Here is a 72089-nt window from a genome sequence, read left to right as displayed (position 1 = left end):
TTTTATAAGTCTAAGTCAATTTTCGCTTCCTTCACCCTTTTATTTAACAACCTTTGTTTTTAGGTCCTTTTTTACTTAAAAATTTCAAACGGCTGTAATTTTTTTATTTTTAAAGCTAGAAGAATTTTTTTTTGCAGAAAATGTTTAGTTTTGTGTAAATTTTACATTAGAAATATCAAAATATAAATTTCAGCGGCCGCAGCTGTACTTGGCAGCTGCCAGCCGCCGCAGTCGGCGGTCGGCGGGAAAACGGCGGCGGATCTTCATGAAATTTTAATACGTTATGTAGACATGTAAGAAAAGCTTAAGTTTAAAATATGAAGTCTCTAAGTCAAAAATTGCGGCCACAGGAGCCTTTTAAAGATTTCTGGAGACCTGGAGGATCAGGACCTGCAGGATCATACCTGGAACCTGAAAGTTACTTGACCACCTGTATTTCATATAAGGATGTACTACTAGAGGATTTTTTAGTATTTTGGTATGATAAAATGCTTTGTTTTAGTCAAAAAAATATTTTTGCTCTTTACCTGGATGACCCTGCCAGGTTTGCTGGCATCCTGTGCCCACCAGGATGGAGATATTCAAAAAATTCCAACTCTCAGTTATGTGTCATACCCATACTTAAAAAGTCAAGCAGTTTGGGCTCTTTATCTTTCACACACAGAAAATGAGATAGAAAAAACCGGAGGGGGGGGCGTTCAACGCCCCCCCCCCCCGACCGTTAAGGGTTAAGGGAGTAATAAGCGTTTAAAAAAAAAACAGTTTACGTGGGACACCCTGTATCTTATATTCTACTACCAAAAATTTGTTGAAAGCGACTTACTTTAAATTCATGCTAAAACTGAAGAGAAACTTTTGTTTGAGCTCCATGAGAATGAAATGATTTGTGTGTAGTAGCTTGCTGATGGTATGTAACTGTTGAAGACAACTAACCGCCAGAGTTTTGTCATTTAAAGGATTGTTCGACCTGCTTATACCAACGCAAATATACGGAGACCTTACGGGATAACACAATAAAATTTATTACTTACAAAACTTTGGGGACTGGTAGGATTAATTCATGTTTGATATTTTAAAAACGGACAATAACCAAGACATGTTTCGTTTATGAAAATAATGTAAACAAAATACTCATGATAATAAAATGTCGTGTTACGTTGTTAAACATGCTTTAAATATCTTTGCTATAAAATTTAACTGCATTTGATATAATCAATCTATTCATTAACTATAATTCATTCAAAAATGTATTTATTTATGACAAAAGTTCCTTGTAATATTGTAAGGTCTTGGAACTGTTCTAGCCATTTGTAATATCTCCAACTCTCTTTTTTCTACCAAGGATTCAGCCTCCGTGCGACCACATGAAGTGCACACCCATACAGGTTCTTCAGATGACGCCATTGACTCTTCGGGTGATGCTACAGTCTTACTTGGTGACCTAACAATCGCTCTGGATGAAACTTCTACTGAAGACTCTTTGGATGACGTTGCTTGTTCACATGATGACGTCACACGCTCATTTGATGACGACACGGGACTCATGGACTCGTTAGAGGATGTTGCCGGGTCCTTTGACGAGTCTAATGATTCTTGAGATGAGGTCAGCGATAGTTGGAAACTTTTTACAGGAAGCTCCTGAAATACAACCCAAAGCTAAGAATGAAAAGATATAAATATTTCTCATTATAAGATATCTTAGTCATCAATAACTGCAATAACTGCAGATATTTTAGAAAAATAGCAGCTCCGCCTCAACTGGACAAAATCTTGGCGGCTGCTGTTTCTATGTTAGCTTTTCTCTGTCATTCAGAGTTTAGTGAAGAAGCCATGCCAAAATAAAGGACAACTTAACACATTCAGCAAATTTACAGTAGATGTATTGTTAGCAAAATAATTCCTCATTTTTCTCATGTCCTAAACACTGACAAAAATCAGGGAGTAAGGGAGGGGACAATGGATCGAATATTCAATTTTTAGGAGTCTCAGACTTTGGGTACTGGCTTAAAGGGAATGTGCAAGAATTTAGCAGTTTCTGACTGACTTTGGTTACTTGCTCACAGAATGCCGCTAACTCGTTTGTTAATTTTGAATATTGCAGACAAGTATCAATAAACTTAATTTGTTATGATTTGGCTGGTTTTAACAATTTTTTTCTCTCCAGAAAATATCATTTCATAGTTAAAAACTTTATTGTGATATTTGTTTAATAAACGATCTAAGAATCCAATTAAATTTTGGGTTAATGGGCTATGGGATGAATGGGTTCCAGACAGATTTTTCTAGTTATCAATTACATAATGGTTACGTCATTCAGATGTGCTGGTAATATAATTTTCAAATGAATGCTTTTTTCTTGGAACTTTCTTCTTATTTTATTGTTTTCTGTATTGTATTAACTCTCCCTTTAAAATTTCCTCTATATTTGCTGGATTATACTGGATTTCAAGGTCTTTCTGCAAATGCTCTTAAATTGAATTAATTGCCAATTGTCCCCTCCCTTACTCCCTGGACAAAATACAAAAATACATCTAATATCTTTGATTATATGTCATATATAAATCCAAGCTGCCAATGCCTGATTTTAAGTATTTTGATATATAATCTTACTTTTGGAAGGAATAGTCCTGCACAGTCTTGCTTGGTGCATGGGAGGCCACTGGTTCGAGTTCCAAACTCAGTGGGGTCAGAGCAGCGAGGACAGTGACACCAGAAATACCATTGCTCCCGTAAAAACTTCTGCCGTTGTAGATGACCCTACAAAAAAAGATACATAATTAATCTAATATCAAAAGGCATGGCTCGGCAGCTGCTCGTAAGCCGCCTGTAAGCCCCAGAGAAATAAAACTTTTGTACTTTTAAAATTCAGCTGGAAGTCTAAACCTGACCCAAATATGGCAATCCCTGGTTTTAAGCAAACGGGTTTAAATTTGAGACTTAATAAATTCGTTGAATGTATTAATACACAAAATGGATAAAAAAAAAAAATTACACAATTAATATTTTTTCTTCAAATCTTAATCAAACCTGTGTGTAATCAGAATATCTAATGGTTAGCTGGGTGCCAGGCTTCACTGTACGCTGTGTCTCTAGCTGCATAACTAATATCTCTCCATCAGTTTCGCCCAGCTCCTACACGTCAGATTGTCCTTGTTTTCATTAGTTATATTACGAGGACACTCTCTAACTGTTCGTGTCTGCGCTGCATGTGTGTCTGTCTTTTTGGCTGTTATGATAGCCTGTCTCGATTTTTTAAAATAAGTGTAGATAATTCCTTTTTCTTTATCTCTTAATATAAAAGCTCTTGATAGTGTCTATAAAAATAGGGATAAATTTTAAAACTTTTAGCCGAAATGTCCCAAATGACGTCATAAATCAATTTATCTAGTATGACGCCATTCAGTATACTTTGGCCAAAAGTTTTCCCGTTTTTAAAGGCACTATAAAGAGCTTTGTAAAAGTATTTCCGACATGAAGATGGCAAAATCTATATTTTTTAGACAGGCCTAGAAATGAATTTCAAAATTAAAACAACCCTTAAAGGACTAGAGTTGGCATTTTTATAATATACAATGTCTCTGCATGGAAGCTTCTTTAGTGCCTCTAAAAAAATGACGTCATACAATGCAAATGACCAATGATAGGCCAATACACAGACTGAATTACCAATAGCTGTCCAGTATACATTTTAATTGACCAATGGTAGGCCAGTATGCCGTCCCTTTACATGGCATAAACTTCAATTTTGCAAGGCAACCAAAGTTGGGTAGAAAACGTATTGCGTGTGAAAACAAAGAAGTTCCTGTATCAGATTTGTATGCCGTAAGTTTGGAATGCATGAATGATTAACCAGAGAGACCAGCGGATACAGGGCTCGAGCCTCTATACCCCTGGCAGAAAATTGGAAACAGTTGGTGAACAGGATACCAACCATTCTCTTGGCCGTATCGAGGCTAATGTCCTCCAATAGAGTGGTTACAATCACAGCTAAACGATCAACCGAGGTCTAAAATGAAGAAGAAAAATTAACTCTTTTAATTGGTTTTTCGTGTAGTTTGATGTCCAAACGTTTATATAACTAATTGTAGTCTACAGTCGGGTAATTTTGTGAATAATAAACGGGGATGTACATTAATTTATCTGCCATTTCTAGTCCCTTTAAATCCCTGCATTATTTTACAAAGTAATAAAAGATAAGTAATATTGTATGTTATTATCTTTTTTTCTATTTTTGACTTATATGGCCTGTATGAAAACAATGTGTGAATACACATTACTGCATACTTCTTACTATTTAGGTAACTGCCATTTGGGAAGAAATTTTTTTTATAAATTAACCATATCAATAAAATTTGACTGTATATATAAATGAATGTGTATTATACTCATTTAATTCATTTATTATTGTTGTTGTTTTTTTCTATGTATGTACACCCAAGAATAATAAATCTAATCTTATCTAATCTATGTCTATGTCTCGATATCAGAAGTCTTACGTATTTATAGAATATATTTCTATAAATATTTCATAAAGGTTAAATAAGGTTTGCCATGAGTTGGCTATGTCAGGCGCGTGACATTTATAGTAAGAGTAAGGTTGCAATTCATTATTGCACCTAAGTCTTCTATAAAAAGGTTGTGCAATCAACGGTTGGTCGTCTTTTAGGTCTAACTCTTCCTAATACCCAGGGTGCAAGTGAACAGAAAATAAGCCGGACGTCACAATGTCATGAACAACAACAGCCTCGCCCGTACGAGGTTATTTACAAGGTAAAATCCCGGATATACGGAAATTGTCATGTGTGAAGTAATAAAAATACTTCTAAAAAGTAAGGATGAGAGGAAAAGTGGGAAAGGAAACCCCTAAAAAAGATATGGATAATAGATTGTCAAACATGACACTTTTTAGCGCTTCCGCTGTAAAATACCTGGAAACGAGGATTTAATAATTGTCTCTGGTGATTATGATCCATATATTGTAACAACCAATCATACATATCTGGATCCTTTATATTTACATACAAATAAATCAAATATTAAAATCACGAAACCTTTTAATTTATTTTATTATACAAGTTCCACACATAAACCCTTTAAAATATTTTTTTAAGTATTAGAGAAGCTGCTCTAAAATAACTATTATTTGTATGTCCCTTGTGACGTAGAAGTCCAAATCTGAGGGGAAGAATAACATTATACATATCCTGTGTATATCCAAGAGCTACTAATAGGTCACACTCCTCTCTAGATGTTTGTTCTTGTTAAAATTATAGATAAATTGGACCACCCTCAACGTCACAAAAAATGGTTTTTGATATTATAGCTCCCATAGGGCCTATATGAAAAATTAAAGACCATTTTTCCATACAATTTGGGGTCGGAGAATCCGAATCTGGCATCCATTTTTATGTAGCTGACCTCCTTCATGCCGAAAAACGGCGCCAAAGTTGACTACCCTTCGAAAAATCCGCGAATGACAATTTTAGCAAAATAAAAATCTACCAAATTATTTTGATCATAAGATAGATAGATAGTTAGATTTAAATAAATATAATTATATTGTTTCTATCTTAAACGTTGAGAGAGAGAGAGTGAGAAAAGGAGATAAAAAGGAGATAGAAAGAAAGACAAAAGGAGACAATTATAAAGGGAGAGAAATAAAAGATATTTTTTGGATAAAATGTAAAATATAATATATAAAGATAGAGAGAGAAAGTGAAAAAAAGGTAAGAGACAGAGAGAGAAAAGAGGAAAGAAAGAAAGAGAGAGAGGGAGAGAGTAAAGTGGAAAGAAAGAGAGAGAGAAAAGGAGAAAGAAAGACAAAGAGAGAGAGAGTGAAAAGGAGAAAGAGTGTGAAAAAGATGTTAAATAAAAAGATGTTGCTAAAAGAAATCCATTGACAAATCTTCAAGTCTTAAAGTCAAAATTGTTTGTTACTGTTGCAATGAAAAATGTTATTTCAATTTTACATAACACATTCCTAGAGTGACAAGAGGAGGATTCCTGGCAGCTGGGGTCATCCTGGTTGCCAGCATCCTTGCTGCAAGGGTCATCCTGGTTGCCAGCAGCCACTGCATCTGGTAGACAGGTAGAACACAACAAGAAATGACATCGTTGACAATGTGAAGTTTCCTAGAATATTTGTTTTTCTTAGGAATTTACGTACAAAGGTATAAGTATCTTTAATTAGATACTTTTTAAATTTAAAACCAAGAAGATGTGTTTCGTTTTATCTCTTTCTTATGATTGAAATAATATTTTTGATGCTTTCCATCAATTTCCCCCCCTCCCTAATTAGAAAAGAGTAGTGGTGGTTAAATTTGTTTTTCCCGATGCCTATGCATACCCAATATAACCTAACCTAATCAGACCTACAATAATAAACAAAAAAAGTAACAAAACACCCTCCCCCCTTCCCCCCCCTACTTTACTTTTAATTAAGGTGGAATTTGAACCACCGACAAGAAATTTTGGAATTATTATAACTGGTTCTACCCCCATCCCTCATTCTCTTCCCCACTTTCCCTTTTATTGAAAAATGCTTCTGTCAAAACTCAATATTACTACTCGATAATGTAGCTCACGTTCACCAAATTTACACATAAGCTGACGTTGAATTGGGTCATACAGATTTTTTTGTTTTGATAAATAATTTAATCAAGTGCATCTGTCCAGTGACGTGCGAAGCACTTTGTTTAAGGGGGGGGGGGGGCTTTGAACATATACCTTCCCTAGTTATACTTATAATAAAGTAAAAGGATGTTTGTCTGTGTGTTTGTCTGTATGTTTGTACCAAAAGAACTCGCTAAACGCTGAACTGATCGGGTTCTCCTTAACAGGGTAGCTTCTCATAAGTCTTGGGAAGGTTTATAACTCTTTTCTTGGGGGTAGGAACACCCCCAACCCCCCAAAAAATAAAAAATAACCCTCCTAAAAATTTTTTGAGTGCCCCTAGAGGCCTCTATGGGCGTAACTGTTAGTCCTTATAATAAAGTAAAAGGATGTGTGTTTGTCTGTGTGTTTGTACCGGAGGATCTCACTAACCGCTAAACCGATCGGGTTCTCCTTAACAGGGTAGCTTCTCATTGGTCCTGGGAAGGTTTATAAGTATTTTCTTGGGAGTGGGACATCCCCAACTACACAAAAAAATGAGACCCCCCCCCAAAAGAAAATTTTTTAAAAAATTAAAAATAAGGGGGAGCCTACCTCACCAAAAAAAATTTTGTCCCCCCAAAAAATTTTTTTTACTTTTTCTTTAAAATCTAAAATAAGAAATTAGGTTATTAAATTTGACTCTCTCCTCCTAGAGGCCTGTAGGGGTGTAGCTGCTGGTATACAAAATAGAATTATGTTTGTTTGTACCAAAGGATCTCGCTAACCGCTAACCTGATCGGGTTCTCCTTTACAGGGTAACTTCTCATAGGTCCCAGGAAGGTTTATTACAAGTTTCTTGGGGTGTAGAACACCCCCTACCCCCCACAAAAATATAAAATCCCCCCTAAATTTTTTTTTCTTTTTAAAACTAAAATTAAATTAGTGGGGTTGACTAACCCCCCACCATAATAATATTCTTTTTAAAAATTAAATTAAAATAGGGGTAGACTACCCCCCCCCCCCCCACAAAAAAAAATGAAAAATGTTTTTTTTAAATTTTTCTTTTAAATTTAAAATAGGAAAAAATATGTTGATTAAACCTAGAGGCTAGGGGCAAAGCCTCTTATCCTTATACTAAATTCACAGGATGTCTGTTTTGTGTCTGTGTGTTTGTACCGGAGGCTCTCGCTAACCGCTGAACCAATCAGAATATCCTTAACAGGGAAGGTCTATAACTATTTAGGGAGGATACCACCACTCTCCCAAGAGAAATAAAAAAAGTCTTAAAAAATTTTAATATTTGAGAGACTTGATCAAAACATAAAGAGGTATTGTATAATTTGAAAGCAATAAAACTTAAACAAAAAACATTTAAAGTGCCACTAAATGCCTCCAGGGGTGTAGATGCTGGTTTATAATATAAAGTAGAATACTAATAGAATAATAATGTATCTTAACCCATTAGTGCCGAGCGCCACTTTTATGGGCCGATCGAGCTGTAAGTTTCAGGGAAGCTTTATAATGGTCAAAACGGAATTCGTATTTTTTTGTTTTGCTCTAGTGGCGTGCACAGGAAAGTTGCAAAAAAACCCGGTTCGGCTTGGCCATAAATACCAACCAGGCATTAACACCCGTTTTTGGTGCTTTCCCCCAGTTTTAAAACCCGGTTGACCTGTATAAACCCGGTTATTTTGACCAAAAATCGAAAAATGTAATTTTTGAACGCCAAAAGTGAGATGAACACTTTTTAGAACTTTGATACCATCCGTAATTGAAAACTACACAACCTCATGTAATCTAAAGAGCTACAAGTATAATACGAAGCAATTTATTTCAAATTTAGTGTTTCGGCTATAGGTGCCGCCGTTTTCGGGTAAAAAAACCCGTTGCTCGAAGTTTTAAAAGACACACACTACAAAAAAAGAACATATAAAATTTGGGTGTTACATATCAGAAAACGAGCATAAAACTATTGGGTGACACCTATAGAGATTACTAGGGTTATTAGGGTGGCTCAAACCCTTACTAATGACATAAACTGTTATTTTTACTGGTTGAAAAGTTAAAACCGGGTAATAAAAACCGAAACCGAGCCGGGTTTTAAAATTTTCGGGTATTTATGGCCAAGCCAAACCGGGTCATAATAGGGCGTAAAAAAACGATAAAAAAATCATATAAAAAATTATAATTTGAATAAAACGAATTCACAAATAGATGTACTTGTCAATAAACATTAGATTTCACAAAAAAAATCAGCGACTTTACTATAAAAACAAAAAAGTTAGAAGGGGTATTTTGAATTTTCATGATTTTCAAATTTTGTTGATCTATACCAGCAAACGGAAGTAAGCTAAACTGCCTGCTCCAGGGGGAAATGAAAGTCAGGGTAGTAGAGGGGGGATTCATTCTGAGAATGATGCAATTATGAAGCCGGAAACCGGTTTTTTTTCCATTTTTCGGAACCGGGTTTTGATGCCCGGTTCGGCACTAATGGGTTAATCTAACTTAACAAAATCTCACAACCCCAGCAGGAGCTTTTCCTAACATAAACAATGCCCTTAACCTCTGTGAGGCTTTACCTTATCTAACCTAAGATAAAAAAACATCAAAACCTAACATAAGGTGTCCTAAATTAACAATTTATTTTCTATAAACTATAATTAGGAATATGTTTAAAAATTGTAAAATAACAAAAAAAATATCTCTAATACAAAGTAGCTTGATGTTTGTCTGTCTGTCCCTTGGTAACCACTAAACCAATCGGATTCTACTCTTCAAGGAATATACCTTTTGGTCCTGTGTTGGTTTTAGGCTATTTTCTTGGAGGGTGGGACACCCCAAACAACCCCTCCAAAAATAAATCCACCTTGATTTTTTTAAATCACAAATAGTGGGGGCACCTCCAATTTAATTATTTCATAGAGCAAAGCCCCTAGAGGCCAATGGAGAAGCCGCTAGTACTTTATATAAGAATAGAGAAAACCACAAAAACCTTAAAATCTCGGAATCAATCTAGCAACCCAATTAATAGAGAAATCTTAATAAAACTTGGTAAAAAACATGTAGAATGTAAAATTGATTATTCCTTGAAAATATAAGTTCTCTATCTTGGAAAAGAGTTGAGATAATCATGAAAACTTGAAAAACTAGGAATCAATCTAGCACCCCAAATATGGACAGATGCACAAAACAATGTATAAAATATATGGGCATATGTCATAGAAATCTACGCTAAAACCTTTAGGTATCTGTCTTGAATATGAGCTGAGAAAATCATGTATACCCAAAATATCTTACAGATACAGGCAGACAGACATTTCAAATTAGCTTCACTACTAAAAATACAAATAGTATGTACATATGTTTTTTAATAAAAGTCCTTTTTAAGAATCTATCATGAAAATCAGCCATGACAACTTCTGTTAAAAAAAGTAAATTTATTTATTGTTAGAAAAATAAAATATGTATGTCTTTTTTTAAATAGACATAATTAAAACAACACTATTCTTTCATTTTAACGCTTGTCAATTTTACTCCTAAATTTTTGCATATTATTATAAATTCTTTTTTCGTCATAAAAACTTTCTTCATTTTTTTTAACAACAGCAAAGCAGTGTAAGAGTGAATCAAATGAATAATTTTTATGAGTTCCAAATTTGTTACACGTAATATGTAAATAGAATCAGCTGATATAACAATAACAAATAATATATGAACAACTCGAGATAGTTTAAATGTTAAAAGAATTTTTTTAATTTCAAAACTTTAACATGATTTAATGATCTAGATTATATATTTATGTTTTTAAAAAGTTTTAAGATTTAAAAAAGGAGATAAAAAAAGGTCGAAACTCCAGACAGAGAGTCAAAGTATTTATTATAGATTATATAATTGTTGTGGATCAAATAAGCTTAAAAAATTTACGCACTTTCTCATTTGTTTCTTGAAAACTTTGGGTAGGTTTGTACTTTTGTTATATCTTGTTTAAAAATTTTAATCAAAAATTTTGATATGCCGAAGAAATAATTGTGTTTATAATTATTGTTCCCGGGCTAACTAAACTGGTATTAATGTTATAATTTTTAAAAGCGAAGCTTTTCTATAATTAGGGTCGGTCCGTCCGTCCGTCCGTCCGTAAATCCGTCCGTCCGTAACGGATAGCTTTTTCCATTAATTTAGGCATGTTAGAATTGTCCTATCCATTTCAAATTTTGCATGGTAATTCCTTTAGTAGCTAGGTACGATTTAGAAAGCGTAGCAACTCTATAATCATTACCAAAATGTCCGTACGTCCATTTTAAACATGTTGATTTTTAACCTAAAAATGTAAGTATGTCCATAAACATTAACTTGAAACAAATAGTCTTTTTCAACAAATTTACTTACAATTTTGCTTTGACCCTTATACATTTATATTATGATTATTCAGTTCTGACACTATACAAGTGTTAATGTCTGTTTGTCCTACCGTTTCAGTGCTTCGCTTTTATGGATGTTGTCATCCTTGTTATTTTAATATTTGTAGAAGATTTCTGTAATACATTCAATATATTATCATACTTTTTAATAGTCCTTTCTATTTTCAGATGATTATGTTGTTAATTACTTGAAAATGGCTGCTATAGCTATTATTCTTCCCGCAAAGTAGTTTTGGACAGGTACTATTTATTTTTTTAACATAGAAGCTTAGTTATTTATATATAATCTTAAAAGAAGGAGAGGGAAAAGTCCCATTCGTGGCAAAGCCCCTTAAGGTGCGATTCGTCGTATTTTTACTATGGCTTGTTATAGGTTATTTTATGTTAGGTTAGGTGATTGCCCCAAAAGGGTTAGGCAATTAGCCCTGCAGGGGCTAGAATAATGAGGAAATCTACCGTGAAAAATACGAAGAATTGCCCCTTAAGGTGCGTTTCCACGAAAGGGACTATACCCGAAGGAGAAGACAATGGTTAAAAAGTTTTAAAAACTAAATTTTTTTTTAAAGAAAAAATGATTTAAAAGGTTTCAAGAATTAAACATGTTCAAAATTGACATACAGCCTAATAGCAGAAATTAACATGAAAAGTTTAATGAGGAATATAAAATTTTAATATTAACTTAATCGGTTCAGTGGTTACTGACATTTGAATGGTTAAACAGACAAAAAAAAATGTTACAATATAATATTTATAATATAAATGTTTTAAATATTTCAGATAACCATCTGATCTGAGATGTCCAGCACATATCTGCAATAGACTAGACTGAAGAAGATTAAGAAGAATAATAATTAAATAATTTATTTTTGTTTGTAAATATAATTTTCAATAAGCCCATACCTTTTCAATAGATCTATTTTTTATTTCTAGTCAAAAATAGGCAATTTACTTCAAAGTCTCAAGTGAGTAGTATTTTATTACTTGCATTTTAGATTTATTTTTTGCCTTTTTGTTATTTAATGATGTTATTCTATGAAAGAACAATAATGTCTTCAACTATTAAAAAGGTTAAAACTACAGCACTTAATAAATTTCAATAATTTCATGTTTTAATTGTTTTAAGCCTAATTTATCATATTTTTTTGCTTATGTGCTGAATATGGATTTTATTATCTTGTCTAATAATGTATTTCTATGTATATACAATTTAAAATTCTCCTAATATATAAAGTAGTAAGCTTTTTGTCTGTAGTGAAGGATCTCACTAACCGCTGAACCGATATGGTCCTTCTTTACATCTCAAGATGGTTTTAGGCTATTTTATTTTTATAAAACTTCTGATTATGGAGCTTTGCTTTTATGGATATTATTACCCTTATTTTATGTTGGAACATAAGGAACGGGGGAGGGATATCCCTTCTCACCACCAACGCCTCCTATTCTCTATTTTGATACCTGTTCTGTAATGACATTGTAATTTATTAAATAATCAAGAAGGTAATTTAGTCTTTGAAACCGATTGATATCCACAGGAATTGAACCGGTTCTTAAGTCATACTGGAAAATCATGTATAGCATCTTAGTAGAGACAATTTCCACAAATATTGAAATAAAAATAATAACATTTGTACCAGTTTTGTTAGCCTTGAAGGGCCGTATCTTAGCTTTATCATTTTAATAACCGCGGAAAACTGTCTGTAATACGATGCGATAAATATCTATTATTATGGTGCTGTTAAAATGTCTGATTATTTTGATATATTTACGAAATACATATTTATTATATAGATTTTCATTTGTTTCATTCATTTAAAGAAAATACCCGGCATTACAAATTCTGATGGATCCCTGACGTTTTTTTTCTGGCGTGATGATTTTAAGTGAACAAGGATGACAACATCCATAAAAGCGAAGCTCTGAAACGTTAGGACAAACGGACATTAACACTTGTATAATGTCAGAACTGAATAATCAGAATGCGAATGTATAAGGGTCAAAGCAAAATTGTAAGTAAATTTGTTGAAAAACTGCTTGATACAGGATAATGATTATGGACATACTTACATTTTTAGGACTTGATTATAGAGTTGCTTCGCTTATAATATTGTATTTTGTTGTCCCAGGAATCAGTATACCAAAAATCAGACCAATCGGATAATTAGGTCACATACAAATTTGTTGTTAAAAATGTTAAAAAAAATCAATATGTTTAAAATGGACGTACGGACATTTTGGTAATGATTATAGAGTTGCTACTCTTTCTAACTCGTACCTAACTACTAAAGGAATCACCATGCAAAATTTGAAATCGATAGGACAATTCTAACATGCCTAAATTAACGAAAAAAACTATTTTAAAAAGTAAAAAAATCAACATGTTTAAAATGGACGTACGGACATTTTGGTAATGATTAAAGAGTTGCTACGCTTTCTAAATCGTACCTAACTACTAAAGGAATCACCATGCAAAATTTGAAATTAATAGGACAATTCTAACATGTCTAAATTAACGAAAAAAGCTATCCGTTACGGACGGACGGACGTACGGACGGACCGACCCTAATTATAGAAAAGCTTCGCTTTTAATAAGTGTAGGAAGAAAATAATATTAGAGGGATTTCAATGATTTTGGTTACTGGGTTTACTTTACATTTTAAAGAAATCCTAATATGTTTTTAACTTGAAAGTTATTTTCAGGTGAAAAATGAGCTCCAACATAGAAGAGCAGCCATTGGATCTATCAATGGCTGCCACAAAAAAAGAGAGAAAAAAAGTGGTTACAAAAACTACTCCCAAAGCTGCTTCATTTATTCAAAACCTTTATATAGTGGGGGAAAGGCTCTTCGACAACTATGGAAACAAATATAGGTAAATCCTTAAAAAAAGAAAAAAGTATGTTTGTTAATTTTTTTGTTTGTTTGTACCGATAGATCTTGCTAACCGCTGAACCAATCGGGTTCTCATTAACAGGGTAGCTTCTCATACGTCCTGGGAAGGTTTGTAACTATTTTGTGAGAGGGTACCATCGGTCCACCACCCTCCCAAATATAAAAACTAGCGGCTTCGCCCTTAGCCTCTAGGGGCTTTGCCCCAAGAGGTTTGATCAACCTAATTTTTCGTATTTTAGATTTAAAAAGAAAAAGTAAAAAAAAAAATTGGGGGGGGGTGTCTTACCCCCCAAGAAAATAGCTTAAAACCATCACAGGACCAGTAGGTATATTCCCTGAAGAGCAGAGCCCAATCGGTTCAGTGGTTACTGAGAACTTAAGCTTCAGACGGACAGACAGACATCGTTCTACTTTGTATTATAGATAGCTTTTGCGTAGAGACTTGAATGCAACATAGACAAATAATTTCTCAACTTAGATGTTTCAAATAAAAAACAAACATTTAAAGTGCCACTAGAGGTGTCTAGGAGCGTATCCACTAGTAATTTAATAATCAAAGACATTTATGCCTAATACTATGAAAGCTTTGGATATTAAATAAGCAAACATCATAAATGCTGTACAAACTAATCTTTCTGGCAGAATATTTATCCCGGCTGCCACACTTCGGCGATAAATGAATTAATATTTAATAAGTAATTTATAAGTTAACCTGAACAATTAAGTCCATACAAAATGGAGGAAATCAAACGGACATATGAACACTGACAGGTATAGATTGACTTCATATTTAATATTATTTTAGCTTCAAAAATTTTACCACGAAGAAAATGGAGGAAAATTTTAGATGTACACGGCAAGGTTGTTCTGGGACGGTTACTTTAGACATGGGTATAAAATTAAATTAATTATTCTTAAAAATGTGCATCCATTAGATATCTTTTTCGGTACATTAGTCTGACAATTAGGCTACTAAATCGACACATGTTGATTTAAAAAAAAAATTTTGCCTTTCGTAAAAAAATTACTTTCAATTTTGCTTGCACTTATGCATTAATATTCAGTTTATTCAGTTCTGACACTCTAAAAGTGTTAATGTTCATTTGTTCTTTCATTTCAGAGCTTTGTTTTTATGGAAGTTTATTTTTTTGAATATAATTTTTTATAATTTCAAAGAGCTTTGTTACTTATGGATGTAGTCATCATTGTTTTCTGTTTTCAGAGTAAGGTCAAATAAATAGTGTTGTTAATTGAAATAATTCAAAAAATTATTTAATCTTTTTTTAAATCTCAAATTTTAGTCGGTGAGTTTAAAAAAAGTGCAGAACACCAGCATCCAATTACAAACCTCGCAAAACAAACCCAAAATAACATAATACAAACTTTTTCAACTGTCAATACACCACCATTGAAGATAGTGGCACACATATCAGAGGTTTTAAAAGGTGAAAACAATACAATTATTATAAATTAACAGAACTATTTCTATTAATAATTTTTTTATTCCACAAAAATAAATGTCCATTCTTTTTTCCGCATGTCTATTCATCCATTAGAAACAAGAGAAACATGAATGATTTAGCACCCAGTATATAATGTACTTAGTCTGTCAGTCTTTCAAAAATGACTATTTCATGCTTGCATGTTGGGCAATTAGGAACATGAAAAGTCTAAAGGGATAGTTGCATGAAGTGCATTTATAAATTTTGATTGCAAGCATAAGTTACAAGAATAACATTTAACATGTATGATTTAGTATTATACTAAATAGCAAACAATCAGGCACCACCCAAATAGTCATCATGCTGTGTTTGTGAAAATATGACAGTCATAAAAGTTGAATTAATAAAAAAATACGAATGATAAGTCTTGATATTTTAAAACTTCCTGGTAGAAAATTAAAATTCTTTAATATATGTCCTATAGATGTAGTTTAAACTATTGAACAGAAAAAAATATGCAGTTCACTAAATTCAAGTTTATATGCACTTCGTGCAACTACCCCTTTAAAGTAATGTTTGCTATTTTAGAAATGGATTTGTATGATGAAATGACAGAGTTTAATGCTTTAATTAGACAAATAAGATATCAGAAAACTAAATGCTTTGGCATTAAGGTAAAAATATTTAGAACATTAGAGTCTATTTAGGTGTTTTGTTGGAAATTTGGTATGGCTTCAATTAAATTAATATATTTACGCGTCTTTTATTCATTTAAAATCATTTAAATAAAAAGATAATAGTAATTTATTAAAAGCGAAGCTTTTCTATAATTAGGGTCGGACCGTCTGTCCGTCCGTCCGTAACGGATAGCTCGTTTCGTTAATTTAGGCATGTTAGAATAGTCCTATCAATTTCAAATTTTGCATGGTGATTCCTTTAGTAGTTAGGTACGATTTAGAAAGCGTAGCAACTCTATAATCATTACCAAAATGTCCGTACATCCAATTTAAACATGTTGTTTTTTTACTTTTTTAACAATAAATTTTTATGTGATCTAATAATACGATTGATCTGATTTTTGGTATACTGTTTCCTGGGACAACAAAGTATAATGTTATAAGCGAAGCAACTCTATAATCAAGTCCTAAATATGTAAGTATGTCCATAAACATTATCCTGTATAAAGCAGTTTTTTAACAAATTCACTTACAATTTTGCTTTGACTCTTATACTTATATATTCTGATTATTCAGTTCTGACACTATATAAGTGTTCATGTCCGTTTGTCCTACCGTTTCAGTGCTTCGCTTTTATGGATGTTGTCATCCTTGTTACATTATGTTTCTTTGAGACCTTCATTAAAAGTATACTTTGATTTTCAAGAATCTTTTAAAGCAAGAATAATATTTATATTTGGGTTTTGAGTAAAAAATATACAACAAAAAAATAATTACCTAGGGAAGTCCAAGGCAAAAGAGTGGAGCCAGTATGAAAGTATGCCCTACGAATTAACGTCTACAAAAAACGAAGTACTGTCACTTATCTATAACAAAGAAATAATGTTGTCCTCGGGAAATATCAAGAGGTATATTTTTAGTATCGAATATCCTTGTACTAAATTAACAGGATGTTTGTCTGTTTGTGTATCTGTATATCCACCCCCCCAAATATTTTTTTTTACTTTTTCTTTTAAAATCTAAAATAAGAAATTGGGTTATTAAATTCGACCCCCCCCCCCTCCTCAAGTACCCCTAGAGACCTCTAGGGGCGTAGCCGCTAGTACTTTATAACTACTAATGTTCGTCTGAATGTCCGTCCATATGTCAGGTTTAGGGGGAAACGTAATTTTCTCAGCGGCTAATTAAGATATGTGTGTAATTTTTTGCAGATTTATCTTACCTATGAGCATATTTTCTGTAAATTATTTATGTCCATCTTTCTGCCCATATTTCTTATTTTTCTCTTAAACAAAGATACTTAGGTATATTACAATGTTTTCTGTGAAAATAATACACTAATTTTAGGATTCTTGTATACAAATGTGTATACACCAGCAGAGTTATCAAGGATATAGATAAATTTTATTCAGACGGCACCTTCAAGGTTATTTAATTTACAACTTTTCTATTTCTATGGGGGTATCCGGAACGAATTGATAAACCGTTTATTTTTCTTTTATGACTATGAATTAACTTTTACCTTAGAAATCACCACCCACCACCTTAGCACCCGGGACCGCAAAAAAATATCTTTAACAATTTGATATTACAATTTTTTTGATCTTTATGGATATAAACTAACTTTTAGTTTCCATTATGAATAAAAGGTTTATGAGATCGTTAAGATTAGGTTTATTTTTATGCAATACATAATTAAATGAAAACATTTAAAATTATCGAGAAGCTTTTCTATGAACGAAAGGTATTATTCTTATTTTTTTTAGTGTTGCCCACATCCCTTCGTACAGCTGTACATAATATTAGGCAAAGTAAGTATTTCCTTTTCTTCATCAAAGCTTCTCTAAAATCTTATTGGTATAGTCCCTTTAGTAGACTAGATAACGTTTTTTTAAAAACAAATGTTTTTTATAATTTTGGTCCGTCTGTCTGTCTGTTCCTTTGTCTGTAATGGTAAGCAATTTTAGTTTATTTAGGCATGTTACAATTGTCCTATTAATTTCAAACTTTGCCTGGTGATTATATAATTGTTAGGTACGAGTTAGAAAGCGTACCAATTTCTATAATCGTTACCAAAAGTTCATTTAAACATGCTTATTTTTTAACATTTTGAAAACAATTTTTTGTATTCTATATTTACACATGTATGTATCTTGGACCTATTCCTGGCACGCGTCCATGGTCGGTTGAATAGAGCAAGACGCCCTAAAAGGACTGTCCTTCCCATTGCATTGTCTTTTTAAATGTATCATTTTTTTTAAAGCAAATAGACTACTTGTCCTTAAGGGTTGGTTTTTTTCTCCATTTTAGCAAAGAATTTTTTTATGATATTCGACAATGTAAAGACTTAAAAAAGTAGCCTTAACCATGGGCAGAATGAAAAAGTATTGGGGGATAAAAAAGGAGCGTTTTTTTTGTGATTTTTCATTCTGTGCAGTTGCAACCCTGCTAAAATGGGAGCAAGGCTCTTTTTTTACAAAATTGAAAGGGGTAGTTTCACGAAATGCATTTGAACTTAATTTAGTGAACCTCATAATTTTACTGGTTAATTCATTAAACTACATTTATGAAAGAATTTAAATTTTCTACCTCGTAGTTTTTAAAATATCAAGACTACGTGGTAGAAAATTGAAATTCTTTCAAATATATGCCATATAAATATAGTTTAACCCAATAACTAGCAAAAAATATGCGGTATTTCGTGAAACTACCCCTTTGTCTGTAAATTCTTTTCTCGTATTCATTCGAATCCGGTGGATAAGAACTGGGTCTCATCCATACGAAAAAACTATGTCTAGCATTATATAGTATTATATCCAGCTTTCCCGAGGTGCCAAAGGCACCAGCTAAAAAAACTGGTTTTAATCTTATGATTGTACATTTTTATATTCGTAGAAATAACTATTAAATTGCAAATCTTTTTTTACAGCCTTGAATTTTCGTTTTCTCTAATAATGCTTTTGTTGCCTATAGCAAGTTAACTCTATAATTTGAAATGTCCAATGTTCGTTTTTGAAAACAATTATTACCAAAAAATGTCATGAATGTTCTAAACTTTTATTCAACAATTTTCAAATCCTAAAACTTAAGCTGCATTAATCATTTAGCAAATTAAAATTTTAGGTATCTAGTTCTGAGAGATTTTAACATTGGGGCGAAATAAGCATGAATTAAATTGGCAATTTAATCTTAGCCTAGGGGAAATATTTATCGGGAAACATCATTTTTCGGAAACAAACTTAACCATAACTTTAAATATTTGTATATCTTAGTGACGTTGGCATTCGGCAGCATTTCTGGTTAGCAGATATAAAGTGCGGAAGTGTCTGAGGAAGCTAGGTGTTTGAATTACAGAAAAAGAAGATGTCATGTAACCTGAGAAAGCATACGGAGATGTAACGTAGGCGGCAAAGGCGTTTTCCGTGTTATTTAAGTTATTATCTAAGTATTATTTATTTAATAAATTTATTAATAATAAAGATGAGTTCATTATTTTGATTTTTTGTACTTTATAATTATAAGAGGTTGCATGATTTTCTAACACAAATCTCACAGAACACAGCTTCTCTTTAATTAACCATGCTAGTCCGTCTGATCCTTCATATTAGTAAATGTGCCTCAAATTTTAATTTATATTGCCTTTTTCGTTGTTTTAGCAAATACTTTTTAAAAATAGTAGTCGGATATTTCAAATTATCGAGTAGCTTTAAAATTTAAAAAATCCTTTTTAAGCATATATGATCTTATTACCTTCATAAATTCTAATTTTTAGCATTCCATACGTACCCTAAAAGAGGCTTGTTAGAATACATGTGTTTATGTATCAAAATCTTACATTTTAAACAAAAAAAAAATCATTTCAATGCTGTCAAGTTTCTCATTTTGGTTGTGCGTAACTAAAAATCAAATATTCTAAGAAAAATAGATTATCCTATAATATAAAGTAATAAGATTGTTTTGTCTGTAGCGAAGGATCTCGCTAACCGCTGAACAGATATATGGTTCTTCTTAACAGTGAAGTCTCTTATAGGCTCTTAGATGGTTTTTGGCTATTAATTTTTTTAAATGAGTCTGGGTAGGGTTTTAGGCTATTTTTCTGCCTTTCGAATATAGAGCCCTTAGATGCTAGGGGCGCAGCCGCTAGTAAATTATAAGGGAATAAAAATCCAAATCTTTTTTTTCTCATAGTAAGAACTACATATACAAGGATGACAAAAAGCGAAGCTCTGAAACAGTAGGTCAAACGAAAATTCACTTGTAGAGTGGAATTACCGAATAATCAGAATATAAATGTATATATGTCAAAACAAAATTAAAAGTAAATTTGTTGAAAAAAACTTTTTAAATACAAGATAATGTTTAAGGATATACTTGCATTTTTAGAGAAACTTCGCTATATAGCATAATACTTTTTTCAGATAAATCGGATAATTTTATCATTCAAACATGTATAGTTAAAAAGTTAAAAATCAACATGTTTTAATTGGACGTCTGGACATTCTGGTAGTGGCTACGTTTTCAAAATTGTACCAAACTGTTATAGGAATTACCATGCAAGTTTGAAATCGTTAGGACAATTTTAACATGTCTAAATTAATTATAAGAGCTAATCATTTCGAACGGACGGACGGACAGACATTAATTATACAAAAGGTTCACATTTAATAATAAATGAAGTAAAAGACGACAATCTTTTTTAAAAATTATGTAAGGGCATAGATAATTAATAGAACTCATAAAAATAGAGAAAAGTCGTCGTTTATCTTTAATTACAAAATTCATATTATTAATGATGTCATGTCCTATATACATTACGAAAGCGGGTTTATTAACTAATAAACAGATATATCTTATAAAATATATGCACAGGTATGTAATTATTGCCAAAAAGAAAATTTTTTAATCGTTAGGAATAAATGTTGCAATTAAACAAAAGCGCCAAAATTGAGAATGAAAAAGTGAGAGTGATACAATAAAAAATCACGACCCCATCCCGTGATACAGCGTGGCATTAATTTGTCATCAATCTTAATTAATGCCAAATAAGGGGGGGGGGTCTGTGCTAAACTAGGCGTTTTATAGAAAAACTCCGTGTTTAAAATAGTTAGTACCTATGCCTATTAGCTAAATTTTGTCTTATTAATTTTATGTATACCTGTTGTCTACAACAATTTATACAAACATTTCCAGAAGCTGGACCTGGAAAATATTTTATCAATAATTAAATTATTTATTCTAAAATTTAAAAAGTATTGATTTAAAATAAAACTTTAGAAAAAGAACAAAAAATATTAAGAAAATGCCAAGTATGACAATTTCGTCAACCAAATAAAGTGGAAACAAAATATTAGAGTTACGATTCTTTTTACATTTTTCATCGAAATCAGCAATTGTTAAAAAGACCCTGTAGTGTACAATAATTCAATTTACAGAGTTTGGGTTTGAAAAATAATACCTAATATTTTTCAAACATATCGAAGGTACATAGACTGTATATGAAATTTCATCCATACATAAATCCTAAATGAAGGTTAGATCTAGAACCTTTGGATAAAAACAAACATATGAAAATATAAATATAATTTACCTAGTAAAATAGCTGAATCAGTAAGAACTGTTTGATTATGTTTTATTTCTCTAGTTGAAACTAAGGCTCTACCCTCTCCAGGAGAACTTGTAATTCTAGAATAAAATAATTATTTCTCTAGTTGAAGCTAACTCTCTACCCTGTCCAGGAGTTCTAGTAATTCTAGAATAAAATAATTATTTCTCTAGTTGAAACTAACTCTCTACCCTCTCCAGGAGTTCTAGTAATTCTAGAATAAAACAATTATTTCTCTAGTTGAAACAAAGGCTATAAAAAAAAAGTTTATTAAAATGCTAAACCCAAATAAATGTTTACTACAATTTCAAAATAAAATTGATGATACTTCTGCTATGTCAAGTGTGCTACATAAATAATTGGAGTAGGGGGAATGCCTTGGCCCATAAACAGGTTCAACTCATCACCATACATAAAGGGTGAGCAAAAAAAAAAGCGTAGATTTTTAAAATTAAAATTGCGCAGCTTGTGGTAATAGTAGAAAAATGTTATGCATACCGTTAGAACCGCTAAGAAGTCTATTTTTAGGAAATATAAAAACGATTCCTGTGCTACGCATAGTTTAGGAGCTACGTGTTAAAATGTCCCAACTGACTTAAAACTTGACTTGCGAGTAAATTTTGGAACATTTTACCACCTAGCTCCTAGATTATTTGTAGCACATGAACCATTCTTATATTTCCAAAAAATACAGCTCATAGCGGTTTTAACGGTGTGTGTAACATTTTTCTACTATTAACACAAGCCGCGCAATTTGAAATTTAAAAATGCAGGTATCTCTTTTTGCAAATATTTTTAGTTATATTTTAAAATTTACTCGCAAGTCAAGTTTTACATCAGTTTGGACATTTTAACACGTAGCTCCTAAACTATGCGTAGCATAGGAATCGTTTTTATATTTCCTGAAAATAGACTTCTCAGCGGTTCTAACGGCATGCGTGCCTTTTTTCTACCATTAACACAAGCTGCGCAATTTAAATTTTAAAAATCTACGCATTTCTTTTTGCTCACCCTTTAGTTAGGACTTCTCAGACAAGGGTCGTGGTTTGTTGTCTGTTGAATGTTACTTAACCTAACATCCAACATGAACGTTAGAGTATTGCATCTCATAACAAGCGGATGATGTCCTTGGGTTCTCTAGATGATCACTTGAAATGGAAGGAAAATCCCGCCCCAATTAGCCAATAGTTAGTGAGTAATATATAATTATCAAAAATAGACAAATTAATGCCGTTTGGAAATAAATTGCTATAATAAATTTGGTACTGAATTCTTCCACCAAATGATTAGTAAGAAATTTTATAATAATTAAATAATAAAAACTTATTTACTTGAATGAAAAGTTGGCAGGCAAACTTGCCCTCAGTTCTCCGCTTTCTAGTCGATGTAACTCCATTTTAAATTTAACTCATTTTACATTTTCCTTTTTTAATGAATAAGTGTTTTAGATTTTTTTAACAATAAGTTCTTAAGATTTTGTTATTAAATGCGAAGCTTTTCTTCAAATGTTAGAGATTTCCTATTGATTTAAAACTTTTTATGATTTTGTTATAAAAAGATATCATTTGGGAAGCATAGCAACTTAACAATTATTATTAAATGGTCTAAACGTTAATTTATATCATGTTGATTTTTTATTATTATTTTTATAGAATTGAATCATCCCAGTGAAAAGGTGATTAAGTTCATTTTAAAATTATATAGAGCTATTGATAGATTTTTGTTCAGTTCATACGGCTTTTTAGTGTTAGGGTAAGCGTTGCTTTGAATATTTGTTGCGCTTTTGTAGATGTTATCATCCTTGTTTATGTTTCTTTTTAATGAAAAATAATTTTTTCTGACAAGTATTATTCACAAATAAAGTGTACACAACTAACAGTTAAATAAGAACTTTCTATCTTATCTATAAGCAGAAAGGTCATATACATGTATGTGTATAGGCTTAAAAGTATGTATTTAAAAGGGGAAAGAGGAAAAAAGAGCGGTCAGCCTAGGTTAGAAATAAATAGAAAGCTGACTCTCTACAAATACGACATTAATAAAATAGAAGTAGGGAAAACTGTCAATATTAATTTGGGATTTTATTGGTTTATGTTCAGCTTTTACCAAGAGCAAATATTTTAGGCAAAAAATCACGAAACCTATACGTGATTTTCAGCTGTTGTTGAGGGTTTATGTTGACTATGTAACATATATAGTGGTCATAGATGACATATTATCGACATAACTTTATTAATAACTTTAATTATAACCCGCGACCGTGCCTCCACACGTAGCGCATCCGTTCATCGTCAGGAAGTTGATAGGTTCGAATCTCGGTCCGACACCGCGTCATAACTAAAGACGTTAAAAATGGTTCGCACTGCTACTATGTCAGATGCGCGACGTAAATAGTTAGAGTGGGGGGAATGCCTTGGCCCAAAACAGGCGCAACTCGCTACCATGCACAGTTGGGACTTCTCAGACAAAGGTCGTGCATCTCATAGAGTTGGTTGTCTGATGGGTGAATGGACGCTTTACAACTCAATCATAAGTATTGTATGTATGTTTCAAGGAGCGTGGAGAAAGGTCTAGTACCCGAAGCGACACTTAGCCCCCTAGAGTCTTAACTTAACTTTATTAATAGGTTTTTTTGAGTAATAAGATTTTCTTAGGATGGGTTGTTTCGTAGCCCACTTAGAGATTTGGCCCCAAGAAAAATAGTTTCCTCCCCCATCTATAAAGAAAAATCTTCTGTTTTAGAACAAAAAGATGAGGGAAGCCGGAAAACTTTAACTTTTTTTGTTAGAATTATGAACGGACAGAAGAACGGGACCACCCTACTCATAGAGAAGCTGCGTAAGTAATCCAATATGATCATGGATGGGGGGGGGGGGAGAATTGGGCTGTTAATTACACTGGTACCCAAAGTATTATAGCCACTTTATTTTATGCGCTGCGCCGAAACTTTTTTACTGAATTATTAATGTTTGGTTCAAGTTCAAACGTTTAAATAATAACTTTAATCTACAGAAATCTTGATTTTACAATTGGAAATGTATATTAATTTATCGTCCATTGTCTTATCCTGTAAGATTCCTGATTATGATCCTTGTAGTTTCTGAGATGGGTTCTTAAAAAAGAATGCCGCGTTTTTTCGACATTTTTAGACAATGATTGATTAGACGAAGACGATATCGTTATACAGAGTATACAACTTAAGAATTCAAAATTTTAAAATTATTATTTTAGCCATTTGTATAATGTCTAATACAGCTCTAAAAAGATGCATTAATTAATATGCAGCAAAAATGGATTGAAGATAATTTGTTTTTCTTCCATAAAGGCCGTACCAACAAAAGCGAATTATACAAATGGCTAAAATAATAATTTTAAAATTCTGTCTAAAAAATGTCGAAAAAACGCGGCATTCTTTAGGAACCCATCTCTGACCTTAATGTATATCTTGATTCATTTTCTAAAAAGCAGTTTAGAACTATAATGAACCTTTACTAAATAGGATATCTAAATCATATTTTACAACAAGGATGACAACATCTATAAAAGCAAAGCACTAAAAACGGTAGGACAGACGAACATTAACAATTGTATAGTGTCAGAACTGAATAATAAGAATATAAATGTTTAAGAGTCGAAGCAAAATTGTAAGTAAATTTGTTGAAAAACTGCTCGATACAGAATAATGTTTAAGGACATACTTACATTTTATTTTTCGGACTTGATTATAGAGTTGTTTCATTTATTATATTGTACTTTGTTTTCCCAGGAATCAGTACGGACAGACGGACGGTCGGACCGAACCTTTTCATAAAAAAGCTTCGCTTTTAATAATTAAAACACAATTTCACTGTTATGATAAATATATTTCAAACTTAAACAATTAATCAATAATCATACCCAAACATTACAAAATTTTATTTGTAAATTTGTACATTAATTTAAAGTAATTTTCTTATAAAAAAAGTTATAAAAATATAAGTATAGCTGCCAATAGAAGCAAAGAAAAATTAGTTTCTGCTTTTATTTTGTAAAAAAAATACCACACCTATCCCAATAATATATGTACATTGTACTATATTCTTCTAATATAAACATTTTAAAATCAGTTTAATCACAAGAAAAAAAATTAAGTGTGAATGACAGATTTTACTGGTTTTTAACTGGCATTTAAATTTTAATTTTTACATTAAAAAAGATGTTTACATAATTTATGATTTTTTCAACTTTTGTGCCAGATATTACAACATCTTCATAATTTTACGCCTATTTCATGAGATTCTCGTTTTCTTTAATCAAGTTCGTGGTCGGTTAATTAAACGGTTGTGCACTCCTTGCACCAGTAGACATCCTCACAGACCTGATTGCACACAGTGTCGGGCACCTCCTCGCACACCTGCTTCGTCACCTTCTCGCACTGCTCAACCGTAGTGTCATGGCACTCCTATAGAAAACAAATATTTATTTCAGGTAAATAAATTTTAAAAATTAAAATTTTTTTGGATTTAGAAAATTTTATTTAAGAAAATAATAAAAAAAAACTTACGTTTCTGGGGACTTTGACACATTGTACATTCTCAACCTGCTTGGGGACAGTCTGGCAGACCTGTTTAGGAACCTGCTGGCACTCCTGTTCAGGTACAGGGGTACACACTTCTCTTGGCACCTGCACACATTCCTGGCGAGGTACGCTCACACTTACTGGTCTGCAAACCTAAATAACAAATAATAATGAATTATAGATTTAAAAAAATAATGTGTTAGATGTTTTTTCTTCTTTTTATAATGATTTTCTTTTACTAATAATTTCAAGTTATTTACCTCTCTTGGCACATTCTGGCATTGCTTAGACTGGACATCCTGGCACACGTTCCTCTGGACAGTCTGGCACTTCTTCTCTGGCACAACAATTTCAACATTGGCACACTCGGTCTTTGGCACATTGGTACACTTCTTCCTGGTTACGTTTCTTGGCACCTTCTGTGACTCTTGTCTGGGCACCTCGGCGCACTCGGTCCTGGTAACATCTCTGCATTCTTGTTTCTGTTCCTGGTGGTCATATTGCTTCAGAACCCAGCGGCATTGCTGAATAGGTACTTCCTCGCATTGTTGGCGGGGCACTGATCTTTGCACAGCTCCGCACTGCTGGCGTGGTACATTCTGGCACACGTTCTTGGGGACAACAGTTTCGACCTGGCGCGGTACAGATCCACACTTTTGGCGGGCAACCTTCTGGCACTGTTGGCTGGTCACTGTGCGACACTGCTGGCGAGGAACCTGTTGGCATCTCTGAGGAACCTTATCTTCTTGGCAGCGAGGGCCTCCGGGAACGCCACAGGGTAGAGGTGGTAGAGGAGGAGCAACAGGAGCACCATAGGCATCAATGTCCCCAGATGAGCAAGGGTTGCCGGGACCACCACAGGGTGCGGGGAAAGGTGAAGGGGGTACGGTGATATGGACGGGAGGAGCAATAGGGGCGCCATAAGAATCAACCTGTCTCCTCTTTCTGAACAGAGGGTTCTGGTACACAGACTCACACTTGGTCTCATATACAGTCTGGCACTCCTGGCCCTGCACTGGCACACACTGATCCTCATACACATTCTCGCACTTCTGCTCTTGAACAGTCTGGATAACCTTCTGTGGAACATCTTGGCACACCTCCTCGTTATACGTATGACACTGTTGCTCAGTGACAATCTCCTCAACGGTGTGGCACTGTGTCTCAGTGGCAGCCTTGCACTCGGTTTCGTTGACCTGCTGGGGCACATTGACGGTCACAGTGTGGCACTCCTGGTCGGGAACTTGGCGGCACTTCTTCTCGACAATAGTGCGCACCTGGGTGTCGTACACAACCTCGTTCACATCGACGCACTGGGGCTCGTTGACTGTATGGCACTTCTGCTCCACCTTCTTCACATGTTCAACTTTGCACTGAGTGTCGGGGATGGAGCGACAGTCAGGTTGAGAAGTGACCTGGCATTGTTCCTCTTGAACTATGGAACATTTGTTCTCGGTAACAGTCTCGTATCTAAATTTTAGTTATCATGAGTGGCGTGCGCAGAAATTTGCCAGGGTTGTGTCAATATAAAGAAGGAATTAAAAGGGGAAGGGAATTTAATTTTAGTTTGCTGTAGATAAACTTTTTTCATTAATTTATAGCAGGAGGAACATTTAATTATAGCATGTAATTATAATAAGTATTAAATATTTATTAAGAAAACGCAATTAATTATGTTTGTTTCCATTAATTTAACAGTCAAAACGAACGGACGTAAAGACATACCCAAATTGTAGATTAGCAGTGCAAAAATAAAATTGACTTACTTGGTGGTGCACTTTTGTTCATTGATGGTGTTGCACTTGTTCTTGACGACAGTTCTGCACTTGGCCTCGTTCACAGTGTTGCACACCTGGTCGTACTTAGTCTCGTACGTAGTCTCACACTTATCCTCGTTCACTACGTTACATCTGAATAGGAATATAGTTCATTTTAGATTCAATTTTGGAATATTCATCATGCAAACTTCAAAAGAAAATTTGAGTATAGTCCCTTTCGTTGTAACGCCTCTTAAGGGACGATTCGTCGTATTTTCAAAATGGCTTTTAATATGTTAGGTTAGGTTATATTTGGTTAGGTATTTGCCCCGCAGAGGCTAGAAATAGGAGAATAGCTACTGTAAAAATACGAAAAAACGCCCCTTAAGAGGCGTTGCCACGAAAGGGACTATACCCGAAAATGTATACTTCTTTAATTTGGGAATTGTCTAGTAATCGATATATTATTACTTGGATGTTGCGCCAGATTTTCATGTGCTCTAATAAAGTAATACACGCAGCTGGCTGAAGTAACGATACCCCCATCAACATTCTTTACCCTATTTCCATGCCTTCTGCTGGATGAACGAACCGACAAATAAAGAGGTCCATATTAGCAAGCTAAATTAACGACAAATTTTCCCCTGTCAATATATCCACGTATTTTCTATTTCCATTTGTCTAGTATATAATTGCCTGTGTGTCTCTAGAACAAAACAAACCACCAAAGTATTTCGATAGTGGACAAAATAATGCCATTTCTCCCCGTCATACGCCGTCATGTGACGCAAATTTCAGATTTCAGTTTTCGTTATTTGATTTACTATTTTTCTCTATGAGATAAAAGCAAAGCATGCAAGATTATTTAATTCACTATAATATAAAGATAAATTTTTCTCAAATCGCGAAATATGGGATCTGAAATTTGCGTCACCCTTTCAACATGACACATGACGACGTGTGACCGGGAGAAATGGCATTTTTGGTCCACTATCAAGAATTTCAGAGTAAAATGAAATGGGAAAAATGTGATGCCTTATAAGAGAAATTTTGGGTTAACTATGAAAGGAAAAATTAAATAAAATAATTAGGGTTAATTGAAAGATTAACACATTAAAATAGCCGAAACTTAGTCTCTTGTCCTTGTGTGAAAATAGTTTTCTATTAATAATATTTTTTCTAATAAAAATATTATTTTACATTCATCCCAAAATGTAGGAATTAAATTTTTTTGTAAGGAGATTAAAAATTTTATATTAGATAAAATTCCTTTTGTTGTTGTTAACCCTTTGACATGTTTGTATGTTCATATTCAACAAATAATTGATCCCCTACTATAACAACCCCTTCCTTCCCCTCTTTACAATCAATACAAATTTCACCTTTTTGTTAAATAAGAAAGTAATAATGATTTCTTTGTTGCTATGGCATTCACCCCCATCCTACTTTCAATATGTAAGTACAAAGCAATTTAAATGTGCTAAGTCATGCATTTCACAGGTTTACCTGTTTTTTCAACAAATATTTTCATTTTAAATATAATAGTTTTTCAATTTGTATTTAATAATGCCGCTTTTTTTCTCAGATTTATAAATTTGATGATTTCATGAAATAATTTGTCAGAGGAATATACTAGTGTAATTAAAATTAAATAGTCCTGTATATTGTTTGTTTGTCCTTTACTATAAGTATGTGAGGTCAATGCCCGGGTTGTTGTTTATTAATTAATTTAAGTTAACCATTGATAAGGATGATAGATATCCCATATTTTTTTAATATTTAAAAAATACATTATTGTATTTATAAACAAAAGAATAAAATAAAAGGTATGAAGGTGTTTTGGACAGAAAAAAAAAATTAGAAATTCATAGATGACACAGGGAAAGGTGACTTAAAGATTATTTAAACTATGAATTAAAAGCTACAAAGTTGCTTTATAAAAACATGATTATTTTACGTCTGATGTTTATTAATTACAAAAAGTGCACACTGATATAAAAAAAATCGAGTAGAAAAAGTAATAGCTATATATCGCATCGTATTACGGACAGCTTTCCAGCAGAAAATGGAAAATTTAAACCGAATCCGGGGTAACAAAACTGGTATTAATAATATAATTTTTGTCTTAATCTTCATGAAAATTGTCTCTAATACGATGCTATATATGATTTTTTAGTATGGCTGAGAACCGGTTCTAATCCAGTGGAAAGACATTACCTTGGAACAGTCAAAGTCTTGCATTCCTTGTCCTCATATGGATTGCAGACAGTCCTGGTGGTTGGCCTGCACTGCTCCTCACACTCGGGCTCCAGGAAACATTCAGGTGACGTGGCGCTGCTAGACCTCACCAGCTCACACTTCTTCTCTGGCTCGGGGGGGATGGCCTCCACACCATTTGAGTCATGCTCGTGGTGCTCGTGATGCTCGTGATCCCCGGCGGTGCCAAAGTCAGGGCTGGGGGCGGCAAGTATAGCGGCTGCCAACAGCGGCAAGAGAAATACCACCTGAAGGCAAAAATCTTATTGGAAAAATGAATTATGCATCAGTTCAATTTTGAATATGAATTTATATTTTCAGATTCACATTATTGACTTTAGTAAAATCCAACTGGAGTGATTAAAATATTTGTTAGTAAGAGAAATATAACGTTATTTTATCATGTTTAAATATACAAATTTAATATATTAAAGGATAAATGAAGGCCATCTAAGTCGCAGCCTTGAATTTTTATAATCCTTTACAAGTTTTACTATTGTTTACGTTTTTTTAAAGGAAACGGAAATTATAAATGACTACAGTATTAAATAAACAAATTCAGCCTTTTTTAGGTCATGAAACATTAAATAATTAAAAACAGTTATTTTACTGTGTCACAAAGATTGTATGAATTTAATTGATATTTAGATGACAGTATTTTATATCAAGGGTATGTTTGTAAGTCTGACGGTCCAATTAAACAATTGTCAAGTGAAGATTTTTGAAATTCTAGGAACATTGAAACGACTTCATTTCAATAGTTTTGTTTATCATAATTGGGAGGTATATTATCCATTAAGAATTTAAATTATCTTTAATCATATAATACAATAACTTTGAAAATAAGTGTTTAATTTTGTAGTATGACACTTTATATTATTTTTATTAAATATATTTTTGTCCTTGTTTTTAAAATAAAATTTAACCCTTACCTTCCGCATAATTATTCTGTCCTACGTCTCTTTCCTAACAAAGTAAATCCCACACTAACTCTAACAAAACCAACTTAACCCTAGACAGAAAATGAAAATTTTTCACTTGGCTAAGATAATTCTTCCTTCCCCTTTTAAAAAAAATCCAACTTAACCCTGTCAGTCCTTAACCCTTTCCCCCCAAAAATCAGTGCCAATTTTCTATTCACAGTGGGGGTTTCATGTAAATGGTTAGGGGCCAAGTGTTGAAGAGAAGGGGGGGGGGGTGATATGGTGGGGGGGGGGGGGGGGGTTAGTTATGCCTGTTGCACACTAAAGCCGATTCACCTCCTCCTAATCTATTATCATTTCAATCCTTTCTCTTTCTCAATCCATAACAAGATATCCTATATGGTTTAAAGCCCCCCCCCCCTCACCATCTCCACATATGGAAAATAAATTGATGCATTGTTCCATCCGGAATCCATTAGGGTTTAACACCACAAGGGTGAATTCGTGTTTCTAGGATGATGTAAAAAAAAAGACTAGTAAATGATCTCATTATTCCAACTGCCCAAAGATTTGTTTGTTTATTTATAGATTATAAGTTCCCGTTATGTTAACCCTTTATGTAGCCGCTTTGGAGACAACCCTCCCGCCCCCCCTCCCCTTCTCTATCCCCATTGAAATGGCCTGAAATCACATAACCATTACCTATTGCATTAAAGTGAGTGAGATCAGTTTTTTTTCTTATAGCTAATCAATTCTTATATTTCAAGATATCTTTTGAAATTTTTTTGCTCAATAAAACATGCAATTCATGTACAAAATTAAATCAAAACAATGTTAAATTGTTTATTCTCCAAATCCTTCTTCACTCCTTGTGTAAGAATTTTATATATTGTAATGTTATGCAAATATTAGAAAAGTCTTGTATAGCTAGTTCACTAAGAATATAAGAAAGGGATTAGAAGAAACTTTAAGTTTAAAAAATAGAATATGGAGGTGATTGTTGATCAAAATAGCAAAAAATAATAATTTATAAAAGACAAAAACTAATTTCTCAGTTCTTTTAACCCTTTATGACACAATAAACCACCTTATACCCCCCCCCCCCATTTTCACTACCTGACCCCCGTTACCCTGATATTAAACCCCATTGCACCCCCCCCCCCCTTTCCCAATCATGTTGAACCTTCATCATTAGTAATTTCACCTATTTCTTTTTAAAAACGAAGTTGCTCTAGAACGAAGTAATGTTCGTCTGTCCGTATCATCATCTGTCTATATAACCTACAAGGTGGAGATTTTTAAAGCTCTACGTATTTTAAACTAAAGAACAGTTGACTTCGATGCCAGGAGTATTTAATTACAGACATTCTATGGGATTATTCCGTCTGAAACGCCTTTTTTTAAAGGGCTAGTGGGCAATTTTTTATTGCATTGAAATAATTATAATTCTGTGCAAGTCCTATGATTTTAAACTCTTGTTCTTTTTATACTTAATTTTCTTACGAGTAAAGATTTTGCTGGATTAATGAATAATGTTTTTACTCCGCTATATAAAAGTGTTCTTATTCTTGTTTTATTGTCGCTGTCTTTCTCTTTTATGCTTTAATATCTGGCAATAACAACTTTCTAAATCAAAACAGTTTCTTAAGAAAATTTGTTGATTACCATTGAATACTTGCTATAGACATATTCAAGAATTCTGTAGATTTAAAATTTAAAGCTAAAGATCAATGAAAATAATGATCCAAATTATCTGTACACTTCAAGGAAGCAAAATAATGTCTTGTGGTGGTTTTAGGCTATTTGCTTGACCTTGCACGCCCGTTCCTAGAGGTAAGGGTTGAAGCAACTAGTTATAGATAAACGGATTGAAAAATCAAACACAAATAGATGTTCATCAGAATAGATAATTGTTTTAAATAAAAACAAATATCTCTTATAAAACCTAAGAAAATAACATAATTGTTGTTTATCGCATCGTATTATAGACAGCTTTCAATGGATATTAGAATAAAAAAATGTAAGTTTAAAACGAGTTTTGTTAGCCCCTTTTAGAATCGACGAGACCCAGTTCTAATCCAGCGGATATCAATCGGCTTCAAAGTCATTCTGGAAATTCCATTTCTTTTATTATAGCGCAATTAACGGAAAAGTGAGTTATAAGGAAAAGTTTCGCACTTTAGTCGTACATTTTTCTAGCAATGGCAGTTAGCGTTCTTGTATTAACTTTTAGCGTTCTGTATAAATTTTAATAGATAGAATACTTGGATATTATGACAGGGGATTTTTGTTGTCAATTTAGGTTGCTAATATAATTCTAAGATATTGGTCAATACATTCCGCGGTGGTCAGGGGGAAGGAATCCGGGGGGAATCGTTATATTAGCCAGCTGGGCAAAACATTTTATCAGGATATGCAAGAATCTTTCACGTAATCAAAATCCATTTTAATTCTACCGCTTATTGAAGAAGGTCGGCTCTGAAAAAGCTACAGAATGTAAAATCTGCGGCTATATGCGGTTGCCACACTCTTGTATGAATGTATAACTAGCAGGCAGAACTAAATAATATGATTAGAAAATATCCTTTAAAAACAGGATATATGCTTCAAGGTTAATATCTTACAAGTCACTTCTATTCTTATTGATTGCTTCTTATGATAAAGGTTTAATAATTAGTTTCTATCCAAGACAAGGGATAATGATTCTGACTAATTTTCTTAATTGAAATATTTCTTTTCCAACAAACTTTCATTAATTCCCACCTTCATATCCACCTTCCTTTGGTTACATCCCAAAATAAGGATTAACTTAAATTTACCCAGACAATTTTAAACTTTAGGACGCTCAACATAATAAGTCAATAAACCAAAATTAATTAAAAGTCCCCAAAGTTATTAAGCCAACGAATAAGAAAAGCGTTAATATAGCGGGATTTGTGTAATAAACAAGGATGACAACATCCATTAAAGCGAAGCACTGAAACGGTAGGACAAACGGACATTAACACTTGTATAGTGTCTGAACTGAATAATCAGAATATAAAAGTATAAAAGTCGAAGCAAAATTGTAAGTACATTTGTTAAAAAACTGCTTGATACAGGATAATGTTTATGGACATACTTACATTTTTAAGACTTGATTATAGAGTTGCTTTGCTTATAATATTGTTCTTTGTTGTCCCAGGAATCAATATACCAAAAATCAGATCAAACGGATAATTAGATCACATAAAAATTTGTTGTTAAAAAAGTAAAAAAATCAACATGTTTAAAATGGACGTTCGGACATTCTGGTAATGATTACAGAGTTGCTACGCTTTCTAAAACGTACCTTACTACTACATAAATCATCCTGCAAATTTTGAAATCGATAGGACAATTCTAACATGCCTAAATTAACGAATAAAAGCTATCTATCTCGGACAGACGGACGGACGGACGAACCGACCCTAATTATAGAAAAGCTTCGCTTTTAAAAAGCCCAATATCCCCTTCCTCCCTGTGTATGTAGTAGAATGAAGGTGGTAAACTTAATTCATGACTCGATAGGAAAGTAAACCATTACTACGAAAATAGGAAAATTTCCAGTACATATTGTACAGATAGTCACGTATACTGTCTATACTGTTAACAAGTATAATTTTGTTCATAGATAAACCTGTCAAAAATAATGGTATTCTGTCGAAATTGGTTTGTATGGCGAAAATAAAGCAAATAAATTAAAGTGACTGACATAATATCAAAATGCTATTTCTGAAATCACATGATTGACTGTTATTTATATCGACATTATTGTAGCATTTGAAAAAGTGGTCAGCAGAGCTGAAATATTTATTATCGACATTAAGATAATTTTGTTCCATTTTCAGTAAATGTTGAAACGACGCGACAATTAGTCAAGTTATAGCAATTTTTGCTCGTTGGTCTGCCTATGTCTGTATTATTTCACTAGCGGCTACGCCCCTAGATGCCTCTAGTGGCACTTTAAATGCTTTTAAGTCTCTTTTCAAGTCACTACGATACCTACCAATGTTGCGTATGAGTCTCTGTACTTAAAATACAAATTTTGATTTATTGTGATTTCTCTTGGGAGGGTGGTGGTACCCTCCCTTAAAATAGTTATAAACCTTCCCGGGACCTATGAAAAGCTACCCTGTTAAGGAGAACCTGATCGGTTCAGTGGTTTCCGAGATCATTCGTTACAAACAAACAGACAAACATCCTTTTACTTTATTATTATTTTATAATAACACTTACACAAAAAATAGCCCACATTCTAGAGTAGCTACGTTGCCATACTTATGTGTATGTATATAATTTATTCTTGTTCAATGTTGATGTTATGATAATTTTGACCTTGTATGGGCATGCCATTAAGTTTCAATCTATAGGGTATCCTAAATTCAAAGGGTCTAACTTTCCATGCCAATAAATTTCTAACAGAAAACTTTCTAAAACTTCTGTATATCTAAATCATTGGTGAATAAGTTTGTACACTATCAAGATTGGATAAAAAGTATCTCTAGTTTTTGTTAAGATTCTGGGTACCAGTGTAATTTCCCCCTCATTCCAAGGGTTTCAATAATTTTCTACAAACCGTGTCTAAAAAGTGGGGGGCGTGTATTGTTTTTGTGACTTAATCCTTTTTAACTAAATTGAATAAATATCCAACGCGGCGCTTTACAAAGTGTCATAAAATATGTGCCATATGACGTCATAAAATGAGGGGTGAGAGGAGAAGTGGGAAGGAAACCCCTTAAAAAGAGATGGATCCATTGACACAGCTCATTTTTTATGACGCTTTGTAGCAGCGTTGCGGAGCCGTTTAATTTTGATGCAGCTCCAGCTCCGGCTCCTACCTAAAATTAATATATCAATTTTTGTTCATTATTGAATTGAGAAAATAAAATAAATAATATGAAATATTTTGCCTTGATTTGATTAAAGCTATATAAAAAATGATGGATGTGTGTCTATTTGTTAAGTAACAATAGTTTTTCAATCTATTAAATAGAAATAGACCGTTAAAAAATCTTTTTTAGCTAATCCGGAGCCGTTTTTAACGAAAATTACGGCTCCGGTTTCACCCAATATGGCGGCTCCGCGGCTCCCGGCTCCGGCTCCACAATACTGCTTTGTAGAGCTTCATCCAATGGTATGTTGAAATCAAGACAAATGAAATATACATTCAAAATTTGTATAAAAAATAGAAGATCTGTAATTTGTTAGTTTTGCTTTCAACAAATAAAATTTTGAATAATCACAAAGAAAGGGAAATAAACTTTAACAAGGATGACAACTTTTAAAAAAGGTTAGCTGGATAAAACAGACAAACGCAAGCTGACTGGAATAAGGTATAGACAACAAGCGAAATAAATCTAAAATGATATTTGGGGGGAAGATAAAAAGGTCGTCGATTTTACTATGTATTGCCCCCCAACGAAAGCTGAAAATCACATTTAGGTTTCGTGATTTTTTTCCTTCGAATTAATTTCGTTTTTGGTATAATCTGGCAAGCTGATTAATATGGAGTGGCTGCTCTTTGGCTTTTGAAGAAACAGAAATATGATCAATAATGTTGAAAATTTTTAATTTTGAAAAATTAATTGAAAGAACAAAATTAAGGTGTCGAAAAAATCGATATGTTTGAAAAGTTCGTAGTGAGTGTTCGTTAAAGTTAAAGAGTTGCCCAACTTTTAAGAATAGTTATTTCTCGCATCGTATTATAAACGGCTTTCCGCCTTCGGCACCTCGGGGCTAAAAAACTAGTTTTAATCTTAAATAATTGTACATTTTTATATTCGTAGAAAGCTGGATATTATTCGTTGCTAGACATTCGTTTTTTCGTATGGATGAGAACCGGTTCCTATCCACTGAATTCGAATGAATACGAGAAAATTCATTCTATATTTCACTTTGTCTGTCCGTCCGTCCCTTTTCCATCCGTAACGCCATTGGGTAAAAGTGATTTTATCGACTGATATTTAAGATAGACAGCTGAAATGTTTAATGAAGATTCCCTGTAACAATTAGCATCCACTTATTCTTATTCTTGGCAAAGGTTTCGTGAATTGTAGGATATTCACTCTTTTTTCTTTTATGACAACTTAACATCTGCTCTGTAACTAACTTTGTCCGTTTGTTAACCATATTTTTTTGCTTCGCTACTGATAAATGTGCTCCTCCCTGTTGAAATATACTCTGGTGATAAGAATCTGCTCTAAATCCAATGTTTTTTTAATTTTCCTGATAAGAATGACCTTGTCTAATATATTAGCCCTGTCATAAAATTGTTAAGTCATTGTGTCTATATAACTAGTCATAATGTCATCAGAATTTCGTTTTTATGTGACCTATGACCATTTTTATACAATATACATGCCATACATATATTCCACGTAAAAGTTGTCCAAAAAAATGTTTATGGATTGCATTTTTATATATTTTATGTAGTCAAAACAATTACAATTTAAAGTTGGGGAAATTGGTGTTTTTCGAGAAAATCCAATTTTAAAATTTACCACTTTTAACCAGAATTTACGACGTTTTTAATTCTTTTTTCTTTTCTTTATAAAATCAACAACTACTCAATAACTCGGGAATTTCTTGACCTAAAACGCCTGCATCTTACGGGATTAGACAATGAACGATAAATTAATGTAAATCCCCAATGATGATAAACAAAATATCCACTTTTCTTCTGTAAATTAATACTATAAGCTGATCATTTGGACACGTTATGAACCAACCATTCAAAATTTAATGAAAGTACCCAAAGTTTTTAAGCCAACAAATAAGGAAATTTGATTATACAATTTTGGGTATTAGTGCATTTAACCGATAAACTGGCCAATGACAACTCCCTGATAAATCCAAACATAGATTTAATATTACTTGGATCGTACACCAGATTATCATGCACTCTACCCCTTTACTGGATCATCGAACTGACCAATAAATGACAGGGGAAATAGCAACCTTAATTGACAATTTTTCCCCTGACATAATATATAAATAGAATAAAGATCTGAATATTTTTCAGAATCGGTCAGTCAAAGTAACAAAAGTCACAAAACCTCGCAATAGTTGTATATGGTGTATATAATCTCCATTTTTAAAAGCGAAGCTTTTATATAATTTGGGTCGGTCCGTCCGTAACGGATAGCTTTTTTCGTTATTTGAGGCATGTTAGAATTGTCCTATTGATTTTAAACTTTGCGCGGTGATTCCTGTAGTAGTTAGGTACGATTTAGAAAGCGTAGCAACTCTATAATCACTGCCAGAATGTCCGTACGTCCATTTTAAACATGTTGATTTTTGTACTTTTTTAACAACAAATTTTATGTGATCTAATTATCAGATTGATCAGATTTTTGGTATACTTATTCCTGGGACAAAAAAGTACAATATCAAAAGCGAAGCAACTCTATAATCAAGTCCTAATAATGTAAGTATGTCCATAAACATTATCCTGTATCAAGCCGTTTTTCATCATATATGCTTAAAATTTTGCTTCGACTCTTATACATTTATATTCTGATTATTCACTTCAGGCACTTTACAAGTGTTAATGTCCGTTTGTCCTTCCATTATAGAGCTTCGCTTTTATGGATGTTGTCATCCTTGTTTTAAACATAGGTCTTTAGTCAGAAAAATATTACTCTGATGAAAAAAAAAACTTTCTAGACATTCAAAATACACAAAAAAAAGTACAGTTATTTAAATATTTGACAATTAGAATAGCTTTTTATATATGACCTCGACTTAGGCTAGCCGTACAAATTTCTAAAAGCGCAGCTGCATAAAGACAGACACTGCCTGTACGTCTGTCCATAAATGGCAGTTAAATCTGACTTAACATTTGAATAAAGGTTGCTCTAATAAATAATACCAAGTATAGTTATCAAGATGCCTTAACTGCTTTTAGATGTTATACTTTTACTTTTCGATATTGTCACAATTCATAAGTTACTAGCGGCTTTGCCCCTAGCATCTAGGTGTAGAGATGGGCTAGAAAAATACCTTTAAATCATCTCAAGACTTAAATCTGAAAATAAAATGGCCTAAAACCAACACATTACCCTAAAGAAGCTTACCTAAAGTATAGAACCCAATTGTTCAGTAGTTTTTGAGATTTGAGTAGTTTCAGACAAAAATAACTCTTGCTACTTTATGTAAAAGAATATTGGCTTCTCCGAATTTATTGAGAAGAATCCTTTTGTACGCTAAACATTGAACTGTTAAATAATAATCAAGATTGCTGCTCAACATACGAACAGTTTAATCCTTGTTTCATTTTTAATACTTAAATTATTTCTATATTTCCGTTTTTCATTTCCGAAATTTTATCTGCACCCCTCTCTTAATAGATGTGGTACATATAGAGAGTCAAACTGGCCCAAAAATCCGTCAAATTTAACCCTTACAGATCGGGGGGGGGGGGGGTCATATTGACCCCCCTCTATTTTTTCAATGTAATTTTTTTTGTAGGTAAGATAGAGAGTTGTGACTTCATGACTTTTTAAGTTTAGTAATTATACGTCGGCAAGAGTTGATTTTATTAGGATATCTGGTCTGTGTTGGTCTTGGTGTCCGGTCAAAGTCGGTTGGGTAGCACCAAAATCAAAAAAAAATTCTAAATAAATCTTAATTTCTACATTATGACTTTGTATATAAGGTAGAAGCCTAAAATTTTTTTGGTGAATACTGAGATATCAATGACCTTATGAGAAAAGTGGTGTTATGACCGTTCGACCGCACCCTGACCGACTTTATGACCGATTTTTGTCCGGCTTTTACTACAGACATATATCATGAATATCGTGGCTTCTATTACAGCTAGAGACCTATAAATTTTTTTGGTAAATCCTTGAGCAATAATAAACAGATAAAAATAATAATTGGCGCCGCCAACCGCCTTTTTACCGCCGTAACCGCCGAAAATGACGGTTTCCGTTATTTGCCGTTTTTTGGCGATGATCAGAAAAAGTAATTTTTTTGTTATAAAAAATAAAAGTTCGTCCTAAAATTTGGTCATCCTAGCTGCAAAATTGGCCGCTCTACAGCTGTTTTAAAATTTAGCGGCTGGCCGCTAAAAAGCGGCTAAGGAGCGGCCTGACCGCTATGACTAGAAAAAGTAATTTTCTCTAAAAATACACATGAACTACCAGAAAAAAATTTTACGTCTTTATCTGTAACAGAAGCCGAGATAGAGGGGGGGGTCAATATTGACCCCCCCCCCCCCCCCCGATCTATTAAGGTGGGAATAGGGGCCCGATCTGTAAGGGTTAAATAGGAAATTGTAGCAGACAAACACCTTTGATTATTTTTTGATATATACGATTTATTCCAATAATATGAAAGGGGAAATTTTTCGCGAAAGCTAACTTTATCATATGAAATTCAACTATTCATAGCTAACCAATTAAACATGTTTTGCTATTTACGATTTATTCCTATAACGAAATATTTTGACGATATAATTTCCCGAAAACTAACTTTATCCTAAGAAATACAATAATTCATAGCTGACTTATTATAAATGGTTTGTTGTATACTTCATATTTTACGAGAGAAGAAATCATGTTAAAATTTAACCAAGAAAAGCTTTATCATAAGAAATTCAACTATTTATAGCTGACTCTTAATTTGAACAAAAGGAAAAAAAACTGTCCTTTTGTAAAAAAAAAAAAAAAAACTGTATACTTTCTAACCAATAAAAGGGCCAAATTGTTCTTCTATTGTTTTCCTTTTGGCTGGTTTTGAGAATATGGATCTCGATCAATCTATTCCTCTCTTTTAAAATAACATAATCTTTTTTGCAGGGTTGTATCTGATTTTAACTGTATATTTTTTAATCTAAAAGAACAAGAATAACAACATCCATTAAAGCAAAGCTCAACAAATCAGACAGTCGGACAAACGAGCATTAACATCCTAAAGAAACAAAATGATTGTTTTTTTTTCTACTGGATAATGTGATCCATGTATCATTTAAAATTAATGTTAAACCCAGGACTTGCGATATCTTGATTAAATGTACGTACTTTTTGTATTTTTTGTTTAAAAAATTTGTTTCGAATTTGAATTTATTCATTAGGATAACTTCGTTTTAGGTTCGTAGTTTTAGAGGATTTACAAATTACATAAATTCAATAAATCAATACATTTTACAATGCTTTCCCTCAAATTTCCAATTGAGCACTGAATCAGCCCCTCTCTATTTTTAAATTGAATTGACAATACGGGGATGGAAAGCAATTTCCCTAAACCTAACTCCTGGGCGGGGCCTTCACCCGGCGGGGTTACCCATTCACTTTTTGCAGAAACATGTAGTAAGTAAGTGAATGCCAAAAAGTAACCTGTAAACATATATCTACTGAATATATTAAAAGATTTTCTTTTTTTACAAACATGGAAATTAATATTCTTTGACATATTTTGGGTTTTGCAATACTTATGGACAAGATTGTCTTTGTTCAACAAAAATATTGTACTTTCTTTCAATATGAAACAAAGCCGCCGTATGTCTGACATCACTTTTCCTAATTTAATCGGCTTATCTCAAAAAATAAATAAAACAGTTTCACATATGCAGAAAAAAGTATATTTGTAATACAAAAAGGAAAGGGGGAGGAAGAGGGTGAAATTTTGGCCTTGATTACAGTTTTACACAAGTCCTATATAAAGGTGACAAATTTTCTAATTCAACACAGATTCAATTTGAATCCTGAACAATGAAGACCTCGTCCACCCATCCTCTCCTCTGTTTAATTTTGGCAGCAACTCTGCCCTGCTTTGTCAGCGCCGTGCCAGCTGATCTCCTGCGCAAGCTGAAGCTTGACTCTGATAACAAGTACGCAGGCTACAAGGTGTTGGCTGTTATACCCAATAGTGAGGATGAGGTGGCCTGGTTGGCGGATTACAAGAAGACTGCTTCAGGAACAGGTAACTGTTCTCTGGACTGGTGGAGTGAGCCAAGCCTACCAACTGTGACAGTGTCGTTGGCCGTCAACCCTGGCTGTGTTGATGACCTTGTGCAGGAGTTTAGAAGTGTTGGCCTTAGTGTTCGTACCACCATACCTGATCTGGAACAGCTGATTGCTCTGGAGAAGAACTACAGGTTCTTGTCCCAGCTGTACAGAGATCCCTACAAGTGGAACGATGAAGTGTATCATAGCCTTGCTGAGATTGAGGAGCACGTTGACTATCTAGTTGAAGAATATCCTCAGATTTTGTCCAAGAAGCAGCTGGCCACTACCTACGAGGGTAGAAAGATTGAAGTGGTGATTGTGAGAGAGCCCGGACCTGTGACCAAGCCTGTTATTTGGATCGACTGCGGCATCCACGCCAGAGAATGGGTGTCTCCCCCAACCTGCATGCACGCCATTGAACAGCTGATATTTGCTGTAAACTCTGTTGATCCTTCAGAGGAGAACCTCCTGGCCCTTTTTGATTTCTACATCCTCCCCGTGGCCAATCCTGACGGGTATGTGTACAGCTGGACCAAGGACAGGATGTGGCGCAAGAACAGGCGTCCCATTGCAGCCTCCGAGAAGCAGGGAGTGTCACTATGGGGTGGATGGGGACAATCCAACGCCAAATGCGATTACGGAGTTGATCCTAACAGAAACTTTCCCATCAACTTCCACGGCGAGGGTGCTTCCAAGAACCCCTGTGATGACAGCTACCACGGCACCCAACCTTTCACCGAGGCTGAGTCCCAGGCCATCAGGAATGGTGTGAAGATCATGCACGAGCAGTATGGAAAGGGCAGAGTCGCGGCTTTTGTTTCCATCCATGCCTACTCTCAATTCTGGATGTCTCCTTATGGTAAGTTAATTACTTTTTTTCACGATAAATCATCTTATTTTGATAGCCTAAAAAACCTAAGCTATTTTATATGTTCTTTGGCTTCGAACTGAATGAAATGCAAAAAAATCTGCTATTTTAATTTTGAACGTTATTACTCTTGTTTTATAAGCAAAGTATTTATACAATTAAAACACTTTTAATCTAAACTATACTAAATTCTATATCAGCAATACTTCATTTCATACTTTGCCAATTAATTTATAGTATAGATGTATAACAAGACAACTACCTGGATCCCACTGTTAAGGACCTTTTTCATTTGCTAGCAAATTGCTTTCTGCTCTTTTGTAGCGATGATTTTCAAGGATCCACTTGAAAGTCGGCACAGGGTCCTTGGGAAGTGGACATATAGTTATTTAACCCCTTCCCCCTCAAGTGTCTTATACGTTGGCATTATAATAATTTTAAACATAATTTATGTGAAAATATTCACAAACACTCAGCAAAAAAATTGGCAATTATACTTCCGATTAACAATTTCTGAAAGGGCCTGTGAAAAATACCATAAAAATTTGTTACATATTAACAAAGTTTTTAGTAATATTAATAAGGTTTTAATCTGGTGCTTAAGATCACTGAAATGACCAAACCAGTTATGCTGTGCTTATCAGATCTTGATGTGGTATTAGCTGACTTATAAAATATTAGCGGCTAGGGGCGAAACCGCTAAATTGTAACACTCATTGTATGTAAAACTGTTGCTGAAACTTATACGTGTTTTAAAAAATAACCCCCAGCAAATATTTATCATTTCCGGAAAAGGGTGTTTTCATACTAAGAGTATCTACATCAAGTTTTCAATCAAATTTAATCAAAATATTATTTAAAGTAGTTTTACAATTGCTAATTTTTGGCTTTTAAGTTATTGAAAACATGTTTTATTATTTATGTATAATTGTTTGATTTGTTTTGTGTGTCATCTGGACCACAGTTTTTGTTAAGAATCTGCTCTACAAGTTACTAAATATCACAGTATATCTTTTAGAAGAAGCTTTTTATATTGCTTATAAAGAATGACGTCATACTGGCCCGCTATTGATCAAAAAAAATATACTCGTCTGCCATTGGTAATTTAGTCTGTGTATTGGCCTATCATTCGTCAATTGTCTTGTATGACTTCATTTTTGATGAGAGCTTCCTTTTGAAATCACATTGTAATTAAAATCATTCAGCAGCGATTAAACTAAAATAGGGGTTCCTAAAAGGGAGCAATAAAACAAATATATTATATCATTGTATAAGTATAAAAGATTGGACGATAAAATGAATTTTTAATATATAACGTCTTCGCGACAATTGGAAGAAATTTTCCCTGTTTTAGTTGAAAACAAAGAAAGCATTATATTATACACATATATTATTCATGTTCAAGTTAAGAAGGTTTTTTTAAAATCTTGATTTATTTTATCCAGGTATGGATGGGACAACGGGAGGGCAATTAATAAATCTTTCCACTTTTATCTTTAAGCTATATAAGGCAGTTTTAGTAAAATTATAATTAGGTGTTCTATCAATGGTTCCCTGCAGATCAGCACGCCTTTAAATTTATTTTTCTAAATTGTGTGTATCTAGGTTACAAGAAGTCTCACTCCAAGGACTACAAGGATCACATGAAGGTGATGGCCAAGTCCGTGTCCGCCCTGGCCAAGGTGGAGGGAACAAAGTTCACCTACGGACCCATCTCTGAGGTAAGTATGTTTATCATTTTTATAAAAAAAATGTATTCTCACAAATCGTAAAGTGGGCCTCAATTCATCCCCTTTCTCCCCATTATTTTGATACTTAAATAGGTATTTTTAGCCCCCTGCATGAACATTACATCCTGTTGGCCACTATTTTAGAAATTGTCAATAAACTTTTTAATTTTTATATACAAAGTTGTGTAGTTTATTGAATGAATATACTCTACAAATTACACATATTTTTCTGTCTGGCTGCCACATACATAGGATTCTTAAATTACAAATAACTACTTTACTACCTTTTTATTGATGTTCTTTAATCATTTTTTCGCTTGGCTTTTTGCCTCCATTTTTTTCTAGCTGACCAACAGGTGTAAAAAAGAAAAGGAAATATCAAGAATATGCGGTTGTACAACGTAATCGTCCTTGTTTTATTTTTAAAATTTTAAGTTCCACTTCAAAAACTCATAATTTTGTTAAAGTATAATTTTGTATCATAGAATTTTTATGATCTAGGTTATCTACATTGCCTCCGGTTCCAGCATTGACTGGGCCTACGAGGACGCCGGCATCAAGTACTCCTTCGGGCTGGAGCTGAGAGACAGGGGAGAGTGGGGATTCCTCCTCCCACAAGAGGAAATTGTGGGCACTGTCACAGAAAGCTGGGAGGGTCTGAAGGCCATGGCATTGGAGATTGGAAAGGAGTATGGTATTGCATCATAAACAATTATACCTAAGCAAGAGGGGGGGCGGGGTAGAGTGATGTAATCCCCCCCCCCCTTTCAAATATAAAATTACCTTCATTAACCCCCCCCCCCCCCCCGCTTTTGAAACCCCTCATTTTCAACTCCCCCCCCCCCCCACACACAAAACAAAAAGCTTGGACGTCCCTGTCCAAGCCAAAATATAAGTAAATTTTCTAATTCTCACATAAAATATTTTTAAATCCTAATTTTACTTTTCTCTTCTGTGAAGAAGCGACACTACTTATCTTCCCTAATATTTTTAAACTTTAAAGCCTTACAAAATTTTGTGATTCATAATACTTTATTGATTGTTTTATTTATTTATTCTGTATTTATTAATAAACTATTTATTCATATGATAACAGAAAACTTATTGTTACTTATATTGATCAGTGTGATGTAGATCTGTAAAATGGAGTGGAGTAAAAACAAGAATGACAACATCTATAAAGCGAAGCTCTGAAAGGGAAGGACAAACGAACATTAACACTTGTAGAGTGTCAAAACTTAATAAGTAGTATATTAATGCCTTAAGTCTAAACAAAAGTGTAAGTAAATTTGTTGCAAAACTGCAGAAATACAAAGTACTGTTTAAGGTCATACTTACATTTTTAAGACTTTATTATAGAGTTGCTTTGCTTATAATATTGTACTTTGTTATCCTAGGAGTCAGTATTCCAAAAATCAGATCAAAAGGACAATTCTATCACATAAAAATTTGTTTAAAAAGTTTCAAATCAACATGTTTAAAATGGACGTACGGACATTTTAGTAACGATTTTGGCGTTGCTACGCTTTCTAAATCTACCTAATTACTATAGGAATCATCATGCAAAGTTTGAAATATCAATTTGGATTTTTTGTTCAGACTTCTAAATGTGACGTAACATTATAATTGTTTGTGTTCGTTGCCGATTTATTATTGGTCGTAGATATAAAAGGCAGGGATATAAAGGGATAAGACAATGACCGATAAATTGATGCATGTCTCCAATGATGATGCACAAAATTACAATTACAATTAGTGATTGAAACGTTTTGACACCAACTTAATGAACCCCTTAAAGTCCCCAAAGTTGTTGAGCCAACTAATAAGTAAACGTTATTTAAAACTTTGGGGGCTTGTGTAATGAACAATCCAATGTCCCCTCCTTCCCTGTATGAAAAGTGTCATCCTTGTTCTTAATCTTTTACTTATTTTTCTTAATTTGTTGAATAAACATTGATATACCATTACAAAACGTGCATGCACATTAACCAGATTTTTTTAAAGTTATACTTTTTGTACTTTAATTCTATTTTCAATTCATAGCAAAACGATATCCGTCCGTCCGTCCATGAAGCATGAGGTCATGCTAACCAAAAAACTGATTCGACTCTGCTTTTCAGGGGATATCCATAATGGTCAAAACATTATTTTAAGTTTTTTTTCTTATGGACTGGCAACCCCCCGCCCCCCCCCCAAAAAAAAAAAAAAAAACAATATTCCACCTTCCTCCACCCCCAAAATTGTCTCATAGGAACCTTCCAAGGAGATTACACCGTTTTTAGAAAACATACCGAGGACACCAAAAATAAAAATGTTTTTATTTTTATTTTGTTTTACAGAAACATAGGTGAAAATGAAATAAAAACACCGAGAGGATAGGAATTTATTTTAGACATATCCAGGGTTGAAACTATAAAAACAAGGATAACAACATCCATGAAAGCGAAGTTCTGAGGCCATTAACACTTGTAGAGTGTCAGAACTGAATAAGCAGAATATAAATGTATGAGTCTAAATAAAATTGTATGTGAATTTGTTGCAAAAATGCTTAAATAGATGTAATTGGTTAAGGACATATTTGCATTCTTAGGACTTTATTATAGAGATACTTCGCTCATAACATAGGATAATTATATCACATAAACAAATTGTTGTCAAAAAGGTTAAAATCAACATTTTTTAAATTGACGTAAGGACATCCTGGTAACGATTTTAGAGTTGCTAAGCTTTCTAAATCATACCTAACTGTTAAAGGAATCATCAAGTTTGAAATTGATAAGACAAAATAAACTAAATGAGTTAACTGTTACGGACGGAAGGACCGACCCTAAAAGCTTCCGATTTAAATTTAAATCACTGTGATAAAAATCTTCCCTAAAATGTTTATGAGATCCTAAAGGACAAAGATTAAAAATATTACCAATTTATATAATAGGATATAAAGATGATAAAGAAGACAATTAATGGTGTCATTTGTTGTTTTAAACTATAATAATAAAGATATTTCACATGCGTCTACAAATTACACGCAGCAAAACACTCAGACAAAGGGTGAACATACCATCATAATAATAAACAGACATACAAATACTTGAGCGCCACGCAGGGACGAAGGGGACATTGGGCTGTTTATTACACTAGTCTCCAAAGTCTTATTATATGTAACGTTTTCATATTCGTTAGATTATCAACTTTGGGAACTTTTATTGAATTTTGATTGGTTGGTTCATTTATCTTGGTCTCCAAACGTTTCAACCACTATTTTTAATATACATAAGGGGTAATATTGTGTATCATCATTGGGAGTGTAAATCAATTTACCGGCCATTGTGTAATCCCTCTAGATCCGTGAGCGCGACGGCACTGGTATGTGAGCTAACACCACATATGGTTGGTTAAGTGAAGCTTCAGTACTGAGATAACAGCCAACCCCCCTCCACCATCCCTTCCTTACATTGATCAACATGCTGCTATATACACCGATTTTATTGGTACTTTTTTATTTATTTTTGTATTTTTAACATTTATCATTTAATGACAGTCAATAACGAAATTCTAAATTTGGTGAAATGTGTTTTATTTAAAAGTGTATAATCATATTTTATGATATATGATAAAAATGGTGAAAATATCATATAAAAATAATGAATTAATTCTATATCATTAATGTTTAAGTCTTTTTTAATATTTTGGGTTTCTCTTAGTGTAAATGTTATGTTAAAACTAGAAAAATAATGTCCATAAAAAGCACAGTAATAAGAACAGTTTTTATTTTTTTCTCGAGATTTATTGTAAAAAAATATGATTTTTGCATTAGATGAATAGATTTTAAGGATTTTTTACTTTAAAATCTTTAGATCATTAGATTACGTAGTAACAAACTATTTAGCCTATTTATAAAATAGCTTCGCCGCTGCTAGTAATATAAGTTCATTTTTTGCAGGGAGGGAGGAGACATTTGACTGTAAATAACACTAGCGCCAAAAGTTTTATTGTTACATTTTCCTATTCACTGGCTCAAAAACGTAGGATATGTCTATTAAATTTGAATAGGTTGGTTCCAACCTATTAGTGTTCAAACATTTTAACCAATAATTTGAATTTACAGAAGGGGTAATAGTGTTTGAGGATGTATATCTATTTTTAGTCCATTGTCTTATCCTTTAAGATCCCTTTGTATTGGACTTCAATACGTCTTGAAATCAACGCTATATTACTTCAAAAATACAAAAAAAAACTATTTTATTTTAGCTTTTAAACGTAATAAATGTGTTTTAATGTAATTGCAATAAAATCTAAATATGTGCAAAAAAATAGTTAAATTTTTGTATATATTCAAAAATGGCAATAAAATATTAAATAATTAGTTAATGAAGCATACTATTATACATTAATATGATATTTGAAATGCTTCTTACTGTCTAGTTTTATTTGCCTTTCAAGATAATCCGCAAAATCCTTTTTTTTTGTGAGTGGATTAACAATAACAAACCATGCACCCTTAACAACAGTTTCAATTATTAGTTTATAAGAATAAGATCTCAGAAAGCGCTTACTGAATGGTCTATTATTTTCAGCGAATCTTTGTAATAGTCAAATGAAGATTTATACTTTAAAAACATAAGTAAACCCCTTCGATTTGAATAAGTACCCCCTCCCCCACTTATTTAGAAGTCAATCTACTAAAAGTAATTGTAATGCTGATATGTTAGGTTTTATGAGTTTCAAAAAACATCCCTAGAAATAAACAAGTATTATGGGAAGGGGGCAGGGGTTCTTACAGAGATTATTAAAGTGATTTTACCAATGGTACTGTAAAGTCTTCCTTAAACTTTCAAACCCCCTTTGGAAGTTTTTACCCCTTCCTCGTGACTAATATCTTTGCTCGAAACTGAGACAACTTTGAATTTTTATCCAGAATAGGATGAAGATCATATTTTCTGTATACCTCTTGTTGTAGTTTTTTGTTTCTCTTAATCCTACCAGAAAATTATTACGGGCGTGCCCGCCGCAAGATCGGCTGTGGCTGCATTTAATTTATAAAATTGGATTGGGCAAGGCTTTGGATTTTTTGCTACGTTAAAAGTATTGGCTCGGCTGATAATTGATTGATTACTGGTTGTTATAAATAAAGATTGTCCAAAAAAGGCAAGCGGGTGCGCGTGTTTCTCTAGCCTAATGGTGCGGCTGCCGATCCCTGTATTGTTTTTTAATTAAGCAAACTATAAATATGTATTCTTTTCTTTGCAATATTACAATTAAAGACCCCTAAGGATGATTAACCCGGCACGATATTAAATATGGCTGCAGTTTTTATTATCAAATCACGGTTTCTGAACTCATGGTGGTCCTACAAACTTACTAAAATTTGATGTACACTCCAAATGATGATGCACAAAATTAACCCTTCTATAGTTTACAATTAGTTGTTGGACACTCAACTTAATGAACCAACCTATCAAAATTCAAAATAGTACCCAAAGTTATTGAGCCAACAAATAAGAAAACGTTATAATAAAACTTTGGGGAACAGTGTAATAAATAGCCCAATATCCCCTCCCTCCCTGTTGTGAAAAAGTTTTCAGTCCTTTTGTCAATTTTACTTTGGTCGAGTTAATTATTCTATAATCTTATGTCTGCTATACAAGATAGTGGAACTTTTTACCTAAAAATTTACTTCATTATGCCCTATTTACTTGGTCTCTGTCTGTTATCCCTGGTCTGTTCATTTGTCATTATAGTAAATTTTGTAATTTATTAACTTCGCTAATTGTGTATGTTGTCATCCTTGTTTCTTTGAATATTTATCTAGATATTGCAAAAATGATAGTTGATGTTTTTATTGAAGCCAATTTAAAAACGATGTAACAATGATAACAATAAAATTATAGTCATTGCCACAATTCATTTCATTAAAAAAAAACGACTTATGAATAGCGATAATTAATATGATTATGGAGTATAGTTCAATTAAGGGTTCAATTGAGGTACCCTACAAAATTTAAATTTTTAAAAGCGAAGCTTTTCTATAATTAGGGTCGGTCCGTCCGTACGTCCGTCCGAGATAGATAGCTTTTATTCGTTAATTCAGGCATGTTAAAATTGTCCTATCAATTTTAAACTTTGCATGAAGATTCCTGTTGTAGTTAGGTACGATTTAGAAAGCGTAGCAACTCTATAATCATTACCAGAATGTCCGTATGTCCATTTTAAACATGTTGATTTTTCTACTTTTTTAACAACAAATTTTTATGTGATCTAATTATCCGTTTGATCTGATTTTTGGTCTATTGATTCCTGGGACAACAAAGAACAATATTATAAGCGAATAATCAAGTCCTAAAAATGGAAGTATGTCCATAAACATTATCCTGTATCAAGCAGTTTTTCAACAAATTTACTTACAATTTTGCTTCAACTCTTGTACTTTTATATTCTGATTATTCAGTTTAGACACTATACAAGTGTTAATGTCTGTTTGTCCTACCGTTTCAGTGCTTCGCTTTTATGGATGTTGTCATCCTTGTTACCTTGTGATTTGGGGGAAAAATAAGCATCTAAAGCCTTTTTTAAAACTTCTTTCATTCCTCTAAGACCAGTTTTTGCAGGGAAGAAGTGGACATTGTGCATATTATTACACTAGTTCCCAAAGTTGTGTTATATTGTTTTCTTGTTGGCTTACAAACCTTGGGTACTTTTATTCAAACTTGATTGGTTTGTTCCTTAGTTGAGTGTCTAAACTTTTCAACCTTTTGATTGTTATCTACAGGAAGGGGTAATTTTGTGTATTATAATTAGGAAGGTTCATCAATTTATCGGCCATTGTCTTGTCCCTTTATATCTCTGGGTTTTTCGCTTATTGATTTCTACCTTTTTGTGATAATAGTTATAAAATTTATGATTTGATGACATCAAACGGTATAAAAAAACGTTTATATAATAACTATATTTCATTGCAATAATTGGTATCAATAAATTTTAGCTTTTTACTATTTAAAATTAAATTTATAGACCTTTGACAATTTTACTTATTAAGTAATAAATAACGGTATATTCTTACATCAGTTATTTTGAGGGAAGGATAGCTGTAGCCGCCAATAATTTAATAACCCCTAGCTTCCGCATCTAAACATCAGCCACAAACTGCGGCAGATAGCGGCAGTTTGGTTAACATTTATGACACTTGCAAAAGTCTAAAATCTTTAGCTGCAAACAAGACAAGTCGCATTTTCCAAAGTGAAGCTTTTCTATAATTCGGGTCGGTCCGTCTGTTTGTGAATTTATACATGTTAGAAACGATTTATAACTTTGCATGATGATTTCTAAAACAGTTAGGCATGATTCAGAAAGCGTAGCAACTCTATAATCGTTACCAGAATGTCTGTACGTTTATTTAAAACATGTTAATTTTTAACTTTTTTGACAAAAAATTTTATGGTATTATTATCCTATTCATCTGTTTTCAATCCGCACCCGGCCGCAATCAATAAAAACTGTCTCAGATCTTTGCTTTTATCTTTCTTTCTGTTGATTGAGAAACTATAAGAATTGATTATTGTTATTAATGTGTTATGAACAGGATATAAACCAAGCATTATTAGTTTCACAGCAGCCAATAAATATACAACAAGGAACATTTCATTCATATGTAGATACATTAGTTTTATGTACGGATTATATTTTTTAAAGAATGAAAAATGTTTAAGTATTTTATTCTAAAAAAATACTACGTAATTTCTTTAAAACTTAAAAATAGATTTAACAAGGAAGAGGGGACATTAAGTTATTAATTACACTAGTACCAAAATATTTTTAACGTTATCTCCTAATCGATCAAAACTCTGGGTACTTTTATAAGATTTTTATTGGTTAATTCATAATTTATATAAGGGGTAATTATGCTTATCAACATTGAGGTTGTATATCAATTTATCGCCCATTGTCTTATCCCTTTGGATCCCTGATTTCAACTAAAGCCTTAAAACTTAAGTTTATTTAATAGCAAAACATAATTATATCAATGATAAATATTGCTAAGTACTTTTGGGAAGAAAAAACAATATTTAATGATCCTCAAAGTGATTTTAAAGTTTATATAGGTGTAACTCTAAACATTTTTCTCGTATTCATTCGAAACCGATTAATATCCGGTGTATTAGAACCGGATCTCATCCATAAGAAAAATCATCGTATTATATCCAGTTTTCTACGAATATAAAAATGTACAATCATAAGATTAAAACCAGTTTTTTAGACCGTGCCTTCGGCATCTCGGGTTGATAAAAAAAACTGGTTTTAATCTTATAATTGTACATTTTATATCCGCGGAAAGCTGTTTATAGTACGATGCGAGAAATAACTATTATTTATTTCAATCAAAGAATCAAATAAAGAAAGATTTATTATTGTTTATTTGATTGAATGAACCCAAAAGATAGCAGTATCATGTTAAAATCACAATGAAAATTTTGTTCATAATTCTTATGTAATACATAAAAGAAACAGAGGTGGATTCTTTAAAAAAATTTGCCGCACTAATCGGTTAGTTGGGCAAAATTGTTTATGAAAAAAATCCTCCAAAATCACTTTAAAAATCTACAAAAATTAAATAAAATCATAGAAGGGTTATTAACATAAGATTTTATTTAATTTTTGTAGCTTTTTAATGTGATTTTGGAGGATTTTTCTCGAAAACAATTTTGCCCCACTAACCGATTAGTGGGGTAAATTTTTTTTAAGAATCCACCTTAGGATGCCTTGGCTATCTGTATGTGTGTTTGTAGCGAAAGATCTTGCTATCCAGTGATTTGAAATGGTTTAGTTTAGGCCCAGCTAAGGTTTTAAAACTGTTTTGGGGGAGAAATAGCCCCTAAAAGAAAACAAGGGGGTATATTTCTCTAATCTAGTTCAATGTTGCTGGTTCAGTATTTTTATGAAGTAAGAGAACGTGTGTGTGTCTGTCTGTGTTTTTATATCTAGGGTTAAGCGAAGACACTAGAGAGGTTTTGCATTGCTGGGGACCCCCCCCCCCCCTACCACCTTCTGTACGTACCTATGATATATTAGTATATTAGTCGTGTTTTAAAATATCAACAACAAATAACAGCTAGACAAAATTATCTAGGGAGAACCTAATCATCTGATTATATTATAACAAAGATGACAACATCCATATAAGCGGAGCTCTGAAACGGTAGGACAAACGAATACTGTTTAAAGGACATACTTGCATTTATAGGACTTGAATATAGAGATGCTTGGCGTATAATATTGTACTTTGTTTTCCCTTAAATCAGTATTCCAAAAAATTTTGTCAAAAAAGTTAAAAATCAACATGACTGAAATGCGCGTACTTGCATTCTGGTAACAATTATAAAGTAAGCACGATTACTAAATACCACCTCACTGTTATAGGGATCACCACGCAAAGTTTGAAATCGATAGGATAATTCTAACAAGTCTAAATTAACTTAAAACTCTAACCGTTACGGACGGACAAACGGACGGAAGAACCGACCCTAATTATAGAAAAGCTTCGATTTTATCAAGTAAAAACTAACTGATAATAGTCAAAGGTTAGACGTGTGTCACCATGCCTCATTATTTTTGGCAATTTAACAAAGGAAAATCAACATTTTATGGGTTATTTTGGGTAACAATAACATAATTTATTTCATACAAGGGCAATCCGGGAGGGAGGGCATATTAGGCCGATTATTACAAGAGTCCTCAAAGTTTTATTATACCGCTTTCTTATTCGTTTGCTCAATAACTTTGGGAACAATTATTGAAATTTGATTGGTTGGTTCATCAAGTTAAGTTTCCAAATTCTTTTAAACACTAATTGTAATCTTCAAAAGGGGTAATTTTGTATATCATCATTGTGAATGTACATCCATTTTCGGTCATTGTCTTATCCCTTTATATCCCTAACAGGCACTACACTTTAAAACAGGATGTAACGGATAACAAGATCTATTTATTTATTTATTATTTTATTTTTTGAGGTGTGGCATAATTTTTGTTTGTAATGCTAAAGATTTTTGAATAACTTTCAAGAAAAGTCAATGTTAGTCAGTTAAACCTCACATTGGTATAGGGTAGGTCATATCCTCTATCCATTCGGGCACTCTGTAAAAAAAGACCATATAAAAGCTAATACAATAGTTTAAATAATATATATTGACAGTTGTTTGCAGATAAGAACATGAGAAATCATGTAGAGGCCCTTAAATACACGGATTTATGCTTTAATTATACATATTTTCTTTTTCGTGGACAATATTTATAAAACTATACAATATTTTTTTTTTAATTATGATTCAGATTAAATCTAGCTATATTTGAAAGAGTTGATTTTAAACGCTCGAAGTCAATCTCCATAAATTTGCGAGTATTATAAAATTTGCAATAATTGTATTAGATAATGATTTTTATATAGTAGACAGTAAGCTTTATCTAATTAATTATTTTGTAAGTAATTCCCCCCCCCCCCCCCCCTACACTCTATCTTTATAAGTTGTTCTGCTTGATAAAGTTTGCAATTGAAAGGAAATACAGAAATTAGATAATTTTGCTTCTTGTTGCACATCATTTTTTTTTTTTTTATTTTTCTCTGCAAAGCCGCCAACCGACGTAATATGTTTTAGAGCGGCTCAGTTGCGGCTGTGGATTACTTTATATAAAAGAGTGGCTCGGCGGCTAGGAATTTGATAATAAATAAACGGATGCAATTTTAAGTAATTATAGGCGGTTTTCTTAAATTACATCTAGACAACAAACAATTTTTTTGTGCTTATTTGACGCTAAAAATAATTTTAAGTGAAAGAACAATATGACAAAAAAAAATGATAAAGTTAAATTTTTTGTTAACTATATTAAAAACAAACTTTGATTTGAAACTAAAAGTTTAAATTCCCATTAGTACATTTAGTATACACTAGGGCTAGGGTAGTAGCGTTTCCAAAAAAAACTAAAAAAAACTTCCCGGGACTTACAAGAAGCTTCACTGTAAATATGAGAGCCATATCGGTCGGTAAGCAGTTAAAGAGACATTTTGGTACATTTTCACACATACACACACAGTCAAGCATCCTATTACTTTTATATAATGATTATTGTTTTATATTTCAAGAAATGACAAATGATTTTCTGTATTTGAAACTAAAGTAGATCATCATTATTGAGATATTTTGTACATATTTTTCCTTTATGAAGTTCAAATTTGGTAATAAAAGTACTTCATATGGGAAAAATGAGTAGCGTTTTTTTTAGGCTTTAAGTGTCCGCTAGTCTGTTATTACTGGTCACTTACTCAAGTAAAAAATATAACCAAAAAATTCGTAAAGCCTAGATTTGTTTACTTTAGGATAACTCTTAAACATTATACTGTAATGGACATGGGTATAATCAGGGATCTAAAGGGATAAGACAATAGTCGATAAGTTGATTTACATCCCGAATAATAATACACAAAATTACAACTTACGTAGATTACAATTAGTAGTTGAAATTATTGGACACTTAACTTAATTAACCAACAAATCAAATTTCTACAAAAGTCCAAAAAGTTGTTAAACCATCAAATAAGAAAACGTTATTTAAAAACTTTGGGGACTAGAGTAATAAACAGCCCATTGTCCCCTCTCTCTCTCTGGATATAATCGTGCTTGGTTAGAAGATAAAACTAACTTTTTTTCTTCTAAAAAATGTCACAGGAAAAGAGGAAGTCAGGAGTTATCTCATTTTTCTATTTTTTTTCCTCTTGCTTAACCTCGCTCCCCCCCCCCCTCTCGTCTCCTTTTCTCACACCTTTTAGTAAATGGATTAAGGTATTTATTTATCTAAGATGGATCAAAAGTTTAGGTGCACATAATAATAGCAAAAGTGTGTGTGTGTGTGTGCATGTTCGATGCAAACCAAAACGAAAAGATAGCACCATAGAAAAATTGTCATATAGAAAACCTTTGCACGTTCATTGAATGTTAAAAATATCGTTGTTTATTATTAAGCTTGACTTGATAAAGAGGCAAAACACAAATATACAAATTGTTATTTCAAGGGCTTTGTAGCTACATTTTTTTGGCGGCTGGCATAAGGCAGCAAAATATTTTTATGTTAGCAAATGGAAAAAGCTGGTTGCCTAACTAGCCCTAGAACAATGCTATCAATAAGGCAACTAAATTTAGAGGCAGCTTGGATTACAATATCGTCGGTCGACCCATTGCTTTTTTGCTACTGTTTTTCTATATTATTATTATTCTAAGCCACAAAGCAAATAGAGAAAAATATGTTGGAAAGGTCATTCAAAGTGTAAGATATCTATTAACATTAGATGGATAAGCTGGGGTTAGGCACTGCTCACAACAAGGGACATTTTATATCAAAAATATTTATTTATATTATTGTTGTTCATTATATAGGCAGAATGCATTGTTTTTCTGGATTTTAATGTTCATATTATAGAAAAATTGTTAGGGTAAACAATACGAATTAAGAATTAATCCGATTTCAGAATGAAAATAATATTTGAAACGGAGTGAAAAAGAAGGCAATTTATTCTTTTTTATGTATTTAAAAGAAGCTTATCAAATTTATCAAAAAAATATTTTAGCATTGCATTTTAAATAGATTTTTACATTTTATGACATTTTTAAATATTTTTTTAAAAATTGTAAGTTATTATTTTTTTAATTGCACAAAAAAATAAGAAAGGTAGATATACTTTGTGAGAACAGTACTTAAATATAGAGTAGCTATGCTACTAAAAATAAAAATATGAACCTCAATATGTTGTTGTTTTTAGGTCATATAGTAGTAAAACAATAATTCCGACAAAGTAAAGGTTGTATAATCTGGATGTAGAGCCATATATCCTATGTAATAAAGTAGCTGGATGTCTCTCTGTCTGTTTTGGAAGATATTCAACCATTGCAATTCTTTTGATTTATTTATAGGGGGAGAATAGGTCAACCCTTGAGAGTTTACCTACTTTCCTTTTGATTTTATAATTTGAATACACCTAAACTCCATAATAAGTTGATGGTAGACGGGTTGAACCCCTACCGGCGATTCTAAGATGCCCCTTTATGCTAGGGGCATAGCCGAAAGATAATATTACAAATACACCTATTATAAAAATTACAAGATCATCGATAAAGCTACATGTTCATTGTTCACATGACTTATAATATATTTCTATATATGTAGAAATTACAATTAAAACGAAAAATAGCAAATAAGAAGAAATGGGAATATAGCAGATGTCCCCCAAAATAAGTATGACTATCTAACACAGAGGCCTTATATAAAAACATAGGTCTACCTAATATTTATTAAAATTGTGTGTCTGTTTCGAACGGACACTTGTTTATAAAATTGAATAGAACGCCATTTGTTTCAATCCAATTTGCCCAAATTGGTTTGATTTTAAAGTAATTACGACAGCCACATTTTTTGTTTGTTGCAAAGCTGCTCTATAATTCTCATTTGATGTATGTAATAGACAATGTATTCTAACACAATCCAATACAAGGTGTAAAGAATTCTTTAGTGTTTATATTTTTCATTGCAGCTAAGCCCCTAGAGGTCCCATTTTCAATTTTAGTTTTAAAATTATTTGGGGGTGTAATTTTTTTCTAGGGGCGATATCATTTAAGGGCTGATGGTACACTCCCCCCAAAAAGTTATAAACCTTCTCAGGACCCATGAGAAGCTATATTGTATGGGAGAACCATTTTGGTTCAGCGGTTAGCGAAATCCTTTAGTACAGACAGTCAGATACACAGACATACAGAAACACAGATAGACATCCTGGTACTTTTATTTAAGGATTAGAAGAATGAAAAAAAAAGACATTTCCCGTTTAAATTTAATATTCCATTTTGACTTAAATTGTCATACCTAAATATTCTTTATGTCTCATAATTTTCCTTTTATATTGCCTCTATTTTGGCGCGTATTTGTTCTTGTTATTTAGTTCTGCGCTATTTTTTAACATTGAACTTGAATATAATAACAGTATATTAAAATAATCATATTTCTAAAAACAGTAAATGATACAAATATTCATAAAACAATATGTACTAAACATTTTTAAAAAGCTTATTGTTTGGTCAAAAAAAATTTTTATTATTGTCTTTAGATTTAAAAAGAGGCTGTTTAATTTCAGAGAGGGAGGGGACATTGGACTGTAAATTATTCTAGGACCCAGAGAACTTTAGGGATAAGACAATGGACGTTAAACTGATATTGAATCTTAATGTTGATAAACACAAATTAACTCTTCCGTTGTTTAATATTATGGTACAAAAATTTGGATACTGTTAGTTTGACCCCAACCAACAAATATTTACTAAAAGTACCCAAAGTTTTTAAGTCATCGTAAAATTAATGGTGCAGCATTGTCAAGCTTTTAATATTTGAAATGAAAAACAAACAGTAAACTGTAATGCAGAAATTCTAAGTACTTATTAATAAGTAAATTCTCCTTAATTAAGTGTTATAGTAAGAAAGAAACTGTTGAAATACTTTTTTTAAGAAGCTTTTTATAGTTCCTATAAAAATGACGTCATAATAGCCTACCATTGGTCAATTAAAATGTATACTGGCGTGCCATTGGCAATTTAGTCTTTGTATTGGCCTATCATAGGTCATTTGTATTGTCATTTTTTTAGCCACTAACTAAGAGCGACCGTTGGACAGTCGGATTATAGAAAAGTCGTGTTACTAAAAAACGGACCGATGGACTCACGGACATACAAGGTGAATTATAGAGTAGCTGTGTTATAAAAAAAAACAGTTATGAAAAAAGGTTTACGAGTTTAAGAATTTAATTATTCCAAGAATGTGATGCAAAATTATCTCCTTACCGTGCAATATTTATGTAGTTTCTTGTGTAAAATTATTTACAAGCATCTGCGTTAGTTTTTTTTTTTTATTTTAAAATACATTTTTATCATACTTTACATTACATGCGGTATATTATACACTAGAGGCTGCGTCCCTAGAATCTAAAAGCTGTGTATGCAAAAAAAAAAAAAGCAGAATGGACTAGAAAAATAGCGTAAAATGATTCTAAGACCTTAATCTTAAATAAAATAGCATGAAACCACCATGGGACCTATGTGAAGCTTACCTAAAATAGAGAGCCGAAATGGTTTAGTAGTTATTAAGATCTTAAGCTTCAGAAAAAAATTCCTTACTACTTTATATAAAAGTATTATAAGAAAAAGAGATGTATATTGTCAATTTAAAATGGCTTAAAATTTTTTTTGGAAAATTTAAATAATGGGCTTGTAAGTAAATAAGAAAAATATTTTTTTTTCTTTACATAAAAATCTTAATGTGAATAACAAATTGAATATTTTTTTATCCGAAATAACTATTTTTTAATCAAAAATATATCGATGAACAAGGATGACCACATCCATAAGTAGCAAAGCACAAACATTTACTCTATAATTCACTTTATCCGCTTGTCGCTCCATAATACTTATATGTATGTTGTTATCCTTGTTTTAATGTTATTTGATAAATGAATATGTTAATAATTTGCATACATCATTGCACAAAACTCACAAAATTGCATTGTTAATTTTTTAAAAAGTAATCTCATTGTTTATTTAAGTATTTGTAACATATGTCTGTTATTAGCAAGTAATTGTATAAATAGCAAATTTAGAAAATCTAAATTAAGCTTTGAAATAGATTAATTAACTTACAATCAATATGAACTTCCATTGACTTTAGTTATGTTTCACTATAAAATAAAAAAATACAGTGCGAAAGGGTTGAATAGCGGATGTCCACACTCCGTGGACCCTGTGCCGACTTTTAATTGGGTCTTTTAATATCAGCATTGTAAATAGTAACACAGCCAAGTAGCTATTAAAGAGCAGAAAGCAATTTGCTAGCAGACGAAAAAGGTTACCCAAGACCGGGTCCAGGTAGTAGTCTGGGTTATACATCTATACTTATGCATTTATTATTACACTGTTGAAAAGAAATAATTTTACTAGAGAAGTTACTCTAAGAAGTTGTACTTTGTCTTATAAAATTTTATTTTTATCTTTGTCAATTTTTTGTTTATTTGTGTGTGGGGGGTTGTGAGTGGTTGTGTGTGTGTGTTTAATAAATGTTTCTAACTATTTAGTCTTCAAACTTGTAGCATATCTTTTGACTCAAAAGTCTTCAGAATTTGAAATATTATTTCATCTTTTTACAACAATCTTGTTTAATTAAATAAGTTTTCACAAAAGTTTAACATTTTTGTTCATTCTACTGGAATGAAAAATTAAAGTTTTTTCTTTTGCTCCTCTTGTTAAAAGCGAGGCTTTTCTAAAATTAGGGTTGGTCTGAATGTCCGGACGGCTCTGGCTTCACATAACTGTCATTATATAGATTTCTTAAAATGTTATTTTAGTAGCTGACAAAATTGAAGAGTAAAGATGGATTATGGATTTGTTAAACCAGCTTCCGAAAAACATCCATACAACCCCCCCTCCAATTTTGCTTACACCCCTAAAAATATTTCTTATACTTTTTGTTCTCTGTATGTACCTTGTGTAATGAATTCCTAAAACTTAATAAATAACCGGACCAAACTTGAAAGAAAACATCACAAATTTATTATATTAAAAACAATTAAAAAAGAAGGGTGGGAGGGTAATCAATTAGTTCATTTGAAAATTTTGGATTTTGTTAGGCAACCTCTTTGATGGACAATAAACAATATGCTATGCCATGTATCTCCCTGACACTTGTATACATAAATTTTCTTGACACAGCCATTGTTTCTTGGCAAATTTACTCTAAATGCTGTAAAAAATGTTGAAAATTGTGCCACTTTTCTAGAAATTTAGGTTCATTATCATGTGCTTTAACCATGTGAACAATTCCTGGTTACTTTTGTTTGTGTTTTCATTACAAGAATTAGATTTTTTGATGCAGCGAATTTTTTAAAAGAAAATTTATTTTAATTTGGTCACTGAATTAAGTCATACAAAGAAAGATTTTAAAGTTTACACTTTAAAATGATTTATACAAGTAAAATATAATTTTCTATTCTTAAAATAAAGCAAAGATAAAATTTCACAAAAAAAATGTGTACTGTTTCTATTATAACATGAAAGATTTTTTCCTTCTCTAAGGAAAAATTTGTGAAAGGGCTATTAAAGAAAATTTTTTTTTTGTTGGAATAATTGTAATAATTTTCACTGATTTCCAACCCTAGCTGTGGTCGTGGGAGAGTATTTTACTAGGATTATCATACAAGTGTGTCATCACTACCCCATATCATCATATACTATTCGAAAATGTTCACAATATCAAATAGAAGCTTTTCGTAGGGCCAAAAAAAAATTACTTCATACTGGCCTACCATTGGTCAAATAAAATGTTTACTGGCTTGCCATTAGTAATTTAGTCTGGAACCCAGTAAAAGTTCCAGATTGATTATGACGTAAAAAAAAATAATTAGCCAATGAGAGGCCACTACAAATTTTACCATTGGTCAATAATGGCCTTTCATTGGCTAATTTTTTTTACGTCATAATCAGTCCGACACTATTACTGGGTTCTTTAGTCTGTGTACGTATTAGACTCTCATTGGTCTTTTGTAATGTATGACGTCATTTTTTTCTAGACACTATAAAGATCTTCTACCAAATAGAATAAAGAGGTTTTGAACAACGAGGGGGACGTTATTTAAAATGAACAGTTGCGGTTTCGATGATTTAATACTATGATACATTTGGCGCATGTGATGATACACCTTTTCATCTAATAACCTTCAAATCAACATTTGCTACACACATTTATTGGTGAACAATCAATTCTGCAAGGATTCTACGTTTCCAGGGATTTAAAGGGATAGGACAATGGCCGATAACTTGATAAAATAATTTCTACTGTAGATTACAATTAGTGGTTGAAACGTTTGGACACTCAACTTAATAAATCAACCAATCAAAATTTAATAAAAGTCCCCAAAGTTGGTAGCCAACGTATAAGAAAACGTTATTACAAAACTTTTGGGGACTAGTGTAATAATTAGCCCATTTTCCCCTTTCTTTGGGATTTTGCTTTTCTAACTTCTGTTAGAGAAAATTTAGTGATTATTGAAATACTATTTTTGATGTTTTTATTATAAATTTAAGTAGTAAGTTGTAAAAGATACAAAAATTACAAATGTGACTCTCTGTTGGTATGTGTCTTTCTTGGTATATTTCTGTGTTTGTACGTGTCCAAAAGTGTATAAAAATCTGGATAAAAATCTTTGATAGTATATCCTCACTTCCTCTTTACTTTTCACTTACTTACACTTTACTTCCCATGTATTACTTTAGTGCTGAAGCTACTAGTTAACTAAGGTCTGTATGTTTTATAGAGATGTTTTTTACCTTTTTATTTTAATTGGATTAAATTGACTTTCTATCGATATTAAGCATTAAGCTAATTATATCTGCATTTCTTATGGAAACAAGGATGATGTAATTCATAAAATTAAAGCTTTGAAATCAAACGTTTAAACAAATGAATATGAACACTTATAGAGTGAGAAAATTGATAAGCAGAATATTAATTTAAGGGTATAAACAAAACATAATATGGTACTTGCTTACATGTGGTAGACTGGAGCACCGAAACCCCCCCCCCCCGCTTAGTTTTGACAAAAATCAAAAATAAGGGGGGGGTAGTTTTTTAATGTCTGGAAAACGGCAAGGAGGAAAAGTGCTCAGCAAGGCAAAGACTTAACCCCCCCCTTAATTTTGAAGAAAATCAAAAATAAGGGGGGGGGGGGGGGGTAATTTTGCGCAAAATTAAAACCTTTTACTGGCCAAAGTCAATAAATAAGGAAATTATGCCCCAAAACATGAATATCCCTGTAATAAGGTTTCCCCTCTGGTATACTGGATTTACTTGATTTACCTCACTCAACTTTCTGGCGTGTTGTACAGTGAAAAAACTACCCCCCCCCTTATTTTTGATTTTCTTCAAAATTAAGGGGGGGGGGGGGTAAAAACTACCTCCCCCTTATTTTTGATTTTTGTCAAAACTAAGCGGGGGGTTAAAAAACTACCCCCCCCTTATTTTTTATTTTTGTCAAAACTAAGCGGGGGGGGGGGGGGTTTTCGGTGCTCCGGTCTTCACATGTAAGCAAGCACCCATAATATATACAAACTAGTTGCAAAATTGCGTAAATACAGATTTCTATTCAAAGAGATATGCTTTAATTTTGGGTTCGTCTAAACTATTTTAGCTTGTTGTCCAATGAATCGTTGTTACAAAAATCAGATGAGTATGGTATTTATAACATACAAAATTTTTTTTCAAAAATGTTAAAATCAGCATATTTTAAATGAATGATCGGACTTTCGTGTAACGATTATAGAGTTGCTACACTCTCTCTAAGTCGTACCTCACTGTTACAGGAATCACCATCCAAGATTTGAAATTGTGAGGACAATTCTAACATGTCTAAAGTAACAAAAAGATCTTACCAAGACGTGCTCACTGAAAAACTTCGCTTTTTATAAATTCCTCTCTTTTGTATCTATGTAAAATATTAACGATTCTTATCCTCTTTATACTCATATCCATGTCTTTTGTATTTCCCATTGTAAAATATAAAATGTATTAAAGAGCCATATTGCTTGTTAATTGTAGATTGTAACGCATGTACCACCACGTATTGATTACACATTTTAAATATTTATTTCCCAGGGTTTAGCAAAGAATTTATTGTTTTCAAAAAATTGTAATATAAAATCATCTTCGTGTTGTATTTGATTTTCATAACATTTGTTTATCAATATCATTAACCTTTAAGTTTAAAACAAATATTTTAGATTTTTTAAATAGTTGTCTCTTCTTAAGGGATAAAGGGAGAGGAATATGGGGATAGTAAAATCTGTACAATTCGGCGTGTAATTATTGAGAGCAAGTTTATTTTTTTTCTATTATAAATGTATGACTATGTAGTATAGATTTATAACCCAGACAACTACCTGGAACCAGTGTTGGAGACCTTTTTCGTTTGTTAGCAAATTGCTTTCTTTTACAGCGACTTGGCTGTGGTAAAATATCCGACGCTATTAGCTGTTATTCAAAGGCCCAATTGAGTAGTCACAGGGTTCACGGGGTGGGAATATACAGTTATTCCCCCTCTATTTCTTTACTTTAATGTTTCAATTAAGTCAATTCTATTTAATCTAATCGCCAATATTGATCTTTAATGTTTCTTATTTTTCTAATTAAGTAAATTTTTTAATTATTTTGTTTTAGGTTGTATGCAGTATATGGTTACCAAATGTCAACTGTGCCTCCAAGTCTGAAACCCCAGCAGGACCCAACCCTTACCATTCCCCAGCTCCCCCTCCACACCATGTACCAGCTCACCATCCCCCAGCTCACGGGCCTGCCTATCCTCCTCCCACACCAGTGAGCACCTATAGCCCGCCTGTCCATCACGGCGCCCCTGGTTATCCCCCTCACATGATGGTACCACCCAACCATGCGTACGGGTACACACCCGCGCCCCACCCATATGCCCCCCACGGCGGATATGGCTACACCCCAGCGCCTGGTTATCATCATGCTGCCCCCACTCCTGGTGGTTACCACCCTGCTCCCCCACCACATCCATACAAGGAGCCCAAGCCACACTATGATGGTCCCCCCAACTGCAGCAAGAACACCACCAAGAGCTGGTGCCTAGAGGACAGCGAGTACCCCGCCTACGAGATCTCCCACGCAATAGAATACAACTACGCTGGCGTTGCCGCTCTGTACAAGGACGTTCTTGCCAACACAGAGAACAGCGTTGACCGTCTGCTGGAACTTGGCCAGGAGACCTACCTATGCCCATCTAACACCGCTTACGTCACCCCACTGAGGGCCGTAAACGCTGCTGGCAAGTGGAGGATCATTGTGAACGGCGTGAGCGCGCACTACGAGACACTGACCCAGACTGCGCGTGTTGAGGAGTGCACAACACCTGGTGCTCCCTGCCCACTTGTACCTGACTGCTATCAGACTTCATGTAACCAGAAGAATATCTACCACAGGTCATAATTTCGCCATTCAGGGAAACACTTTATAATCCACGTTTTAGTACCAAAGCTACTTTATAATTCACTTTGGCTGTCCGTCCGTGAGTCCTTTCACTAGGCCGTTCGTCATTTGTTCGTCTTTTTTCACAGTAGCTTTTGATGTGTTATTTTAGGTTATTAAGGTTATGTAAATGTTCATGATTGCTTCGCAGGGTTAGAAATAGGAGAAAAGCTACTGTGAAAATACAACGTAACCCGCTACATCATTTTCTTTCCATCATCTGAATATTCTTACTTTTACTTTTTTATGACTTTTCAACATCTGCTATAACTCACTTTGTCTGTTTGTCCATCAATCATTTCCTTTGCTACTTATGGATGACGTCATCCTTGTTGAAGAAATACCACTCTGCTTCCAAATATTTTTTTTCTCCTAAATTCAATTTCTCCTCACAGGAATAAAAAAAATAAGAGCTAGATATAATTATCTAAGATTTATATAGAAAAACTGTAGTTTTTAAGATTTATAATGATGTGAATTAAATGATAAATTGACAAAGAATAAAAATAATTCTTTCAACCACTATGTGAATATTAAGGTGTAAAATTGAAGATATAGATATTTATTTTAAGTCATTAAAAAAAACTTATCTGTAATTAATACTGGTTTGGGAAAAATTGTATTGCTTTTAATTGAACACAGTAATAGTGTCTGACTGATTATGACGTAACAAAAAAAATTAGCAAATGAGAGGCCACTATAAATTTTACCATTGGTCAATAACGGCCTCTCATTGGCTTATTTCTTTTTGTTACGTCATAATCAGTCAGACACTATTACTGTGTTCCTTTTAATTGAAAAAAATGATGTCATACAATACAAATGACCAATGACCAATTTCTGTAGCATATAAAAACCTTCTCTTTTAGAATATCTTTGCTCCTAAATATAAGAGAATGTTTATTATGTAAATGATAAACTAAATTAATTTAAACAAGGATGACAACATTCATAAAAGCGAGGCTCTGAAATCTGGTAGAACAAACAAACATGAACACTTGTAGAGTGTCAAACTTGATAAGCAGATTATTGATTCAAAAGTAGAACAAAATTGTATATAAGCTTGTTGCAAAATTGCGTAAATACAGGATTCTGTTTAAGGACATACTTAAATTTTGGGACTGTATTACAGAGATGGGTCGCTTAAACTTTAGTACCTTGTTGTACTAAGAATCATTGTTATAAAAATCAGATGAATAGAATAAACACTCTCTAGATCGTACGTATAGGAATCACAAAAGAAAGTCTGAAATCGATAGAACAATTTTAACACGCCTAAATTATTAAAAAGAGCTAGCCGTTACGTACGTATAGATCCTAATTATAGAAAAGCTTCGCTTTAAAGAATGACTATGAATTATAATATTTTGCAAGCAATGACAAAGAGTATTTATGTGATTCTTTATATAAAATTAGATGAAATTATTTAAAACAAGGATTCAAGCATTCATAATAGCGAAGCTTTTAGTAAAAATTAAAAGCTGTGCAGAATATTTATTTGTGATGCTGTCATAAATTAGATCCGGAAGGGAGAAAATATTGGACAGTACTCATTAATCACGTTTTCTTCGTTGGCTTCAAAACTTCGAGTTCTTCTATTAAATTTTGATTGGTTGGTTCATTAAGTTGAATGTCCAAATGTTTCAACCAATAGATCTATCTAATATAATCTACAGAAGAGGTAAATTTGTTTATTGGCATTAGAAGCTTCCATCAATTTATCGTCCATTGTCTTATCCATTAAGATTCTTGTATAGAAAACATTTCATACAAACCTTAAGACCTACCATTCCCTCCATATAGAAAAGTTTTGCATATAACAATTGTATCTTGTATTTATTTAATTACACGGATATTACACCATTACTCTTATTATAATAATTACTGAAATTAAATTACCTATTGTTTTATTGTTGTAATGGTAAATCTGTAAGTATTTCCAGGGATCTAATTCTAAAGAGATAAGAGAATGGCCGATAAATTGATGTACATCCCAATGATGACACACAAAATAACAATCAAACCAAATTATTGAACCAACCAATCAAAATTCAATAGAAGTTTCCAAAGTTTGTAAGCCAACTAATAATAAAACATTTTTATAAAACTGTGAACTTTGGGGACTAGTGTAATAAACAGCCAAATATCCCCCTCCTCCCTGAAGTATTTCCCTTTTTAATGTAGATCTTCAAACAGTAGCGTGCTCAGGGTTTTGACAAGGGGGATGCGTGAAGCGCATTCGAAAACTTTAACATTCCCCTAAAAATTTTTACACCCCCCTTAAACCCAAATCGAAGGTGGGGGGGAGCTTAAGAATGGTGTAATACAGGCCACAAGAGGGGTGTAATTTTATTGTAAGGGGGATTATTTTATTGAAAAATCCCCTACTTAACGCCTCTGCCATGAATCTTTATATACTTGTCCACTCACTTTCCACTAACTTAGAGCTATATTCGTTAAGGCTTCTAAATTATATTGAATATTTATTGCCTTGTTACTCTACATGTTCAAGTCTGTTTTGTTCAGATTTACTATTATGAAGGTTGTCATCCTTGTTTACATAATTTTTAGATGTTCAATGTACTACATGTTATACTTAGATCTTATATTTTTATTTGACCATAAAATGAAAGCAGAAATATTTGTAGGAGTGCACTGACAGCATTTTAAAATATTTAGATTAAGGTTTGTAAGTTGTAAGTTGAAAGAAATGTTAAAGTAACGGCTCGGCAGCCGCTGCTGTGTTCAGTATCCAAACAACTGTGTTCAGTAACCACTGCAGTCGAGCAAATTTTTTCAATCCACAACTGGCAGCCTAAAAACATGGGACAGTGGAAAGTGTCATGTGTGACGTCATACAAATACGAGATGAGAGATGAAGGAAACCCCTAAAAAAGTGATGGATAATAGGCATTTTTTTATTACGTCACACATGACACTTTCCTGCAAAATATAAACTTGTCCACCAAAACATAAAATCATAAATGGTTGTATGACGTCCATAACCAATAGAATGACCGCTATCATTTATCAATGTGCGGCTGTTGACCCTTGGTTGAAGGTTTAAAGAGAATGATATTATCTGTTAACTAAGCTACATCAAAGTCTTGTAGAAAAAAAGTGCAATAGTTAGTTGTACAACTTTTTTGCAAATTCTCTTAGTTCTTTCTATCTCCCTATTACTCTCTTTCTGTTTTTATCATTTCTCTAGATTTCTACATATCTCTCTCTCTCTCTCTCTCTCTCTCTCTCTCTTTGGTAGGGGATATCTTCACCAAAAAAATGAGCAACTTTCAACCTTAATTAGCAGCCGAGAAAATCACGGTCAAACAAAGAACTCTACAATTTTCTAGTAAACTTAATCCACCAACACCAAAGTTTCAATTTAATTCATATTGTAGAAAACAATAGATGTATATGGATCTTTTACCAGATTTTTGTAAAGTGAAATTCGCAGCAGGCCAAATTAACGAAACCCACCATCCACCCCCTTTACCCAATCCCCTCCTATTGGATGAACGAACTGGCCAATAAACGTTTTCTACTTTAGCAACCTAAATTGACAACATTTTTTCACTTGTCATGGTATCCACGTATATTCTACATCCATTTAGACAATCACTCTAATAAGTACATTAAAGCTTTTAATCTGATAAAATGTTATAAACTTTAAACAATTGAAATTTGGTTTATGATGACAATGCGATGATATATATAAAATATATTTATTTTCGCTTAGTCATTATAAATATTAATGAAAAGATAAGTAAATTCATTTTAATCATAAAAATAATGAAAATCTTTGTACCTTAGAAAAATTATAACGACGTATAAAATATTTTTTTTTAAAGAGTGGTATTTATCTGTCAAGTAATTAAAAAGAGATTTTAGTACAAACAGACAGACACACATAAAGATATTCTATTACTTTTAATTAAAGTTTGATAGAACATAGGAAAAATTGCCTTAAAAGTTCATTTTTACTGACTTGACGCGATGTTGGAACGTAAATGTCTTAATTATAGAAATATTGAATTAATTTGAAAACAACTTTTTTCGTTTTGTTCACAGTTTTACAAATGTTATTTTCTTGGTTTTAAAATTGTGTAGGCTAAGTCATGTATTGGCGTATTTATCAACCAAAGGGTATACCTAACTTTTATATGATTTCGCTTAAAGTTGAGAATTTGTTTTTATTCTAACCTATAATTTTATTTTAGAGTAAAACAATTAAGGGGGAGGGGTTAAATAACTGTATATCCCCATTCCGAGGACCCTGTGCAGACTTTCAACTGGGTCTGTGAAAATCAACCAATAGCTTCGGGGATATTAACACAGCCAAGTCGCTATAAAAGATCAGAAAGCATTTTATATAGAAAAAGGTCCCCAACAGGGGGATTCATGTAAATGTCTGGTTATACATCTATATTTAGAGATTTATTATTTCAGATTCCTTGTGTACGATCCCTATGATCACTACTTCCCCTTCGCCATGGACGTGTTCAAGCTGCCCGCCTCATGCGCCTGTGTCAACGGACCCTATGTCGAGAGTCACTAAGAAAATTCCTTTTTCAGCATGGCTCGAAACCGATCAATATCCGCGGGATTAGAACTAGTTCCGACCCATACTGAAAAATCATGTATCGTATTGTATTATAGACAACTTCCCAAGGATAATAAAATAAAAATCATAAATTAATACCAGTTTTTACCCCTGTGGGCTAACAAAACAGGTTTTTACCTTACAATTTTTCATTTTATTATCCGCGGTAAGATGTCTATAATACGATGCGATTAATAACTATTCTTCATAAATATCTTAGTTAATATATGCAGTACAAATGTACAGAACTGCCTGTAAATTAGTATTCAAACAGTTTTTTAAAAGTAGAAATATCCTTAAAAATTACAGGAATCCCCAATTTTTATTTTCAAGCACATGATAAAAATTCCAAAATGGAGGAAACGGATGGCATTATTTATGAAATGTGATATAAAGAAATTAAATTATAATTATAATTTATAGAATTAGATTGTTTAGCTAGAATATTTAAATTTTCTATTAGGTTTTTCTTTTAAGGTGTAATATTTAAAATGATAATGTAAAAGCTTTTTTAGCTTTACATATAAAAGTTCCGTTCCAAAATTTATTTATTACAATTTAAAATATTAGCCTTTTAGCATTAAATTAAATTTATTAAAATGTAATATTATATTCTAGTCTTTTAAATAATTGAACCTCACATTTAAAGTAAAACAATATGATTTTTATTTTAGAGTATTTCAATGATTATTTTATGAAAATTTGGAGGAAAAAATATTTTTTCTTAAATTATTACATCCAATCACTGAAATTTCTCTTTAATAAAGACATAAAGTTAACACATAATCATTATTTTTGTCGCTTTAGTAAAGGTATCACAAAATAACATCAACAAAGACGACAGAAAGAAACGACGACATCTAGAAAAATCAACGATATAGAAGAAGAAAATCTACAGAAATTTACTGGTAAAGATTTGGTTGTAGAAATCTCAGTACTCACAACAACTCGCACCACTTCTTTATTTAATTTATGAAATAAAAATATATAAAAATAATTGATATTGATTTTTTTAGTAATTCTACAATTATTGTGCGTTGGTGTCTCAATTACGCTGATACGTATTTCGATTTTACTTCCACAATGATATTTAGGTGCGAACAAGGACATCCAAACTTTTTATTGGGAGGGGGGGGGGGTAAATGAAGGTTTAATAATGTTTTTTTGGGCGTTGTAATTTAATTGGTTTGGTAAGGGGCATAAAACCCCTTTACCCCTCCCCCCCCCCTTGGACTTTAATGATTACAGCAGAAAATAGTCATTCTACAGAGAAATAAACTAGGAATAAAATATCCTTTCCATATAGAAATATTTTCTGTTATAATCAGTTCAAGGTAGCCTTGCAGGTTTAGTCTCCGTAGGTTTAGAAATAGAATAAAATGACCCAAGCGTAAATCTTTATTTTATAAATAAAGGTACTAAGAAAGAGAGGGAATGTCTGATTGAGCCAATAGGAGAATCGCATCGGAATTTACATTGGATCTCATTGGTTGAAATTATGTACACATTTTCCTACGAAGGCATGTTTTTTTTCATTTCATACATACATAAAAGTCAGCTGTTAACAGTATATTTTCTTAGTAGAAAGCTTTGCGGAATCAGAATTAATTGCCCAAAAATTTCGTTTACAATTTGAAAGCTTGAAACAAAGTTGGATTCTTAAAAAAAAGTTAGGCTGGCAACTCG

At 32.7% G+C, this 72089-nt stretch overlaps 4 protein-coding genes across 4 annotated transcripts in view; 2 read left to right on the top strand and 2 right to left on the bottom strand.

The window, feature by feature from the left end:
- Nucleotides 1-23072, bottom strand: part of LOC145315499 (SET domain-containing protein SmydA-8-like) — a 24925-nt gene extending 1853 nt beyond the window's left edge. The window contains exons 1-11 of the mRNA XM_080155481.1: nucleotides 22953-23072; nucleotides 21607-21701; nucleotides 21175-21218; nucleotides 5975-6132; nucleotides 5157-5244; nucleotides 4929-5009; nucleotides 3805-4006; nucleotides 3028-3134; nucleotides 2611-2757; nucleotides 1273-1638; nucleotides 824-930 (exon numbers count right to left, since the gene is read on the bottom strand). Coding sequence (XP_080011607.1) covers nucleotides 824-930; nucleotides 1273-1638; nucleotides 2611-2757; nucleotides 3028-3134; nucleotides 3805-4006; nucleotides 4929-5009; nucleotides 5157-5244; nucleotides 5975-6132; nucleotides 21175-21218; nucleotides 21607-21701; nucleotides 22953-23017 — 1460 coding nt within the window. The 5' untranslated portion in view covers nucleotides 23018-23072. The remainder of the gene's footprint in view (nucleotides 1-823; nucleotides 931-1272; nucleotides 1639-2610; nucleotides 2758-3027; nucleotides 3135-3804; nucleotides 4007-4928; nucleotides 5010-5156; nucleotides 5245-5974; nucleotides 6133-21174; nucleotides 21219-21606; nucleotides 21702-22952) is intronic.
- Nucleotides 23073-25463: 2391 nt separating this feature from the next.
- On the bottom strand, nucleotides 25464-31217 carry LOC145317469 (uncharacterized). The gene is made up of 6 exons (XM_080158564.1): nucleotides 31125-31217; nucleotides 30154-30440; nucleotides 27946-28089; nucleotides 26440-27649; nucleotides 26165-26332; nucleotides 25464-26062 (listed from the first exon to the last, which is right to left on the bottom strand). Exons 1-6 carry the CDS (start codon nucleotides 31131-31133, stop codon nucleotides 25934-25936), a joined length of 1947 nt encoding a protein of 648 aa, XP_080014690.1. The 5' UTR covers nucleotides 31134-31217; the 3' UTR covers nucleotides 25464-25933.
- Nucleotides 31218-41826: 10609 nt separating this feature from the next.
- On the top strand, nucleotides 41827-45773 carry LOC145317468 (carboxypeptidase A2-like). Its single transcript, XM_080158563.1, has 3 exons — nucleotides 41827-42947; nucleotides 44562-44677; nucleotides 45188-45773. The coding sequence occupies exons 1-3, from the start codon at nucleotides 41852-41854 to the stop codon at nucleotides 45392-45394; spliced, it is 1419 nt and encodes a 472-aa protein (XP_080014689.1). The 5' UTR covers nucleotides 41827-41851; the 3' UTR covers nucleotides 45395-45773.
- Nucleotides 45774-48093: 2320 nt separating this feature from the next.
- Nucleotides 48094-71400, top strand: LOC145317467 (uncharacterized). The gene is made up of 3 exons (XM_080158562.1): nucleotides 48094-48177; nucleotides 64973-65754; nucleotides 70250-71400. Exons 1-3 carry the CDS (start codon nucleotides 48151-48153, stop codon nucleotides 70356-70358), a joined length of 918 nt encoding a protein of 305 aa, XP_080014688.1. The 5' UTR covers nucleotides 48094-48150; the 3' UTR covers nucleotides 70359-71400.
- The last annotated feature ends 689 nt before the right edge of the window (nucleotides 71401-72089 follow it).

This window comes from Acartia tonsa, chromosome 4 (assembly GCF_053477335.1).
Source record: "Acartia tonsa isolate MP-2025a chromosome 4, ASM5347733v1, whole genome shotgun sequence".
Classification (NCBI taxonomy): Eukaryota; Metazoa; Arthropoda; class Copepoda; order Calanoida; family Acartiidae; genus Acartia; species Acartia tonsa.
The sequence above is the reverse complement of the archived record's forward strand: the minus strand, read 5'-3'. Positions and strand labels throughout refer to the sequence as shown.

Coding starts and splice junctions, on each gene's coding strand:
- LOC145317469 (XM_080158564.1), bottom strand. Junction 28,090..30,153: donor AAGACTTTGACTGTTCCAAG/GTAATGTCTTTC, acceptor ATTCCTATTCAG/ATGTAACGTAGTGAACGAGG. Junction 26,063..26,164: donor GTGTCAAAGTCCCCAGAAAC/GTAAGTTTTTTT, acceptor TGTTTTCTATAG/GAGTGCCATGACACTACGGT.
- LOC145317468 (XM_080158563.1), top strand. CDS start 41,852: ATGAAGACCTCGTCCACCCATCCTCTCCTCTGTTTAATTTTGGCAGCA. Junction 42,948..44,561: donor ATTCTGGATGTCTCCTTATG/GTAAGTTAATTA, acceptor GTGTGTATCTAG/GTTACAAGAAGTCTCACTCC. Junction 44,678..45,187: donor CCTACGGACCCATCTCTGAG/GTAAGTATGTTT, acceptor TTTATGATCTAG/GTTATCTACATTGCCTCCGG.
- LOC145317467 (XM_080158562.1), top strand. CDS start 48,151: ATGCTGCTATATACACCGATTTTATTG. Junction 48,178..64,972: donor TATATACACCGATTTTATTG/GTACTTTTTTAT, acceptor ATTTTGTTTTAG/GTTGTATGCAGTATATGGTT. Junction 65,755..70,249: donor CAGAAGAATATCTACCACAG/GTCATAATTTCG, acceptor TTATTATTTCAG/ATTCCTTGTGTACGATCCCT.